Source organism: Ascidiella aspersa, chromosome 3 (genome assembly GCF_963924565.1).
Source record: "Ascidiella aspersa chromosome 3, kaAscAspe10.2, whole genome shotgun sequence".
Classification (NCBI taxonomy): Eukaryota; Metazoa; Chordata; class Ascidiacea; order Phlebobranchia; family Ascidiidae; genus Ascidiella; species Ascidiella aspersa.
In genome coordinates this window covers 28,021,968-28,080,344 of record NC_139449.1, presented here as the reverse complement: position 1 = coordinate 28,080,344, position 58,377 = coordinate 28,021,968, and the positions used below count along the sequence as shown (strand labels likewise).

The 58,377-nt window shown below is 39.4% G+C and overlaps 5 protein-coding genes across 7 annotated transcripts; 1 reads left to right on the top strand and 4 right to left on the bottom strand.

Annotated features, from left to right (window-relative positions):
* Positions 1-6,581: 6,581 nt before the first annotated feature.
* Positions 6,582-21,859, bottom strand: LOC146161323 (zinc finger protein 704-like). 3 transcript variants are annotated; one of them, XM_083383863.1, is made up of 11 exons: positions 21,758-21,859; positions 21,403-21,578; positions 19,492-19,632; positions 19,148-19,293; positions 18,724-18,834; positions 11,948-12,063; positions 10,814-11,469; positions 10,313-10,459; positions 9,414-9,632; positions 8,867-8,967; positions 6,582-8,325 (listed from the first exon to the last, which is right to left on the bottom strand). In XM_083383863.1, exons 2-11 carry the CDS (start codon positions 21,502-21,504, stop codon positions 8,214-8,216), a joined length of 1,851 nt encoding a protein of 616 aa, XP_083239989.1. In that variant the 5' UTR covers positions 21,505-21,578; positions 21,758-21,859; the 3' UTR covers positions 6,582-8,213. The 3 variants fall into 3 exon arrangements, with proteins under 3 accessions (XP_083239989.1, XP_083239991.1, XP_083239990.1); XM_083383865.1 differs by having other exon boundaries at positions 19,492-19,623; XM_083383864.1 differs by having other exon boundaries at positions 6,585-8,325; positions 9,414-9,629.
* Positions 21,860-24,076: 2,217 nt separating this feature from the next.
* On the bottom strand, positions 24,077-29,905 carry LOC146161322 (uncharacterized). Its single transcript, XM_083384314.1, has 4 exons — positions 29,424-29,905; positions 26,941-27,093; positions 26,036-26,134; positions 24,077-25,883 (listed from the first exon to the last, which is right to left on the bottom strand). Exons 1-4 carry the CDS (start codon positions 29,633-29,635, stop codon positions 24,251-24,253), a joined length of 2,097 nt encoding a protein of 698 aa, XP_083240440.1. The 5' UTR covers positions 29,636-29,905; the 3' UTR covers positions 24,077-24,250.
* Positions 29,906-37,429: 7,524 nt separating this feature from the next.
* On the top strand, positions 37,430-50,979 carry LOC146161320 (solute carrier family 22 member 21-like). The gene is made up of 13 exons (XM_083385130.1): positions 37,430-37,600; positions 38,734-38,839; positions 38,934-39,031; positions 39,528-39,628; positions 40,159-40,313; positions 41,520-41,688; positions 47,045-47,156; positions 47,233-47,369; positions 48,960-49,174; positions 49,508-49,510; positions 50,058-50,237; positions 50,749-50,890; positions 50,931-50,979. Exons 1-13 carry the CDS (start codon positions 37,430-37,432, stop codon positions 50,977-50,979), a joined length of 1,638 nt encoding a protein of 545 aa, XP_083241256.1.
* On the bottom strand, positions 41,824-46,777 carry LOC146161321 (uncharacterized). The gene is made up of 3 exons (XM_083385531.1): positions 46,637-46,777; positions 44,176-44,329; positions 41,824-42,821 (listed from the first exon to the last, which is right to left on the bottom strand). Exons 1-3 carry the CDS (start codon positions 46,694-46,696, stop codon positions 42,346-42,348), a joined length of 690 nt encoding a protein of 229 aa, XP_083241657.1. The 5' UTR covers positions 46,697-46,777; the 3' UTR covers positions 41,824-42,345.
* Positions 50,980-52,228: 1,249 nt separating the features above from the next.
* LOC146161319 (ectonucleotide pyrophosphatase/phosphodiesterase family member 7-like) lies at positions 52,229-58,012 on the bottom strand. The gene is made up of 9 exons (XM_083385350.1): positions 57,866-58,012; positions 57,577-57,707; positions 57,026-57,183; positions 56,684-56,872; positions 56,003-56,148; positions 55,213-55,373; positions 53,915-54,036; positions 53,578-53,676; positions 52,229-53,233 (listed from the first exon to the last, which is right to left on the bottom strand). Exons 1-9 carry the CDS (start codon positions 57,979-57,981, stop codon positions 53,084-53,086), a joined length of 1,272 nt encoding a protein of 423 aa, XP_083241476.1. The 5' UTR covers positions 57,982-58,012; the 3' UTR covers positions 52,229-53,083.
* Between the last annotated feature and the right edge of the window lie 365 nt (positions 58,013-58,377).

Sequence of the window (58,377 nt, the reverse complement as noted above, 5' to 3'; positions counted from 1 at the left end):
GTAATTAGGATTAATGTATGGAGGGCATGACAATTTTGTAGCATAACGTCATAACCCCATCATTAAACAATTAGTCGCAGCAAAAAAGAAAAGTATTTACTCGTAAAAAAGAGAAAAATATATAGTTTTGGTGGGACATGGTTGAACCCACTACCTGCACCCAATAAAATAACCTTTATTTGATTTAGTATTTATTTTAAGTGTCCGATTGTTTAATTTTGTTTTTTAATATTTTTTAAACAAATCACATCGTTACACTGTTTGGCTTCGCTTAGTGTCACATTTTCAAAATAATACATTTGATCAGTTTGTTGTGGAAATTAATGGTTATTGATGTTATTAACAGAAACTCATCCTTCAGTTGGTTTCAACAAAGAAATCGATCAACCCGGTCAAGTTGAAAATAATGGGCAATTAAGTTCTCAAAACTAAAATACCTCAAGTCAAAGCTCTGATTATTTAGTCGGCTTTATAAATAGTGATATATTTGTTTGAGTTATGTTTCTTCAGTGTAGATAAAACATCTTCCATAAGTTTGAAACATAACGCCGTATCGTTTCTGACCAATGAGATGGCATACTTTAATAGTACAGTAGCTATGCCAACGACAAGGAAAACAAATCATATGTGTGACGTAACACCAACGGTAGCATAATCGATGACGTCACATATTTCCGAAGATTCAGTAAATTATGAATTAGGCAACAATGATCCAATAACAATAACTCCAGCCGTAAGATCGTCTCTAATTAGTTATGTGACTTACGTCTTTAATAAGTTTCGGTATGCCATGATATGAAATAGTTGGTCAAAAAGCAGCTTTAGAAGGGCTATATTACAGTTATTGAACAAATTTGTGTGTGTATATTTCATCCCTACTAGGCATTTCTAATTAAGACTAACATTGTCAGATTTGTAACATTTAAAATGGTAAGAACAATGAATAATTTTAGGAGAAGTCTCTTAATAACATATGTTACGACAATTGCTTATGGCGTGTTATTATTACTGAGGGTTGTATTTATAAAAATTTCCCGAAATTAAAGATACACACACATATGTGTGCAACAACTGTGATCTAGCCCTTCTGAAGCTGCTTTTTAATCAAATATTTTAATCGACAAACTCGGTGAATCTGGAATGGCTTTCGGTGTACCATTCCCCAAATTTTAAACTAATAAATTTATGCCGCGTTTTCATCTATATCCTGCCATCATTGGGCAGTCCTTACCTTCTTAAACCAAGCCATGGCTCTAGATCGCAGAACAGAGATTACGAAAACATGACGTCAGGAGAAAACATGACGTCAGGACCTCCACAACAAGAAGAAAATCCACAACAAGAAGAAACGTACGATTCCAACTGACTCAGCACAACTGACGTATACGACCGTGACTCAACATTTATCATATTCAGCGAGGCTATAACAACCATAAGACCGAAATAAGAACAACATTTTCGTCAGATCACAGTTCGGAATAAGACCAAAATAGGACTAATACTTAATAGTCGTAAAAACGTTTAAATCGAAATAAATCCGTCTGGATAAGACCTAAATGGTAAGAACAGGCCTAAACAGCACTTCACCTACCCCCAAACCCCACCCCTAAGTATTTTTCTAACTCCTCTAATAATTTCAACCCTAACCCATTTTCTGAGCCAACTAATTAACCTACAATAACCCCAAACAGGACCAAAAATCCGTTGTCAAAACAGCGGCGCCCAAGGCGTTATTTTGGCCATTTAGACCTTATTCGGATACGATTTCGATCTTATTCTGTACTGGACAGCAATCTGCGTGTTTAGCTTTATTATCTCGTTGGTTTTATACTATGGTTTTGTAATTATTTCTACTTTAGGTTTTGTTGCTTTGTCTTATTGTGTTTTCCCAAATAAAAATACCTTGCAGTAAAATGCAATTATAGCTTCACTGTGTTATTAATTTCCGTGTAATTTCCGTTGTTAACACTGGGCGGTGTTTGTGAAAACATAGAATCCTACCACTTTTATTTTACAGTAATAAAACGAGCTGCCAAAATTGTACCACCTCCACCACAAACAAAAGGTTTACATATTTACCTCTTATACTTAACTATTAAATAAACCTACCAGCACAAACAAATGCCGAAAATGTTACCCTACTGCGCTTTGCAACTCGGGACCTACCTTCGTGGTGGCACCTGTTCCCTAGTGAAGATAGGTTTCATAAAGGACTGAGGCCACCACTAACCTTGTTGTGGTATTTCCGGTCTCTTCTTCGCCATATATTCTATCCGGTAAGTTCTGCAATAGCGAAGAAAAAAAAATGATTTTACGTTCTTTAGTTGAAAAAACGCACTTCGTTTTGCAACAAACTGCAAGGAACTGTTTGTTGAGATTTGTTCGTAACTATCTTGGTCCTGAATTTTTCAAATGGTTTGCTTAAAAAATTAATCACAACTTACCAAACTCATTGAAACACAACATTTTAGTTAATTTTTGCTACACTTTCGACCAACAAACGAAAGTTTTATCACATAGTTTATAACTTTAATTTACCTTTCAGTATTTGCATTTAAACCAGCTTATTACACCCCGACTTGCTTTTTTTAACGGGAGCATTTGCTGGCTTTTGGGCGCAGCAAATGCTCCCGTTAAGAGCTTCACTGGATGGTAGTGTGTTTGGCAACATGGTTAAGTGCTCGCTGTCACTTGTTGCTATATTGCTTCAAGTTTTGACGGTGCACGTAGGAAATCTGATATCGTCAGATTAAATGATGATGAATACTACATTAAAATATATCCGTTGTTAAATATTCAGAAAAAATCTTTGGTGGATTTCCCTGGCCGGGGAATTCCCGGGGGATTTTTTTTCCAAAAATTCCAAAAAATTTAAAAAACATCTAAAAAATTTAAAGTCGATTTTTAGCTTTATTTTAGGCGTTAAGGGGCTAAAACTTTACCATGTTGTTTCTACGCCCAAGGCGCATCTACACACCAAGTTTGATCCAAATCGGAGAAGGTCGATTTTTAAAAATTACCCCAAATCGCGTTTTTTCGGATAATTTTTATAAAAAATGTCCATTTTCTGGCTAATTTTAAAGAATTGGACTATAAAAGTGTCATCATTGGATTCATATTATCTTAACGCATCTTCTGTAAAAATTTCAGCCAAATCGGAGCAGGTCAAAAAAAAATCGAAAAAAATCGCTGGTATATGAGCGTCGAAATTCGCCAATTTTGCCGATTTAGCCCTATGTTATCCAATAGGGAATACTGATGATGTGAAAGCGCCATTACAAATAGTCAAGCGTTACATATCAAAACGACAAATCTCGTTCTTATAACTATGTGTAGGCTGCGATAAGCTTTATGTCGTCAACCTGTTTAGAAATCAGCTCATTTGGGGATTTTTTTTTTTAAATCCAACTTAAGATGAACTGTGTATATTCACCAGAAGTCTTTTAACCACCAATCTTCAGAATCCACAAACGCTACTGCTTTTGAGAAAATGACTTCCGAATGAGAAAATGATAATAATTTGCGGTTTCTCCAAGTGCGTTTGGACTGCCAAAATTTCGTTGAAAAAATTATTTTTGTATTTATAAAACTTGTTTATTTCTAAAATTTTTGTAAGATTTTTTTAAATTTAAGTTCATTTTTTCGGAGAGTCGTTTTCTAACTTTTTTTAGTAATGTTGTTTTTTTAGAGTTGTAATTAGTAGGAGCGATGTTTGTGGTATAATGGTCTGCCAAATAGAAATCCACGGATGGATGTCTAGAATGGTTTATGAAACAACACAACTGTTTTCTTCAATTTGTACTCGCTTCGATGTAGTAGCATAAACATCCTGCCCACAACATTCATTCAATCTGCAACTCACCTTGTTCACACTGCAGTCTTCTTCCAATCGCCCTTCTAAGTACAAACCAAGCTGGAAGTTAGAAACTTTCTAGATCAGACGAGCTCCTGTAGCACAAGGTTCAATGCTTAACAATAACGTCAAGCAGCACTCGGCAGATCTTGAAGAAGACATCTTTAAACCTTAAATGTCGTTTAAGTAATCCTCGATTAAACTTTCGTTTGTTGGTTTGCGACGAAGAGCTTCGTTTCTCAGTGTCCAAAACCAGAAAATGAGAATTCAAAGATGCTATTTTCGTTTTTATTGTTTTTCACATTTATATTTTTGCAGAAGCCGCTTTTACAGTTTGAAGCATTTGATGTCAGTTAAGTAAAAAGTTAAAACAAACACTTAAAATTTTACTTTTAAACGTTATGTCCACAGTGTAATGGGCGTATAACATTCTTTTCTTCTTTAAATAATGGGCTGTGTAATGCCTTATTTTTATCTTTTCTTTTTTTAACTAGTAATAATAGAGCCCCGGATAAACCTCACCAGCTACGCCATCGCCACTGTACAAAGTCAAATTCAGTTCGTTTACTTTTTATTGTCGGGCAACGAAGAAGCGGATAAAAAATAGTTTTTCGTTAACAAGTAATCTGCGTTTAAACTTAAGTTTGTTGGTTGATTCTAAAAATATGAATTGAAATATTTTTATTAAAATTACAACGTTTCACGTAAGCGACAACGGAGTGTTTTTTTTATTTTTTTTATTTTTTTTTTTATAACGCAAGTTAGGTTCAATCTTTTTTCATTATTATATACTGGTCTATAGGCAAAAAACTAATTATACCCATATGTTTAAAAAAAAATACGAACGCTTTTTGTTTTAGGGCTCAGGTACCTCAGGGTTGGTGGGGTTGGCAATTTGCATATTACCATAACAATGCGTCGGGGAGTGACATACGGAACATAATACGCTCCATTGCCACCAATTGGTGATGTCTAATACAAACGTCGTGGGACGACGTGAGTTTTACACCTCTACTACGCCTTAAACGTCGTAAATTAAGCTTAAACAGCGGAAAATTTGTCTGCATTTGTTGGGGGCGAAGAAATTAACAGCACAGGGATATTTGTCTATATGGTAGACCTTCATCACAAAGGTTACACTTCTCTCATGTTATGTTGCTCGAATTATATTTTAAGGAAAAAAATTCGGAAACATACAACAAGGTTCTGTTTTAGCTATATCCGTTGTATGGCAAAATGGCATGACTCCTGGCATCGTGTTTCATTGGTAGATGGTTCGATTCCCTCCGTTACTCTGCGATCAACCCTGATTAAGCGTTATACATATGTATATATAGAAGTATTCAATCGGTGTTAAGCTTTCATACTTCACTAAAACGTAATTCAACTGTAAAATCATTATAAACACCTAATTACTTATGTGAATACGCCCTTATCTGTGCATTAAACATCATACTTAATGCTAACATTGTAACTAACATGTTCGACCGAAAATAATGTAAAGCGCATAGCAAAATTCGTACTAAAAAGTTCGACCGGAAATAATGTAAACCGCATGGTAACAATCGCAGAATGACAATGTGCAGCTTCCATCTACAACCCCCCAAAAGAATACCTAGAGGTATATCAACAGTAGTTAAACCCCTAAAGCCCTCACCCGTGCATATTAGCATCATATAAATTCCGACAACAAAATGCGCGCAAAAATATTTTTAAAAATTATGCAAAATTTCTCGCTGCCTATACTCCTTGGTGCGCTGCTTCGGGCCGTCCCCTATTGTGTGGCTCTGAGCCACGCCCTCTGAGGGCCTAAGTTTTTCGAACACTGTTGCCAGCCCGAAGCAGCGACTTCTTGCCTGACTAAGCTGACATGGGAACCTTGCGGCTACCTAACCAGTGTTCTGACCTGTGTGCATTGGGTGTTTAACATGACATACAAGAAACTTTACCGTGCTAACCGAATCCCGCCACAGGCTGGGACAGGATTCGGCGACTCCTTGTTCACTGTGAGGTTATTTACGGTTAGTTTTATCTTTAACAGATATTGAGAAGTTAAGTTACTTTATCAGGTTCGAACCCATAGAATTCTATCGGCTACCGGTGAAAGATTTTACCTTTAACCGGGTTCGAACTCGGGCCTAGCGGTTTCTAACCATAGTGCGTTTCCGCTACGCCACAACAAGGAGCTGACATAGTAAGTCTAAATTGGTTTCATAACTTCAAAGTTTTCAGTTAAAAAAAAATTAAAAACGAGCTAAATAAAGAATATTAGGAAAGCATATTGAAAAAACAGCTTCATTTATTATAATAAATTAGTTTTGCATGTTTTTCACCAAACTAACGTAAACGAAAATAACCCCCTTGGCCAACTACCCCTTTCGCATCTAAGCCATAAGTTAAGGCGGGAAAATTTCGGCCTACATCGGTTTTTGCTTGCAGAAACAAGTTAATGACAATATGAAACATGCAACGTATAAACTAAACCACAAACCAAAGTTAATTTAATATTCTTTAAACGTAACCCTGGAAAATTACGCTATTTACAATGGCCCGATGGAACTTTCAAACCACCCATGAAAATTAACCTCTGAAAACAAACCCCCTGACAAATATAAAAACAACCGCTTCTAGTTGTTAACGTTTTTAAGTATGACGTCACTGCGTTCCCCATTTAAACATAATATTATAGGGTTGAGTGATTAATTGAATTAACATCACCAAAGCACGACCGATACACCTACTATGGTTCTACTCCGGTATATTTTTCGTACTCGTCAAACATTTGTGAAGCAAACTTGCAAGGCAAGTCGTGTATTTACATAAAACAACGACAGTAATGTGACAAACACAGCACGAATTTTAAAAGTCGGTAGTTGAGCAACTCGATCAAAGTGATAAAAAAAAACTTTACTCAAAATATTGTTCTTTTCGAACGCTGGTCAAAACAATTTTGAACACAAAACTTATTTAAAACTTTTTTACGTTAGTCGAGACTCGAAAAATATCCGTTGCCTATAGCATCACATACACAATATACATCAACTACGGTACTATTGGCTTTAAATCAGCCAACCTTGCACGATTCCCTTCTGCGTAAAAAAACAGTCGATGCAGCCACCTTGAAAAACATATCTTAATACTGATAGAACAGCGAAAAAAGTGGAAAAAAAAGAAGAAAATGAAAACAAAGCAAAGGACAATGGGTGGGGCGAGAGGTGTCTTGTACAGTACTTACAGAACAAAATTAAAAACAAAACAGCAAAAAAATGCGAAACAGACACGCGCGAGCTTGTGCAACAAAGGCAAAACTTGAGCACGATGGCTGCCGGCAGGAAAAAAACAATCGCTAGCGGAAAAGCTGGACTTTTTTTTCCGGGTGAAAAAATAAAAGTTTGGTAAAAAAATCGTATATGACCACACAAAAAAGTTCAAAGAAACAATAATTCCTTCGCACAATGCGAGGTTCAGCCTAACTGATGGGCAACAACTGGTCCTCCCTTCATATCGGTCTGTAAGCATTTACACAACGCCTTGCGAACTAGAAAGACTCAATGAAAACGCATCAGCCTAGCTTTCGCGACAAAACAGCTTTAACTTGAATGCGGCAAAGGAAAGAAGTGAGGAAGGAAGGAAAACGGGAAAAGAACGTCACAGTAGGATCAGCCCAATAAATAGCGATGTAATATCTACAATTTTCACGTACACACAACAGAAGGGGAGGTACACAGTAGTAATGTGTTTAAACGGGCAATAAAAAACAAATACGAACAACCTCTGCGGTCGAATGTACAGATCAGGCATAAGTATAGGGACGTCCGATACCTTTTTTCTTCCAAAACCGATACTCAATACTTTTGAAAAAATATGGCCAATCAATCTGCTCCCAATATACGCTTTTAAAATGCATTGAAACATGCAAAAAAATTTTTTTTTAAATTAATAGGCTGAAAATTTAGCGTTATGCATTTTATTTAAACGTTCGATGGTTTATTTCGTTTTCGAAAAAAAAAATTGTCAAGGCAAAAAACGCCGTATTGGATTGCAAACTATGTAAGAAATCAATTTTGTAACCAATCGGTACCGATACCATCTTTAATATAGACGATTGGCGCGATCTGACAATATCGGATATCCCAAGACCTATTTAGAGGTCGGTTGGCTTACTTGACACGCCCCCTTGCAGTGAACCACGCCCAAGTTCGTTCGCCAAAACCGGCCACCTGTGTTCCATCGCAAAGCTCCGGTTTCATCTGTACAACGCCTTAACCATAACGGAAATCAGTCGCGACCAGACAGAGTAGTTGAAAGAGTTGAGCTTTTACAATGTACAGGTCGCGGTCTCACGAGCGCCAACCTGCATTCAGTCGGGAAAGCGCTGACACGCCTTCTTCCAGCGGCAGGCCGTACACCAGAGGTCGCGGTTCTCCATGCCGTAAACCTTGCGACACTTCTTGCCGTCGCCGCGCACTTTCCTGAAAAGCGGGAGGCGGTTTAGGACGTATGTTCAAGCCATTGACCAAATTTTAGATGCGGGACGTTTCGGTATGAGCAGGGATATGTACCACCTACGATTAGGTTCGATATTTTAAAAAATTACAGCGATTTCAATTACATAATTGGAAACCGAAAAGTTCATACCCGTGGTACAACTGTTATCCAAGCTTTCAAAAGTCGTATTATATATATCGTCGACCGATGGCCTCCAGTGGGCCGAAATCAGGATCCACAGTAACGTTATGGGTTGCATTTTACACAAGATCTATCCTATTATATATTTACCTGTTTTAGTTGGCAGCTATCTGCAACAATTATTTGAAAACTTATGCGTGTTTTTATTAGGGGCTATTTTTTATTTTTCTACATCAGATCTGAACGCTGGGAAGTAAATTTGTGTAGTGTCGAAGTCTACCAAAATGATTAAAGAGTTTAAATTCATCGTTTATTTTTAATTGCCCTTACTAAAAAGCCCTAGCCACAAAACGCATGCCGCACTTGCGCATCAAGGAAACTCACCTGCCCAAAGGCACCGACTTGGGGGACATTGGAAAGGGAAGCTTGGGCGAGCCCTGGCGCATCTGGGAGTGATGGTGGATCACCGGACTCTTGGGCGAGTACTGCAACGCGAAGGAAAAAGATTAGTTTGCAGTAAGTAATGGATATTATCGCCGTCGTGCCAAAGCCGGAAGTTTTTGAAAAAATGTCCTTTTAAAGCTCGATCAAAAGCAAAGGGTCATTTCGATTATTTTCGGTTTAAAGCACAACTTTTAAATTGCAAGTTTTTAATGTTGACAAAGGCGCGCGGAGGCCGGTATGTGCGCGTGAAAATCCACATTTTACAAGTTATCTTTTCGCCGTTTGCACACGAAAAACGCTACTGATCGAGACCTTGACGTTGTGTCGCTTGATGTGAGCAGAAAAGGAGTAACCCGCAAAAACGAATTAAAACCTCGTTTATTGACAGGCGGCAAGCGAAAGGTGGCGGTCGCACCAGATCAAATCAAACCAACTAACAACAACAACAACAACAACAGCAGAGGTGGACGAGAAAACTGCGACTCACATTGACTCCCGCGCTGTGCCAGGAAAACGCTTTACTGCCGGGAATGTTGATTGGCTGGGCGGCGATCTGACTCTGGTAGGGGTGGTCTCGCAGTATGGCGAAGGCCGGTACCACGACCGGGGCGCTCTGCGCTGCCTTGGCGTGCTGCTGCTGGCTGCTCGACATGGGTGGGGCAGGGGGCGTGGCAGTGAGCGGCGACCTCGCTTGCTGTTGCTGCTGCTTGGAAAAACAATTGGGGACCGGATTAGGATTGGCGTGGTTGCGTTTGCGGTGGGCGCCGCGCGATAATTAAAGGCCTTTTCTGCGATATCGGCGCATTCCGACAGTTAAATATACAGCCGGCTGCCGCTTTTCCAAGCCTATAGTCGAAATGTTAGCTAATTTGCGGGAACCGCGCAATACAACTTAAACAACAAGATCCACACTGGACGACAATTAATAGAGACTGATTTCCCATTGGGCAACTAGAGATTCTCAAAGTAAACATCGTGTCACAAAGGCATTTTTAAATTTTTACGTTTAGCAGATAAAAGGTTTGTGATTGTATATTGTTTAGGTAAAAGTTATTGTCATTGTCATTTCGAATGGCAACGTATTTATGTTTTAATAAGTAGTCGGAAATATATTTTAAATCAGCGGTGCATAAAAACTTTATTTCGTACCGCAACATAAACATATTGCTACTTTTGCACAGGAAAATACTTTCTTAAAACGGTTTAATTACAAGTTACAAGACGACGATCGTGGAAAAAAGTGTTGTTAAACCCTAACAAGTATAGTGCTTTGTAAGGCGTTAGAAACTCCGTATTTTATTTCGGGCAACATGCATGTCCGTATATAGCATAAAATAAACCAAAGTTTATCGCGCTTATTAAAGCTAGCTCACTCTGAAAACGTACCCTGACTCTGTGCGTGGGTGAGAAGGACAGGCTCGACACGGGGATGGGTGATCCGGGGAAGGGGTAGTATGTGGTTGGGGCAGACGAACCGTAATGCATCGTTGTAGGGTTGTTATCCGCCGCTGGCGATGGAACGGATGACTCCTCCTTTATAGAAACACACAAGTTGAAGCCGTTGCTATGTGCTCCATGCTACAGGAGACAATGTACGGTCAATTGCATCGTTACTTTCGCTAACATGGATGTATACTGTATAGATTCATTAGGCGTATATCAAAGCGAATACGAAGATGATTCACACGTTTAATATATCACCAATGCAGACGCTTTGAAGGCAATGTCAGTGTTGCCAAAAAAACAACAAAAAACATTACCAGGTTTGGACGGTCGGACAATTTGCCACAAAATAACAAAACCGACTACAGACCGAGTCACCTCATAAAAAAAACGACGTAATCGGCAAAAGCTATTTAGCGGAAAGTGTTTTTGGACAGTGCGTACCTTGTGGTAAGGCGCGGCGCGGTGCAGGTGCCGATGCATCTTGCTGTCGATGTAGCCGGGCGCGGAATTGCCGTTTCCGCCGCCACTGCTTCGAACCTCGGGCTGCGATCGCGGCACTGAAGTAATCTGCACGGGAAGACTAGCGCCGTAATGCTGCTGGATCAGCGCAGAAGGAAAGTAATACTGGAAGGGAATGCCGTGCTGGATCGCAGCTGCAGCAGCCGGCAGCGTCATCGGGATCGGCATTGTGTTCTTCGGACGCTGAGAGCTTTCCTCCATTGGCGTATCAGCCCTAGGGGAGGAGCTTTCTTCTTCCTTGATAGCGTTGCGCTCAACGTGGAGCCTAGGCACGCTCAGGTCCTGCGGCTCGTCGGATATGTCCTCGTTCTCTAGAGGGGCGTGGCCAGCGCGAGTGGGCGTGGTCCGCTCCATGAGGATCGTCCCCGCGTCAGACTCAATGGGATCTTCGGGCGAGGAGGGCTGACGGGGTATCATGGCGCCTTCATCGCACAGTTCTGTTTTCACTTGCACCGATGAAGGACCCCGGCCACTGCCGCTGCTACTGTTGGCCGGGGGCTGGCGCGAGGGAGAGAGGTGCTGGGGGTCGGTGCTCCAGCTGCCCACGCCACTGCTGCCGAAACTTTGCGGGCTGGCGTCTGTAATGTAGATTTTATTTTCGTTGCCGGTCAATTTTTTATGTTTGGGCGAACAAGTTGCAAGTGAGGTGAAAAGGTTGGTAATTTAATAATATAACACACAACAAATATGAAACCATATATAAAGCGGAGTGTGTTTTTTTACGTCTGGTTTGCCTATAATTAAATAATTAAAGTAGCTTAAAAACTGTCGATTTTAGGTCGCGTTTGCTTTTCTTTAAGTAATGGAGCGTGTCATGACACCACAAACATCACATTTAATTGAGGAACAAAAATATGTAACGCGACACAGGTGATTGTGACCGAACATGATCATAAATTCCGTTTTTAAAAAAGGACTCGGTTTAGATGCTAAGATTACAACAAAGTCGAAACGACGTTGTCAGTATCACACACACTTCCCACAAAAAAAAACAGATTTCCCGTCGACTTTTTCTCGACGCTAAGCAAACCGAGCACATAAAGGGCGTTTCCTCACCTTTGACCGTCTGTGCGGGCGGGTTGTGAAAGACCGGGCTGCACGACAGATTGCTGAGCACCATGGCAGCCATCAGCTCGGTCATGGTCGGCTCCTCTGACGTTTTGCGGATGCGGCTGCGGAAAAGGAAGCGAGAGGTTTAAAGCGCGAATGAATAATTCAACGGGCAACGGCGGCGGTTTAGATGGCTGCTTAGAACGGACGCGGATCCTATTATTGATGTGGCCGATTTTCGTGGCATTTAAGATACGAAATGGCCATTAAAACAAGCATAAAAGGGGAAATTTGGCGCGGCAGTACTGTTTTGCCAAACATTGTGATTAAAAGGTAATAAAGGTCTAAACTATTAAACCGTCTGTTTTCGGAGCCACTAATCAGTGCACATTGGTTCCGAGCCTGGCCCTTTCAGTGACCTTTGTTTTTCTCACACGCTTGGCGCGCTTGCGACAGCAGCAGCTAGAATAATAATTTGATGCGCGCGCAGTTAGGGCGTAAATAAAAGGCTGCGCCCCAATGTATCCGTTGCAGCGATTCGAGGTCGCAAATACGAGATTTAAGCAGCTTGGAACCTGTGCGTTAGCGTTTGACGATTTTTCACGACACCCTCGTCGACCGAAATAGACGTTTCAACGTCACAGCATCCGTTTGTTGTATTATTAACGACATTTCGAATTACTCTCGCCGCGCGACTTATTGGAAAAGCGTCCTAGCTATTTTGAACTCGCCATGTTATGACGTCAGTTTCGACTTAAGCCCATTCGTATGTGAAATCTTCTTCTTGGACGCGACATACGGCTGTGTTGTAGGGAAACAATGTACACTATTATAAAACCAACTTCCATTAGTATGTAAAGTCTTTTCCTTAGACGCGACATACTGGGTTGTAGGGAAAAGATGTGTCATATTGGGTATTTTACTCGGTTCTGATACAACTTGCATGTTCGTTAATTACACCTTACAGCGTTGGCTCGCGATCGATTACGTAACACGTGTCAATCACTCACATGACGCACGGGTCAGGCGACTTTCTGTTCTCTTTGTGGAAAAGTACCAACGTCACTTCATTTTAAGGGACAGCGCAAACTGCCGAGATAAATTAGCAAAGCGTCACTAATGAAACGCACAAATTACGATGTACACGCTACAGTAGTTGACCACGGTTGCGTTTTTCATAGCGATGACGAAAGTACAGGCAGGAATCTGTTTCAAGGCCATACAAAGCCAATTTTGTGTTCATCGAAAAATAATAGATAACAATGGTTGCGATTTGCGGGCAAAATTTCGCAGGAACGCGGAGATTCGCCGATGAACAAATACAATTTTCATTCCAGCCCTGTCGCCCTACAGAACAGATAGCGCGCGTCATTGGCCCATCCGCCGCTCACTGACGTCAATGCGCCTACGCAATCGGGAAGTTTATTTTCTTACGAATTTAACAGCGTTGGCCGCGCGCCTGTAGACCCGGTCAGCGGCATCAACGCTTGATATTGGGTGAAGGGTGCCGGATACTTGGCGCTGAAAAAGCTGTTTGGACACCTTTCGAGGGGCTATTTTTGTATGTAAATGGACCTAGTTTCGACGAAGCGCCCTGGCAAATAACCGTCAACGGAAAGCGGTGTGAATGTTTACACCCCAGATCGTAATTGGCCGCCCCCTCGCAATCGTAGTGGAGTAAAAATAAAAACAAAAACAACAACACGGTTGGTTACGCGTGCTTTCTAGCTGGAATGTCGCACGACGACCGAAACGAGGTCAAGTTTCTAGCTCATTACTGCCCAAATTGCGTAAATGTTCCACAGTGGATCGACCTGGTATTTTTTTGAGATTTTGTAAGGAAATGTCGGCCAGATTGCCAAATGCTGAGCGGAGGCAGGCTCACCCGAGCAAATTGGCGGGGAAACGTTAAGGGTCCTTATCATGAATGATAGTAGCGCCGACTATGGCCGAACGCCACTTGAAAGAGTTGCACTTCGTGATCCAAAGTACTTGTTTTACGGCCTTGTTATTGGCCCGCCTACTTTGTCCCGCTCATGAATCGACCCTGGGTTTCTTTATTTTTCACATCACGGCAAACACACGAGACTCTTCTGAAAGTGTACGTTCTATCAGCATTCTTGTATACGACGGACCTAGTACGAAACAGGCGTGCATAAAGGGCCCGTTGAAAATAATTACACAGACTGGCTAAGATATTGTCAACAGTCAAACAGCTTTAATTGACGCGCAAGTTCGAATCGAAGGTCGCCAGGCCGCGTTACTGTTTGTGTGTGTGCGAGCGCGAGATCCCGCCCCCGCGCGTGCACGCGTGTGTGCGTATGTGGTCAGAAGAGAGATCGACCAGCGCCCTGAAAAATAACTCGGCGAACGCGGTAGCAGACCTCGGCACACAAAGGCGAAGCACGAACGGGAAGTGAATGCTGTGGGGAAAACCAAGAGCCGGTTCGTACGCGGTCGCCGCCAGAGAGAAGGTCGCTATAGAGCAAGTAAGGCCGCCTTTAAAAGGCCTAGTGCACTGTACAGCAGCGCCCAGGTCGCGGCGAGGCGCACATCCACCGCCGTTTCTTTGTTGCTGTCGTCACAACGCCGTGTGTGTGCGCGCGCGCGTCAGTGGGCGTAGCACGCGTCACGTGACCGGTCGGGTGACGTCGCGCGACGAAGAGGGAGCGAAACGCCGCATCACGTGACGAGCTAGAGCGCAGCTTCAGGCGCGGTGTCTCGCACACCCGAGCACAACAACAACTCCACGGCACAACATGACGAGGCAGAAATAGATTTTTTTGCCTTGTGTACTGCATCGCCGCGGACAGGGGGTCGATTAGAGCGCCGGCGTGTGTTTTTTTGGAAATTTTCGCGAGGTTCAATCGATAGTTAATCGACGTGCTTTCGCATTGCAAAGAGGTCACGTATACGGCAATGAGACTATAAATAACAAAGAAAACGACGAATTGCAAAACTACAATTGCGAACTTGTGTTTGCCATTACACACGTCACTCGCGCGATTTTCATTAGACGTACCAAGTTTGCTGATATTCAGCGTCGCTCCAAAAACTCAACTCGTCAACTTGTTTACGTTTCCAGTCGCAGCTGTATTTCCGCAGTCGGCCTGCCGCAGAATCGGAAGCCGGGCCAACGTCGAAACCTTGACGCATTTCCAACGATAAAGGGCGCGCTCGCCACCCGCGTTCCCGGAAGCCCGGCCTATAGGTGGAACCGAAAGCTTCGTAATTCCTGCGCTATTTCAAGAACTGCGCTCGTGTCACCATCACGCGAAACACGTTAGCGATCGAAGTCGAGGCATTGTCTTTGTTTTAATCCAGACATAAAGGTCGAAACGTCAAACGAGGTTATTGGCATGTTGTTAAAAAAACGAGGTGAAAAGTAAAAGTGAATTATTTTTTTGAGGCGTATAAGTTCAGACTGCCCTTAGGTGGGCAATGCGCGGTTTGCGATACACATGAGAATCTTCACCCGGTCTTGTGAGGCTCACATTACGTTCATGTTGTGTTTGAGTTTCTAGATGTAACACCTTGTACACTGTACACCAGTGGTTCCTAACTTTTTTAGCTCGCGGCACACTATTTTAAAATCGCCCTTAACACACAGCAAACTATGTAAATGTCTCAAAACTATTAATTTGAAATGAAAAGTGCGTATATAAGTCAAAAATACTTGCGTGTATGCCTATTGGTAATATAAATAATCTATTTTCCGAAATTACAAAAAGTTTCGCGGCACACTTGACAATCTCTCGAGGCAAACTAGTGTGCCGCGGCACAGAGTTTGGAAATCACTGGTGTACACTGTTAATGTTTATCTCGTTTGTTTATTTTTCGAATATTGCCGGTTCCAACTCGCGATCTTACCCGAAGGCTGTCCCGCCTTTTAAGCAAATTCTTAACAAACAACACCGTACTATTACCCAACCAAACCGCAGGAATGTGTGCGGCTGTCCGGAAAAACCGCGTCTGCCTTTGCGCCAAACTAGCAGCAGCAACACCGGCCGACGTGCGAGGGACCGCGCCAACAACAAGCAACGGTGCCAGTGTTGCACCACGTTGCGTCATCCGGCGATGCGGCCGCGACCGAGCGCGAAAGAGAACAAAGAGAAGGCGAACGCCGGCCGACAGACGGTCGTCACGACCTCGAGAACCGAGCGCGCCAGTTTTAGAGCCACTCGGAGCGGAAACTTTGCCGGTTTGTGCGATCTTCGGCGAGCTATGCCGTCGCACTTTGGAATGATACAAATAGCAGGTCACATCCCGTAAACCAGTGGTTCTTAACATCTTTCCTTGCTGCACCTCTTTAAATCACCAACTAATTCTCGCAACCCCTTTTAGTTTGATTAAAGAACAAAACTATTTTATTTTTTTCACACAAGTAACTGATAACAGAATCACACAATACCAAAATGTGAGTTAGTCTTACATTTAATTGAGCAAAGAAATAAATTACAGTAGTCCATTTTCTGTGTCTGATTCAGCATTCCCACACCCCCTTGGAACAGTTCTCACCCTGGAGCACCCCTGGTTTAGAAACCCTACCTTAAACGGTGGTGTGATTTTGAAAGGATTATTTTTGTGCCCAAAATTCCCGAAAAGAGTGATGGATTGCCTTATGGCGTAAAGATTGTTCAACGAACGGCGCGACCCTGAATGCAAATTTCTTCAAAAACGGTGAAAGCGGTAATGAGCGGTCTGGTTTCGCAGTCGGTCGAGCCGACGAAGGCGAAACTACGAATTTAAATGCTGGCGGACGAAATTTCGTGGTGACACGAATACTGTGGTATTTCGAATCATGATAGCGTGAAATGTAAAACGACTTGTTAAACCCAGATTTGGATTGGTGGCTCGAAATGAAGTAACCAATATCGCATGACACATCGCAATCCGCGAGCAATTGGCACTATGCTGTATGTATTTCCGACCGCAACAAGCAAACGCAGTAATTGACTGGCTGTAGTGAGTGGGGCCAGCTGCCTTGCGAAGAGGTTAATTGGGGAACTTCTTCGGCAAACGAAACCGCCCGGGTTTATCGCCACGGCACGACAAAACAAGGGGAAAGTCCGTAACGCACTTAACTTGTTTCTCGACACGTATTACGCTTATCTCACCGCAAAATAATAAGTGGCAGCTATACGAGTCAAATATTAACCCACCGGTTCACGTCTTAGGCGCAAACTCAAACCTAAGCCGGTATATAGACCTGACGAACCAATGGCTTAAAACGAACGGAGGATCGATCTGGCGCGTTGGAACTCGAACGTCAAGGAGCCGGTATCGCCCGAAGAGTAAACCAAGTAAGGGGCGCGGCGACACATTCTTCTCGACCTGGGATTGGCGCCGTGACCAACGCATGTCCAGTCGAGGCGCGCGCGTGCTGGGGAACGTGCTGCTGGCCAGGGCGCACCGCGATATGCCGACTAAGCGAAAACGCGTCGGACCGGCTAATTTTAGCGGCGCCTGCTTAAAGAGCAAGCGGCCGAGCGCGCCTTGTGACTGCCACGGATGCGCCTCCTCTCCTTTTTCGAACACCCCGTGACGTCAGCGCCTACCAACAAACGCAGTAGCGGCGACTGTGGTGCGGAATTGGGTTATGTAAGTGTCAGGGCACTGTTACGAGGCAACTTGCGGTACAAGACGAAACTGTTGCCGGGTCCCAGTCTGTTTCTTATGATCGATAGGCGTTTTACTTGACCGAAGCTAAGCGTCGCGATTCCAGCTGCGAACGACTAGCTTGCGCAAGGGCGTGCGGGTGTGCTTGCGCGCGCTCCTGTGCGTGTGTGCGGCGCGACGCGCGCGTGACACCGATGAGAACAGATGTGCGGTCCTTTGTTACGCCGATCGACCGCGCGTCTCACACGCTGATGGCTCGGCTCGTCTTGCTTGGCGACAAGACATGCCGCCATAAACCGGCGCCGGTGGCAGAACTGGAAAGGCCGCTGGCGAAATAGCGCCGCACCCGCTTGCCCGATGCTTGGTTTTTCGCGGATGTCCTGTTACATTTTACGCCGGCTTCCAGCGCCGTAGTTTCATATGCAAAGCCCACGCAAACGTTAAAGCGTAAAAGATAGGGCCATGTAAACTAGGCGAAAGGTAAGATGCGTAAGATGCGAAAGATGTGCGCGGATGACGTCGAATTCTGAAGCGGCATACTACTTCCATTTGTGCGCAATGTTTTCACAGTTATGGTTTAATCGGCCTTTTGCGCGAACACAATGCTTGAGTGCCCGCAATAAAAAATAAGCCACAACTAATGATAATGTGAACCGACATTTTCGTCTTAATATTCGACAAAGCGTACAATAACACTTTGCGTAGGTAGGCTTATTGTCCTTTTTAGCATGCGATGGTAAATGGTACTTATCATGTGATTAAAATTTCCAAATAGTAGTGTTTGACTGTCTATCAGGTTGCTTAAGCAGTGAAATGTTTACAATACATACCCTAGAAACTGTCTTAAAACAGACAGCGGAGAAAACTAGTAAATTAAAAAAATACATACCCACTACCTATACATCCCAAATCACACTAGGTTTATTACGAACAGTGGCACAGTGTTAAAAACTAGCATTATGTAGCATGGTATTTCGTCGTAGTTTATGCGGTTTCTGACTTATAACCTTGTAAGAACAGTTTGAAGTGCGCAACTGAACAGTGCGATGGACTGCAAATCGTCCGGGACTAGTTGTACTTTGAACCTTATACTGCATCTTGCCGTGGCGTGGGGTCGTCTATGTATATTTTCGTGTCATGCGCTTCGCGCGTCAATCACTTACTTGGCTTTTGGAACTTCGATGCTGGCTGACACCGGCCTGTTCTTGCGTGGGCTGCCCTCTTCTATCATTTTGCGGTAATCCATTTGACTATTCTGCAGTCGCTGGCTCCGCCTGTCGAATCAACAAAGAGGGTGTAAAAATATACAATATCGAATCATTAGCGGTCCCGTAGTTGTAATGCTTCAGTCATTACAATAGATTGCAATTTGATGTATTTATTGCTAAATGACATATATATTCACACATGCATGTATAACGGTAAATTTAACGAATAGATAAACAGGGTCCTAGATTAGCGCGTTCTAGCTTTCAGATGTCGTACTAGATGAAAGGATATTTTACCACGTGCTCCAGCGGATGCCAAAACAAAACAAACAGCTGGTGTATTTTTTTAACAAATTATCACACCAGAAAACATAACTACCTTCTGTCCAAGAGACGAATTTCTTCCAGACTTCTCTCGAGAATAAGTTTTTCTTCCTTGTCGCTGGGAACACTTAAGATTACTTTATCACCTTTGCAGGTTTGAATGTAGCCACTGATTTCTCGCCCGTTGTATGTGGTGTACACCTTTGAAAATATGTCGTACTCATAAATTATTATCAAAGTTTAATATGAACCTGTCTCGTGGTTACTGATACTCCGATGGCGAAGTAGTTTATACACAATTTGATGTAAATGCATTTCTAAACGTTTTTTGCATGTTCCTAATTGTCCATCTTGAACCAAAAACGTGTTTTATTTAAGATAACGTAAATTTAAACTTACTTTTTGAAATTGCTTGAGTTTAACGTCGGATAACTTCGCGAAGTTTGAACCGATCATATCCACTGATAAACAGTCAGACTGTTCACCATCGTCAAATTTTACAGTGAAAGTACGATTTTCGCTGTCAGGTTCCTTTAATGCCTTAAACAAAAACAGATAATTGATATATATGGAGGGTATACATAAATAAATCCATAATCTGATTATTGCAAAACTTTATAGCTTGAAACAGGACAACCAGCTTGGAGCACTACAGCATGCTTAATAGCTTGGTCATACTTCGCTGTGATCAAATCGCACAACTTACACATGAAATTACAGGTATGAGATAGCAACACTTCCTTAAAATTTCAAAGCTGTTCAACTACCGCGTCCACTATACCACGTCAATGACAATATGCTATTAAAATGCGCGTTAGTTCAGCGTGCATATCGTCAACGGCTATCGCTACTACGTCCGATGCCTGCACACTGCTAGAATGACTAATCAACTCAGCTGCCATATAAAAATATGCGCACACATAGGACTATGCGTCACCCGGGTAGCATTGTCGTGCCGTATGTGGTATAGCCCCGCAGTTTTTCCAGGCGAAACAGATGAAACTGTTATTCTAAATGGCGTTGTGTGTTACATTTATTAGTACATCTATACATTTTGTCACTAACTCACACCGTTTGTTATGTCGACTAACTACTGTGTCATATCGTTAAAACAGTAAGACGTGATTTAGTACTGCGGCGAAAACGTTATATCTTTAAAACGAATCTGTTTTTACTCGGCCCTGCGATATCCAAGCTGTCCTGCCTTGCCTTGCGATTGTTCGTTCGCCGCTCGCCTGCTCTGTTTACAAACAAATGGCGATCGCTCGTAAAACGTCGGAAGCTTGTGCTCGCTGTCTCGGCGCCCTTTCGCACGGAGACGCGATAACCTTGAACTGTCGCGATAAGCAGCGGCGCTTCCAGCCAGCCGTCAGAACTGGAGTGCTGGCCCCGCTACGCAACCGGCCAAAACAAACCCCAAAGACCGGGGAAAGAACTCGAAACAGTTCGGCGACCCCTTCGAAGGGCCCCGTTGAGGCGAGTGCGCGCGGGGAGTGCAACGGGAAGAGCCAAAACAATTCGGCGCCGCCACACACGCTCGCGCGCTCTGCGTGTTTCTTTTTTCAGCGTGCTCGCACACACAAACGCGCCAAAACAAACCGATCGCGAGTAGCTCGCGCGCGGCTCCAGCGCGTCGAGAGTGACGACGACTGTTGTGCAACACTCGGCAGCACAAGCTGCCACTGCTGCTGCTTCTGGCCCTATTGCTAGGCCAGTTTAAAGCGACTGGCTCCTTATTTTTCGTACAGCCTTTGCGCTAGTTTCACTTCGATAATTAAATCCGGGATGGAAAAGTACGCAGCGTCCCCTTTGGGCAACCTTTGCCTGTTGTAAAGAGCGAGCGTTTCTCTCGGCTTCTCGCCGCCACGAAAGTATTCGTTAGACATCCGGCCCAGCCACGGCCACCGAAAGCGCATGACGTAGCAGCAATAGCAGCAGTCGGCTCTAAACAAGCGCTTGATTCAGGTATCATGCTTGTTCGGTAGCTACCTGCGAAGGCGCCGAAACCGCATCCGACCCGGCAAACGCCGCATACTGGGGTCGTGGTTCATCGCCATTCAAGGCGAACTTACATTATTTTTGCGTTTCATTGAATCATGAGTTTTTACAGCAAACGAGGCAAACAGTCTCGTCGCTACTGTTGCTGACAGCGCTAGAATCAACGCCCTTTTCGGCAGGTAAATGTTGCACCATAGTGCTGCAACAACGCACTTAACGGCGCTATGGCCACATTCATGGCTGTCCCAAATCTATGCGTTTAGGGTAGAAACGATCTCCAATCAATAAATTGTAGGATCAAATCAAGTTCACCTGAATAACGGCCGGGGCGTAGTAGCCGTCACTAAAAAGGGCAGCCACCCGTTGTCCAACTGGTGACTTCTTGCCGTTTTTCTTTGGAGTCGTAGAATTCATTGCAAAGCGGCGTTTTAAAAGGCCAAGACTGTTGGCCTTATTGAAAGGTTGCCCAGTTTAAACAATTTCCGACCCTAAACAAGTAACAAAATTGTGTTAAAACTGTGACACATATTCACTTTTAGGTATTTAAAACAAGAATTATTCTGGTTGACATATTTCATGATGAATAGCTAAATCTGTTTTGTCCGTCGATAGATCAGTATTAAAACGCCGACTTCAACAGTTATAAACAACGCTATACTGCACTTACTGTGTCTCAATTCATAACACATACCAAAGTAGAATTGCCTCAGAATTTAGGCAGCATACATAGCTATCTCTGTAAGCTTAAAATGATGCGCTTCATGTTTGCCATTTTGCCTACACTCGAAAAGCCAGAAAAACTTCTTTGTTTTGGAATCGACGTGTTGCTGACTGCCGGTGTCACATGACCGCCTTTGCGGGTTTACTACAGGTTAATCCTAAAAACCAGCCATCTGATTGGCTTACGTAGCGGACTTAGGATGCGTCATCACGATCTTGAAAACAAAGAACTGCTGCGATAATCCAGTTCTGCTTTCGGTAGGCTTTTCCTGTCGTTCGTAAAAAGTATATTTGTATTTATAGCAAGCAGTAATATTTAATTAGTGTTATTAAGTTTTAATTTCTGTATTAGTTACCAATGTAGGTATATATGTTCGCAATATAGCCTACAAAGTTAGGTTTCCTGCAAAGGCTAAAAATGAGTACTTAAACTCACGTTTTGCGTGTTTTGTGGGATTGGGAACAACCTTGCTTTACGATCCATCTAAATCGTAATACGAACAAATTCTAACTGTTACTACCTAATAATGATTGTCATCAACAGAAAAATATTACAGCGTTTTACACATACGGCTCTCAAACATTGTCACGACCTACAAATCGGACAAAAATTGTGTCAAAAAAGTACATAATTGGTTTTGTAATAGATTTCCAAAGGAATTTTGGAACCAAAATATTCATCCATAAATTGAAGCCAATTAAAGGATCCAATTAATAGCAAACTGACATATATGATTACCGTTTTTCTACTTAAAAAAGGTTTTAAGATTTTGAATTTTTATGATTTAAGTCAGTATATCTTACATTAGTAAATCAGTATATCTTACATTAGTAAAAACTAAAAAACGACTTTTCCAAAAACAACAACATATTAACGAATGATTAACCAGGTGTTTTTTAATTTGCGAATTTTGGCTATTACTATCATCTGTTCAGCTACTTTGCCTCAAGATTTCCTGGCCAGGTTAAGTACCCGAAAGTCTATCAGAAGTGAATTATGACTGGATGACGAGAAATCCTAGTACACAGGATCTTTGAGATTTCAGTATCTCCACAGGAATATCACCATAGAATATTAATTATCATCCAACATCGACGTTTAAGCCAAGAATATTTGTTAAACGATAAAATCACTTTAAACTTAAACCGACTTATAATTACTTGAACGTAAAACATAGCTTTTCATAATAAAGGTGGAATAACATAGGTGAAATAGCTTCCAACCATGTATTGTGCGTGAACGAATTATACGACATCCCTATAAAAGGATTGCTGAATATCCACGTTATTTTAGTTATAAGTTAACTGGCGGAATACAAGCTGTAAAGTCAGGGCCGGACTAGGGCCTCGACGAAATCGCACATTTGACCAGAGTCGGACTCCGGTTTATTTTTTTGGCTGGAGTCGGACTCGGGATGTTTTTTACTGACTCCGCAGCCCTGGTTTGCATAACCCTAACTCGGTTTCTATTGAATCAAAGGAAGGTCATAACAAATTAGGTTTTTATAAGTAAATTAAAAATAACTAATTAACATATTTCTTCGCCCCCAAACAAATTAGTTCCTCCGATATAAAATATTATTTTATTAAAAAAACTTTTTTGCAACAATTTAAAAAATAGGCCTTTATTCGCGGATTTTTTAGCAGCACAAATAATTTTCAACATATTTCAAGACTACGGTTTTAAACTGTAAATTAAGAAAACCTTTTTACACAAGATATTTTTTAGAATATTCTAAGCATGCCAAAAACTAACCCAAACCAAAGTCATAGCCCCATCGTTGTCGTTGTTTTACTGTAAGGTATTTTTAGTATGGCCATTGTATCATGTGTAAAACATATCCAGTTTTTCAAACAGGAAAAACATGGAATATGTGTTTTTTGCGCCTCGTGCGAAATATTTTATAATTGCGGTGCAGCCGTCCAGCTGTAGATTTAACAGAGTGATTATTTTTATATGCCCAATTTCCTTCTATGGAGAGGTCTGTCAGCTAATATCAAAAAAACGCAATTTGTGGGCCCGCTACGCACGATTTCATTAAACTTTAGCTGCATAATAGCCCACCACTTCGTTCGAGAACAGGACGCATGCACCCCCCTTTTCTAATTTCGAAAAACAAATATTATGCGGTGTTGGGAAGCATAAAATTTGTTGGGGGAAGCATAAAAAATTCCCTTCTTGTCAGGATAAAATCGTGGAATGCCATTATCCGTAAAGGTTGAGCACTTATCGTCAGCACAAATCACACGACACTATTGGTTACGTTGGTTGATATGTATTTACAAGTTTCTCAGCTAAACAACGAAATTTACAAATAGTTCATGGCAACAAAGTTTTTGAACCCTGAAGCACCGACAAGTGACAAATATACACATCATTTATAGCGATGTAGAATTGAAAATAAATGTACAGCTTCAGTTTGACATTCATTGGTCCTCACTAAACCTCGGTGGTGCGAAGCTCATTCTCACTCTGCGGACTGACTGAACGGCTTCGTGAACGGTGCTCTTCTTTTTCATCTGAGGACTCGGAATGCCTACTGCTTCGACGTCGTGAGCGCTTTTCTGGTGTTCTGGACCGTTTCTTCTGCCGCGATGAGCGATCTTTCTTGTGGGAGTCTAAATCAGAGCGAGACCTCTTCGACCTACGTTTTTCTGGTGTTGGCGAACGAGCATCAGGACTCTCAGAGCGTTTGCGCGTTCTCAGCTTGCGTTTCTCTGGGGTTGGTGATCGATAGATCGGACTTCTAGATTTGGACCGTTTGCGCGTTTTCGACTTTCGCTTCTTTTCAGGAGTTGGTGATCGTTCTGCTGGACTTCTAGACCTGGATCGCCTGCGGGATTTGGATTTGCGTTTTTTCTCTGGAGTTGGAGATCTTGCATCAGGACTGTCAGATTTTACTCGCTTGCGAGATTTAGATTTTTTCTTTTCAGGAGTCGGAGACCTATCGTCAGGACTTTTCGATTTAGATCTCCTGCGAGACTTTGACTTTCGTTTTTCAGGAGTGGGGGACCTTTCAATAGGACTCTTGGATTTAGATCTCTTGCGAGATTTCGTCTTTCGTTTTTCAGGAGAAGGAGATCGCTCCTCAGCACTTTCAGACTTTGCTCTCTTGCGAGATTTCGATTTTTTCTTCTCCGGACTGCGAGATCTTCTGCCCGGACTTTTGGATTTAGACTTCTTGCGAGATTTCGTCTTTCGCTTTTCAGGAGTTGGAGACCTTTCAGCAGGACTTACAGATCTGGATTGTTTGCGAGATTTTGTCTTTCGTTTTTCAGGTGTTGGAGATCTTGCATCAGGACTTTTAGACCTAGAATGAGCACGTAAATTTGCCTCGCGCTTTTCAGGAGATGGGGACGTTTCATCAGGACTCTTTGAGACAGAACGAGTGGGGGAGTTTTCCATAAGCTCAGGAGTGGGGGATCTTTTAACAGGGCTCTTTGATTCAGAACGCCCAGAAGACATTGAGTTGCGTTTTTCAGGAGTCGGACTTCTAGACTTTGTTTGAATCGGTGAAGTAGACATTTCCTCTTCTGGAGACGCAGATTTATCAGCTGGTGTTTTGGAGCGAGAGCGTCGGGCAGACTCATCAGATTCCGCCTTTTTTGGTGAGTTTGATTGGTTCTCGTTGCTGGGTGTGCCAGGATCTTGGTTGTCACTTTTGTTCAAACTTTTAGCAGAGTCAGCACTACCAGACCTTGAACGTGCCTTGGTTTCTTCTTCGGCCTCTAAAGATCCATTTTCAGCAGTAACCTTGTTGGGCTTATCGTCGTCTTTCACATCATTATCATCAGTCTTTGAAGACTTCTTTTCTGGACTTCTTGAAGCATCAGACCCACGACTTGCTGAGCGCGAGTGTCTACGATCCCTTTTCTTTACTGGACTTTCATCATCAGAAGCAGACCGCCTTCTGTCCCGCCTTTTTTCTCTGGAGTGACTTCTTCTGCCTCTGCTGTCAGAACGCGATCCTCTTTTGCGGCTGCGCGAATACCTTGGTGAACGTGTCCTAGAACGGCTCTTCTCAGATCTTCTTCGTCGCTGTTCTCTTTTCCTCCTATCACGACTGCGTGATCTGGAATACAAAACAAGTAAATACATAAATGTTTGATGATTGTAAATGAGCGCCCTATCAAACTCAAAACGCAAAGAAACCATTTTTTTGGCAATTAATCGAAATACTACAAACACACTTGAGCTAAAATATTTTATTTAATAATACTTTACCTGCTTCGAGAGTCGGATCGAGACCGCGATGAACGACTGGAGCGAGACCGTGACCTAGACGATGATCGGCTGTAAGAGCGACGTCTTCGGCTACCACCACTGAATGACAACACAAAAAGCATTAAAAATGTCCAGTATTTCCATTTAAGATTTAATATAGACAATTGTTTTTTATTTTAGTATCCAACTAACTAAAAACATATTTTATTATCCAAACAAAGAACATCGATTTTTTTCTCCAGCGTTATCAGTGAATAAAAAAGTAATTTGAATATGTACGTTTTTCAAGTTTGTTAGAAAACACCGAAATGCTATTTGAGGCCTGTTATGGTTAACTTACTGCTTGAAGAAACTGGAAAAGTTTTTTAAACCCTTTTCCAGCTTGACTTTTACATACTCACCAATCAGCAGGGCAAGCAAGCACCAGTTGTAATGACCAGTTCGCTCCCTTACTGTATTATCAGGCCTATACCGCCAAGAACAACAACCAGCTGCATATAAGGGGTCAACAGCGCGGTCAATGAGCGCGCTCCCGGTGGCAAAAAATAGCGTTTGCTGAGCTCAAATCGAACGTTACGATGCTACACGGGACTGAACAGATGTGCGCCCGAACAAACTGTTGGCTCTAGAAACGTTTCTCAACGTACGCTCGTACATGCTGGGCTGACCAAAACCAGTGCCCTGGAAGTTGTCATGGTACAGAAGGGTCAGAATCGGGGAAGATTTTACAGATTTAACCACTAACAAGTTTTGATATTATCCAGCAAGTCTTATATAACATAATTAGGGGAAAATAGTTTAAGGTATAGATATTGGAAAGGATAAGTCACAGACTATTTTTTAGTTGTTAAGATTTGCTTTATATAAACATTTTTTTTAATATTTAAGTAGTGAAATATGCTCACCCTCTAGGCTTGTCGCATTGCCGAGAGTAATGACCCATGTCACCACAGTTGTAGCATCTCTCATCGCGACGTGCTCCCCCATACCTTGGCCTTTCAGGACGCCTTGATCTACCTGTTGATATATCCACTCTCACTTGTCTGTTGCAAATAAACCTGTGAAACAGTTTTTAAGTAGAGATAGACCGATATATTGGTTCACCGATAATATCGGCAGATATTTGGCTTTTTCACGATATTTTAGTGCGAAAATATGATATAATTTTTCCTGTAAAATAAACAACTTACTCATTTTCTGATCCAAAAAATTTGGATTTTAGCATTACGCCAATTTAATATGCAAAATAATAGTTTAATAATTAATAAAGGTGTATAAACTAACACTTTATTAGGATTTCATTTTCAATTTATTCAAGTTTTGAACATTTCCAAGGTATAAAAAAAAAATCAGTATCGGTTGACAAAATTGTTAAAAATCGGGTATCGGTATCGGTCCAAAAAAAAATCGGTCCATCTCTGTTTTTAAGGTTATTACATAGAAAAAGGGGAGTATAGTAAAATTGTTGTATATAGTAAATTTATTAACCCTTTAATACTACACAACATACAGAATTGCAACATGAAGCAAAATCATTGTTTTAACTTTTCAGGCAACAAACTCTTACAGGCTTTGAATAACGAATCAGCCAGGTAATGCCCAGCAAAAGCGAACCTTTAAGACGCAAAGCGACCACATGCTTGTGCGTGGAGACCGCTTAGTGTACAGAAAACTAAACCAAGATGGTTAAATATGTGTGATTGATCAGCAGCGCAGTTTCCTAAGTTTCATGTACGGTACTGCATTAAATTACAAGCACGCATAGTGCCACATGCAATACTTAACGAAGATTGTTTTTCCCACGATTAGCGCAACTTCCACTAATTTTGCGGTAAAAGGAGACTTTGAACAGTCACAGTTAGACCATTCTTTAAGAGAATCTGCTTCAGTTAAAAAAATGCTGTTGTTACACCAGCGAACAGCTAAGATTAGAAACGAACAGCTTACAGCGAGAAATATTACACTAACTCAGCTTTTTAGCGAGAAAAGGGGAATAAGGCTTGACTTAGCATTGTCGTATGTCGAATACAACACTTGCTAATCAGCCAACCTGAACGAAAGGCGAAAGAGAAAATACGTTTACGGTTGGTTAAACAAAAGACGAAAATCAGCATTTTGTGTTTGATTTTGGCTTCGCATTAGCTTAAGAGGCATGACCCAATTACATTAAAAACATTGCTGTCTGGACGGTGATTAAACCCTGACAAAAACGATAATATCACTTACGAAAGAGGGGGGCGAGGTTATCACAAAATAATTGGTTGCTCGAACAAACGCAGACTCCGCACTACATAGCTAGATTTAAAGCAAACTATAAATGTATGGCTAAAGCTACAGGTCTTTATCCACACTTGCCACTCACGCATGAACAATTAGGCGAAACCTTACACGACAAAACATTAAACATATAGGTTCCTAATACCAGAAATAAACGGCAAAATTGGATACGAATCCAGTTTGGATTTGAATCTAAGGATCCAACATTCTACTTTGAACATCCCTAACAGTAGCAATAACAAAAGTGTAAAGGATGCAATACAAAGTATAAGTGCAAGGCGATCAGTTCTAAAAATAACATTTAAAAGCTTTTGATTTCTGCTTTTAAAGGGGCTGAAACCCGCGGGCCAGTGATGCATTTTAAAGTATAAAATAAATATAAGTCATTTTTCATTTGTTTAGAGCTTGCTGACTGATTTTTGTTCGAAGCGGTGCGCTTCTCAAGCTTTTATTTTATTTTTTTTTTTTTCATTTGTTATAAGTTTATTACAAGTCTTCAGCATTGAAAAAATGTTTTTTTTGTAGTCCTACAGCCAGTTAAAAAACATTGAAATAAACATCATTGGATGGAGCGATGTGCTTTATTAATGTGCCCAATGCATTGATCTTTCTAAATTAAAAGCTTCATTAGTTCAAACTAAATATATGCCCAGATTAAAAAGTTTGGTTATTGTGCCTGAAAAGATTGGATATTTGAGCCCTCAACCTGGATATTTAACATTTTTTCACTTGACCGCAGGTGCTTATTTGTGCATAAGTTGGATAAATAATTTTGAGGTTTGCGAGAATTACTTGATTTATGACTTTGTATTATGACATAATGAACTAAAAAAATGTTGTCCATGTAACGACAATCTTGAACCAAATAAATCTAATATACTGCAGCCATCAGACCAAACTACAGGTTTTATTTGGCCCTTACAGCCAGTAAAGTTTGACACCGTTTTGCTAAACCAATCCTGTTGGACACATCAGTAAAAGACGTGGCTTATAAATATAAATACAAGGAATATATTATTGTTCAAAATAAACTCAAAGAATCAAAGCATTTTACTACAAACAGGGCACTTGCTTAACAATTCAAGTTGCTTTTTATTTATGGCAAACATACTTTCCATCCAAGGCACGACAAGCATCTCTGGCATCCCGAGATTCTTCAAACAGGACATATGCAAAACCAGGTGGGTTCCTAGCCACCCACACACTGTCAAGCCTTCCATAATGGCCGAATTCTTCCTCTAATTCAGATCTTGATGCTTGAGTTCCCAAATTTCCAACATAGACCTTCCGGTCAGACGTACCCCTCATAATTCCCCGTGACATGTTCAAATGACACTTAAAAGAAGTTTAAAGACTACCGAACAAGCAAATTTGCTAAAATGTAAATTGTTGCATTGTTCAAAATGACAATACATATTAAGCTTGACGCTGGTCTAGAATCTTACCACAATTATTAAATCAACGCACAACATTTGGGTTAGTGTTTAAGGGTGAGGGTGGGTCAAGTATTATTATATTCATTAGTTAATAATAATACTTGAACAACCACAACTCAAACGCTAACTCGCATCCTAACCCCAATATTGCGCATTGTGGTAGGATTCTAGACCAGCGCCATTAGGCTTTTGCTATGATTAATGGCTGGTCTACAATCGAAACATTCGAAAGGAGTCAAAATTGAAATAAATAAACATGGGAGAATAAATATGATAATAAGACTCTAACATTTTGCTTAGCGACTTTTAATCGTAGCATGAGTACATGTTAAATCAATAAAAACGAAATAAAAAAGTCTTGAACAATTAACAAAAAAGAGCGCCACGCCAAATAGCCAAAGGAAGCCGTTCAACAAAAACTGGATGAGAGTTTTATGAATTTAAACTGGATGAGACCCTAATAAATGGCTTTTAAAGGTAAATGTTTAGTTTATCAAATAAAAGTTAAAGAAACGTATAACCATTAAACATTTTTTATTTAAGAAAACATGTTTTCTATATACCTTTTCTTCCACAATTGCAGCATTACTATGTTTTGTGTAGTTCAGCTTTCATACGTTATTTAAATTGTTAAAAAGGGCGTCTTTTTGCAAAATTTTCTACTAGAGATATACGGGTGACGGGTGTGTACTGAACACTACTCCAGGAGTTCTCAAACGAGGGTCTATGGATCCCTTGGGGGTCCGTGAACTAGTTTGAGGTGGTCAATGAAGGCCTAATGGAAATATTAGCGTACATATAAGAAGTAATCAATTTTTAAAAAGAGTTTAATTAAAATTAAAACGGTTTTGAACTGAAGGTAGATTCCATTATACTTTCACAGTTTGAGACTGAAATCAGCAGATTTCTGAAGTAGATCTTTGAATTATAACAATTTAAGACGTCGTCTCTGAAAACTGCTTGCCAACGGGGGTTCACGCTAAGCAAAAAAGAAACAATTTAGGGGTCCACGATAAAAAAGTTTAGGAAGCCCTGCTCTAATCTAACACTATAAAAAAATTAGGGAGGTGAACCAACGGGAACTTAATGAACCAGTCTTTGAGGAATTTTAGCGAAAGCTGCATTGTGATATTTGAATTCATTTTGCTTTATTACCGAACCAGTCAATCGTGAGTCTTAAAAATAAAATTTCAATAGATCGAAAACAAAAGTTGGCCACACCCGCGCGATACAAACTGTAGGGGAGATGTGAGACCAGTGGATCCTAGGGACCGCAGTGACTCGGGAGCTTTTTTCTTCTTTCCGTTTAAAATAGATATTTGAAATTTTGGGCGTGGTATCGAGATGCAACGCCATCTTTCTCTACGAGTTTTCGAACAAGACGGAAACCTGTGCAAGATTTGAGACAATAAAACGATTTTTTGGGCAAAAAAAGTAAAATTTTTACATCTAATATAATTTTTGTTTTGTACTACAGCAAAGTGATTACCGGTATATATTGTGGTTTAATAGGAAATATTCTTATTGCATTTTAGTTAGATAAAAGCAAATAGTAGGCCTACACCTGAAAAGCTAGTTTAAGTTTCAACCCGGGACATGCCAAGTGCAAATGGCCGCCATGGGGACCAGTGGTTCACAACCCGGTGGGGACCAGTGGATCAGTAAAAGCAGTTTTGTTCGCCTAAACCGAGTAAACAAATCACAGAGCAAATTTTCTACGGCATCTCTAAACTTTAAAGTTGGTAGTAGCCTTAAACTTTAAAGTTAGTAGTAAACGTATTAACGGACACACAGACGATAGTGATGACGTCAAAATTGCTTCTTAAGGGACATAATACTGAAATAAGAATTAAACTACAAGTCCATGTAGGCTATAGAAATAAATATAACTTAGCAAATATTGCAGATGACAATTGCAACTGCATTGAACGGTTCTTGAGTTCTTCTTCAACAAGATGTTATAAAATCAATGGTCCCCAACCCTTGAACCAATGGTCTCCATGGGTGGGGATCATTGGTTCACTTAAGTATCATTTTTTGCATGCAAAATAATCAACTTTTCTGTTCTGACATTTTACATTAAATGCTGTGGTATGTTGAAGGATAGATTAAAGTGGAAGCGTTCTGTCCAATGCCTCGAGAGCTTTTTGTGAGTCTTGGTGCACACATCCCACACAATTAACCGACATCGTTGTAATAACTGTCCGGTTCCCGAATGTTTAGAGATGCTGAATACAGGTTCCCCATTCGTTCCTGGGTTTAGTGTAAGTTTAAGAGCTGAATGTGCAGTCCGGCCACCTGGAAGTAACGTTGCAGCAATACCAGTGGAAGCAATGGCAAAGTCATTGCCTTGTCGCATTTTAGTCAACAAAAGGCAAATAAGAAATGTCTTTCTAGTCCCTCCAGAGGAATCTATGAAGTAGATACCACCTTGTTTATGTTTAACTTTATACAAAAATGAAGCATATACTACCCTTTGATCTGCTGTGAGTTTCGGTTCGCTTTGACTCACATAACTTGCTAAGATTTCGACGTCGTATGAAGTTTCTCGTGTGGTTTCTGCAGATAAAGTAGCTACCAATGTACGGCTATAGGTTAAACCGTACGCTTGTAAGCTCCTGGCCGTTTAAATTCTTTAGCGTGTTATCTCACGAAATGTCTGGATCCTCATTGTCGATTTTCTTAAAACCGTTTTTATTTAGGTAGAAATTGTTGGAAAATTATATAGCCCAGTTTTGGTGGCCATGGTTTTTTTTATGGTGGAAAGCAAATTTAGTAATTCTTAGTTCTGATCGAAATCGTGTGACATATTACCGACATGCAATAGATAGTTTATATTTGAAATTTGACTACATAACAATATGATAAAAATGTTGCATTTATGGTCGCCACAAATGTTAAAACGGAACCATTGTTAGGAAACAGGAAACCGTTTGAATTAATGTACATAGAGAACCTAATTTGAAACATAACGTCAATATTAAAATTTCAACTGTTATCGATCGTTTATTTTGCTAGTTGTTAATTTACAGACCAAAGAAAGAGTGAATTTTTAGTAACCTTTTTTACGAAAAAAAAATTAAAATCATACTACCTCACAATAACGATTATCAAGAGAAATATTTGGTTATGATGTCATAATAGAATGTATCTTACAAGCTATACGTATACGCCTTAAATACATTTTGTGCCATGTGTTGTATACTCTAGTTAGCCTGGTAATAAACTTGTTTATATATTATGATATCAGATAATAGGCTTATTGTAATGCGACATCTTGTACCTCAGTACAACCAATCAAAGTGGTAAACCATTTAACAATTCTGGTACACTTGTGGTGTACGATAGACCCGGTTGAAAAGTACTGCTCTACACGGAGCAGTAATCTCATAATATTTACACTTTAGGGTAAAATTTGTCAAAATTATTTCAAGTCAAGAACAAAATTTATCAAAAAAAAAAAAAAAAAATGGGTTGTAAGTTATATTCAAGTCAAAATCTTTAATTTGGACAAATGTTTTTTCGCTTGTGATTCGCAATTATCCCATTTTCCTATTTCGATAACTAGGCATTTGTTATTATATTTTACGTTGTATTTTAACTGTTTACATAACATTTTTTCTAAAATAACCAGCGTCTTGATGTTTTTTGGATTTGTATAGTTTTTGTCATTTTCAAATTATGTCATTTTCAAATGACAAAAATATTAAATAAGGATTTTCATTAGTTTTGCATAAACCCCCAAAACAACTGATTTGTGTTCGACCGATAGTTAGTAAAACATCAAACACGTATGGTTGACTATGCCACTAATGCAGTACTTCGAACAACAATGTGTTGTTTAAATCTATATATTTCTAATAGGTCCAAAATTTTGACAAATTTCTTATTTTTTAGGTCAAAAATAATCGCCCTAGTGATAATACATCTAAACCTATATCCTATAGCTAGAGCAACGGTGTTCAACCTGCGGCCGTCGATGAATAAATATGCGGCCGTTAAGACGTATTTCAATAAGCATGTGTTGGCGGCCGTGCGCGTGCCGGGATGCGTTAATGGTTGATATGCTAAATGCAGATTAGAATTGTTTACGACTTTATGGAGTGCAGTTAATGAGATCAATCTTCGCTAAAACAAGTTGGTATCATTTAGTGATCGATGCAAAAAGAAATCAGTATAATAGATGTGTAACAATCTGAACTGTGATGTCTCATAAAGATAAAATAGGAATTGATGATACATAATTAGGGCAGACGTGTGTTATGCGAGTTGTGAATGGAATTAGGACAAAACCGTGGGGCAAGTTGAGCGGTTAGCCTTGTTTAAAATAATACGATTGTGTCAGTGATTCCTAAACTGTTATTGAGAAAATCGAGAGAGAATAAATTGAGGATTAAACGGCCAGACACAAAAAAAAATCTGTATTTCGGTAATAACAAAAACCAAAAAAGATTAAATCATAAACCACAGACAGTAAGCCTGTCAATGACCATGGTACCACCCTGAAAGTGCATGCGTGCCGTTCTGACGGCCAGCCGGCAATCTACGTCACGTGTCACATTAAAAAACTCAATAAACAAACCCAATAGACGAAAGAGATCGTTAGACAACAACAAGTATGTTTAAGAATAATTGTTCTATGACGTCACGTTAAGACTTAGCTTTCTGATGTCATCTCCAAAAAAATATTCTGGCGGCTGTGAGATAGATAGACTGTCAATGCGGCCGTCGATAGATAAAAGGTTGGACATCCCTGAGTTATTTAACATTTTCCAAAATAAACGCCATTTTTTAAAACCTGAAGTATGGCGGTTACGGGTAAACATATATCCGTTATTTTAACACTTATATAGGATATTTAACCAGATATGCTGTTTAGACATCAGCTATCCGGGATGCCACTTATAGTACGCGAACAGCGTTAATGAATTTGGTTAGTTGAAAATTGTAATTTAACGCCAAAAAATGTGAGTAGCCTATGTTTAGAATTCTAAGAGAAGCGAAGCGATGCGGAATTCCTATTCTCATTAAGGTTTTAAAATTAAGAGGCTTAGTATGCGTTTCCACAATATAATTTTTCCCTTAAACAGAACACATAAAGCCGACGATAAAAGTTCTACTATTTTTTAATAGCTTGAGAAACGCACCGCTTCGAACGAAAATCAGTCAGCAAGGTGTAAAACTTAAACTTTAAGACAATGTTTAAATTGTACAACAATAAAAAGCCCTTAATGTTCAGCTGCTGCTATATAAACTGATGTGCATTTAACAAACAAAACTGTTTTTAGTTTTACAGTTCTTAACCAAACAGCTATCAACCTGACTTTGTAGCTTAATATACGACAAAAAATTATTATCTCCAGTAAGTAACAATGTGGCATGACATTAAACAACGTTAGGCAAACCCGTAACCCGTTTGAAATCTAAAATTGCTTACTGTTCAAACTGCGACAAAAATGCGATATTTTGCGAATTCTGCCTAAATTTTGCGGGTTCAAACATATAAACTGCAAGAAGTTTTAAACTTTAAAATCTTTACTTGAAACGTTGCACTACTGGGCGCTACGTTCGGTAACAATGAATTTTACAACATGTGACGTGTTTTTTGCGTTTACATTTAGCCTATTGCAAAACAGCAAAGGCGCTGGTCGTCCCTTGACCCGCTAATTATGTCAGAAACCGGTTAACTAAATGCTTCCCAATATTATGACTATCACCTTCTAAGGAAAAGGTCTGTGTGGAAGCTACATTAAATTGACTGGCGTTGTATAAATATTATCGCTATTATCTGCGTAACTTTAAAAATTAAATTAAATTCTTCTTCTTGAGGAATTAAATTAGCCTACTCAGTTTTTTGTATAATGCAAAAACTATGTAATCAAAAAGTCATGTTGTTTGTTGCCAAACTGCATCCAACGTAAAAATAATCCCGCTTGAGAATGAAAATTGCTTATTAATAGGTATTACGTTATAACATGTCCGTTTGAACTTGCTAGCCTCATAAAAAATAAAGCATGACTGTGAAAGATGAATATGGCAATTCACATGTAAACAAAAAGTGGTGTTACGTATTCGTCAGAGGGGCTGAACAATATGAAAATACATTTTAAATGGCATAACAGTTTTTTTATGCCTAAACATTTTACTACGTGTCGCTACTCGTTCGGTAAATATTAATTATTTCGTTGTGATTGGAGAACATGTAATTTATATCGTAAAACAGAAAAGGCGATGATTGCCCCTTTACTGTTGGCCGCTGATTGCATATGGTTAACTGTAACGATACAACAGACGAAATTGAAACAGCAAGTTAACTCTGCAACAAGGTTGAAAAAAAACTTTTTTAATTTTTGGAACTTTTATTGTACACAAAAAATTGTATCAAGAATCTCACCAATAGAGCAGAAATTGGAATCCTAAAGAATTTAAAATATCTCTTGGCACCCTTGATTGTTAAAAATGGCACCCTAGAGTGCCTCGGCACCCCGGTTTTGAACCACTAGTTTGATTTTTCACAATAAGATTGCTTACCTGTGACTATAGCCCAGCTTCTCGCTAAGGAGGGTGCATTGGGGGGGTTTGCTTTGTCTGTTTCTTTAGCACCACATGCCAGCGACCGACCGTCGGACTCGGGACTTGACTTAGTCGGTTTGTTTTGCGGGAATCGGACAAACTGGGGACACGGGTAAGACCACGTAAAACTACCCGAGTCCCGAATTCCACATGCAAATGCGCAGTACCAAATTTTAAAGCTGATATTGTCGCCAACTGGAAATTGTAAAGGCAGAATAGCATCTCGTGGATATTTTCCAACCATGTAGGCTCTGTGAGTGGATGGATTATTATATGACAACCCTATGAATGGATTGCTGAAAATCCACCTTAATTTACTTACCTAAATGGGTGAAATACAGGCCGTTGAGTCGCAGCCGGACTCGGGATTCAGATTGTTATATTTTGTTTACGCCGCAAAATCAGGGTCCTAAAAGGATAATTTGGAAAGTAAGCTAAGTTGCAATACTTAATTCATGTAAAGTATTACGCATATAATTAAGTATAAAGTCACTTTCGCATCTCGAACGCATCTCACACCACTAAATTTCCTCGATAGAATGTGGTAATTTTACGATTTTGTTTTCGTATTTATAACAGTTAATATAAGCGTGACGCTCCTATAGCTACACTTATGTGGCTCTTTACTTTACCACCCTATAAGACAACAAGCTATATTGACAATATTTTTTGGCCTATTAGTCTACGCGTAGTCGATCGCAAAAAGTGTTAGCCGTGAATTGTGTAAGCTGGCGTACATAAAAAATGCCGACAGAACACAAATTAAATAATCCCACAATATGTATCGAATAGACATTCTTTTCGGGGGATAGAGAGAAAGCACGCCAGACTTGGCAAAAAACGTATAGATCAGTGAATGTTCATTGACTCACCCGATAAGCGTTGTGTTAGTCTGTCCAAGGACGATGCAAGCCTCTGAAGCACGAGCATTCGAGCAATTGTTTTTCGTGCCGGGAAAACATGCCCTTTTTTTCAAATAGAACGGAAAAAGAAGCATTCGATCTCAAACAGTTTCATTTCCGCCCGATGTAATTTTCATTTTCCCCCAATGTTATTTAGCCTACTATCCTAGTTGTAGAAGCAGCTTGTTTAAATTAAACTACTAAAAATGGGCTACGACGACCTTTTGGAAAGGGTTGGTTCGTTTGGACCGTACCAGATAAAGTTGTTTGCTATATTCTCTGCAAACGCCATACCGAATGCCCTGATGTTGACGTCCTTGGTATTTTTGCATTATATTCCGGACCACCATTGCTCGGTACAACAACTTACTTCCCAGGTAAGAAGTCGTTATTTCCGATTGGGCTGAGAAAAAAATATGAAGCGTGTTAAATATGGAGGTGTTAGGTTGGCATGGTAGTTGGGGAAGCATTATATTGGTGTAGAGCAGTACTTCGCAACCGGTGTGCCGCGACGTTCCCGGCGCTGTGCAACTATAGTTTATAGTTATAGGCTTAAGTTATCAAATAGCTGAGATATTTTGGAACTGTCCTGGCCGCGTAGTGCGACCACCGTAATAAACCCTATAACGCAAAGCTCAATTCTACCTCTGGCTTGAAATCTCCGATACTATAACCTGTACTCCTAGGTAGGTAATACATGTAAACCTAGGTAGGCTATACATTTTGATCAAGTGACCTGAATTACCTATTTCAGTGGTTCTCAACCGCCGGTCCGCGTCAACTTTACTGCCGGTCTGCCAAATATATTACAATTTTATATCTCAATTTCAAAATGTTAAATTTTGAATTTCGCCAGTTACGTAATTCGCAACATTGTTACGTAGCATAGAGTTAATGGTCTACTTTTGACATTATCGTACGTCACAATGCTGCAAGTTTTGTGCCTAATTGTTTAAAACAGCGGTTCTCAACCAGTGGGCCATGGTGGTCCATAGGAACATTTGAGGTGGGCCACAGACCAATTTAAAAAAGCTAAATTTAGTTTCATTTGTGTCACTATATTTAATTTTACAGAAATAATGGCTTTGGGAGGAATTACAAAGGAAAGTAAATTTATTGTATAGATTCATTCAATGTGATAATAGTATAACTGCCCATAACTATTTTCCATTAACTATTTTTTTGTGTAAGACTTTGCAAGTAGCCTATAGGCCTACTTGTTGTAGTTTAGCGAAACGGTCATGGCAATATTCGCACCTGAATCCTTGTAAGGTCCATAAACGCAAGCGTTCATTTCGTCACACGCCTCACTTAAGCCACATCTCTTTTTAAAGCCAAGCCTAGCCCGCTACGGAATCGCAATTCGCGTTTTGCACACCTTTATGAACGCAATATTAAATCGCATAATATTCAAACAACACACTTTAGCTTTTGTACAATAAAAAAATATTGGCATACATCCATTTTCTCTTATTTTAACTTTTGATTTATGCGAAAGTTTTTACCGCAGGGATTTCTCAGCAATGCTAGCCGACGTTACATCCCGATCGACGATACGACCCAAATGCATAGCAACTGCTTGATGTACAACCTTACTGGAAAACAGCAGTTGAATAGTAGGCGCCGTTTAGAAACCATGCAATTAAGCTTTGACGCAACGCGTTTCTTGTCATGCAAAACCTAAACATATGTGATACTTGTCTATTTCAGCTAGTTTAAGTGAATTGAATCTTGATAATCGGACTGTATCCTGTACGAGTGGGTATGAATATGAACAGTCGATCGACATTCAGTCAGCGATGATGGAGGTATGCAAATCAAGCAATATAATTTATTTAGTGTCCGCAAAAAAAGCAATGCTTTTTTGTTAGTTTGGAAATAAGCTCTATACAAATCCAGGGTGAATTAAACCTATCGATACCACCAAAAGTAATTTCCATAGTGAGTTAAACGTTTCCGTATTTTCTCTTTATCTTGCAACACTTTAACTTAGTTCAAATAGGTACATTTATAAGAGACAAGAGTTTCTATAGTTTGCAGACGAGGTCTAATAATACTGCGCATATGTGGAGACGGTATTTGGAAAAGAATTAACAGAGTGTAAAACAGTAATATATTCTATTCTTTTTTTGATAAGGTATTTACTACTCGGAAATAATTAGATTGTTTAGGCTTTCCATAAAATAGCCTAAATCCAGGGGTGTGTCCTTTAGGAAACGCCCCGGCTTGCCATAACGTGACTATATGTGGATACATTGTATGTCGCATCTTATATAAACACCTATAAGAGATTTCTAAATGCAGTTCAACGCGGTATGCGAACAAGATTGGTACAAGCCTTTCATTTCAGCGCTGTACATGTCGGGCATGGCGGTTGGAACCTTATCAGGCTTCATTTCCGATCGGTAAGTCTATCTCCAGTAAATATAATAAAACTGTAAGGCGAAAGCTTTGCCACAAGGACAGGGACATTTTTAATTCCCAAACCAACGCAACTATAATAACGTTATGATTTATTCTCCATTTGCCAGCTTTGTTTGACTCAAGTCTTAAGTCAATGACTTTACCTAATCGTACTTTACCTCTGTTTTACTTTATTTAACTTTGGTCGTTTGCACAAACGTAGTTTTAATTAAAAACGTTTTTCGTAAACAATGCGTTGCATAATTCCAGGTGAGCCAAAGTTTAGGGCTTTAGGCTTAGTCAGTGACAATAGTGGTCTAAGTTAGATCATTTATTTCGACGTTATGTTAAATTTTACGAAATATTTATAAACACTCTTAGCGGGTATATCATTTGGCAACAAACAGTAGGCTACATCATGCAAACGCAATATTTTGTTCATAAAACACACCAACTGTTACACAGTGAAAACATTTGCAACAGGAAATACCAAAAGTAGGCCTATATGCAAAAATAACAATGACTTTAACAGATTCGGCAGAAGGCCAGTTTTTTTGGTTGCAACGTTGTTGCAATTTTCTACTACGTTCCTGAGCAGTTTTGCCCTTGGCGTCAGGTCCTATGCTGGTCTCATCTTTTTATGCGGATTGACTCAGATCGTTAACTACATGGCAGCGTTCGTCCTAGGTAAGGACCTTAACTGTTTCACCCGAATTAGCCATAGTGTGATACAGTGTTTTAAACAAGTCAATTGTGAAATAACTTATTTCTAAGTCCAGTCGTTAAAAAAAATAACTAGTCCAGTCCCAATTAAAGTCATTTCAACATGTCTACTTGGACCCGATGAAGCACTGATGTGCAAAAGCTTGTAATACATTTTGTCGCTCTACAGTAGGCTATGCCTATACCACCTGATTTCCAGATGGAATTAGAGAAATACGGTTGGACTCCAGCTATAAGACCTACCTACAGTTTTAGGCGTTATTTTGGCCATATTCCGATGAATTTAGGACGCATTCCGGTGGATTTTGGCTTCAGACGATTTCGATTTTATTCTGTACTGGATATATTACTGCGTAGGCTATTTGCTTTATTGTCCCATTGGTCTTAATTCTTTGGTTTTATAGATTTTTCTGCTTTAGGTATTGTTGCTTTTTAGGTTTTATTGTGCGTTCCCATACGATTATCGACAAAATAATATAAACAGGATATGATAAACGTTAATGCTTTCGTTTTTAGATTATGTCGTTTTAATCCTGCGAGAAAAAAGCAGCCGATCAAGCTTAACAATTTAAAGCCAATGTACAAAAGTGGCATAACAAACCGATCGGCGCATTAATTTTAAAACCGATTATAAAAATAAACAAATTTGCCTGGACCCACGTCTTTTTTTCAATAAAGTTAATGCATTTTAGTTTAAACTTGACTTTAGAATATTTTAATCAATAACTTACACGTGTACGGCAACCTCAGTTATCGGTGATCTTACCAATCTTGCCGAAACAGTGCTATTTACGTCTTTCCTGTTTGCTTCGTTTTAAAGCCGTCGCACCAAGGTTTCACACCTTTCTGTATCGCACCAAAAAACAGGACTTTAATGACCTTTTACTGAAATATAGTAAATTCTAGCCTAGCCTAATAGAGAAAAACAATATTTGTTGAAAATGGGTTCTGCTACCTTAAAAGGGAAACGGGTCTATGAAAAATAGTTTTTTGTGTAAAACCAGCCAATCGAATTCCAAGAATTCAGTCATAGCACTATAAGAGTTGTGTTGCACATATCTGCATGCTACAAAGCGGTTTCATTGGCGCTTCACGAATTGCGTAAAGTGTATTAGCTGGTTGCCACGCCTATTTCCGCCAACGCTCGTTTCAAGCACTACCCTTCCGCAGGCACCGAATGCACGAGCCCAAAGGGCCGGAACTTTATCTCCATCAGCGGATTTCTTTCATTTTCGGTCGGATACATGATCGGGCCACTCCTCGCCTACCTTATACCCAACTGGCGCTGGTTTCTGCGAGTCAACGGTCTCATTGGTCTGCTCTACATACCCATGTACTGGTACGTCTATTGCATGTTGTTACATATAAATTCGCTTGACCCTGCAAGATGTGGGTGGCGTAGGTAGGGATAATCGAAGTTTTGCCGCAAATGGAGGATATTTAATGAAAACATTCACATTCTTTCGATTGGGCTTGTTCATACAAGGGAAAGGATGCAGAGAAAAGAGTGCAGAAATCCGGGTTGTCATTTTTCGTACATGTACGAAAGCAGGGATAGCCGATAATTTAAGATCGCAGGCATTGGCCGACATTTAACTGTAATTATAGATTGTGTCCGAGTCAGTTTTTATGCGGAATCAAAAAAATCTTGACATTTTCACGCCGCTAAGAAAAGAAGCGTATCTTATTTTAAGTTATTTTAGTTTTAAACATGATTTTTTCTTTAACTTATACACCACTTAGAATGGTCGTAACCATTACCACGGTCGGTTTATATTTCACTATAATGTATTTATAACCAGCAGTACTGTAACGAACAATTCGGTGTTGGATAGTATGGCAAAAAACAATCACCGGACGTTGGGTTTTTTAAATGAACCGCGCACCCAAAACTGGCTGTAATCACCAGCAGTCGTTCGCAGGCGTAGCGCTGCACATAAATAACCGTGCAAACAAACAAAACAAAAAGTCTAGAAGGAAACAAGGGTGTTGGCGGTCACTCTACGATCTCGTCGCCGTACTTGTTATAGCGGACGTTGGACCGACGCGGCGCCTCAAATTCTCGCGGCCGCGGCGTCGGGAAGGCCTGTTCCTGGCCGCGTGAGCCAAGCGACCGCTCCCCAGGCTGGTCGAGGTAGGACGCGGGGATTTCACTTTCGAAAGCCGGCGGGGAAGCTTCGGGCTTCGGCGAGGGCGGAAGGCGCGACGCCTGGTTCTGTTGGTTCTGGCGTCGCAGGTCACCGTACGAGACGAAGCGCTTGGGCGGCGCCGCTTCATTTTGCGGCGCGTCTTCCTCGAGGCCGAACTGAACGCCCTGGTCGGCCAAGGGGCGGTTTTCTGACGTCTTGTCCTCCTCTCCGCGCCTCTTGCGCATGTTTTGGCGCAGCACCGAGTCGTAGGGCAGCTCGGTCTCCATGCGCGCCATCATGGTTGGCAAGTAGGAAACCCGTCCCACGATGCTTCCTACTATGCCTGCGCGAGGGACAATAAACTCTTTATTAATCTAAATATTTTTCTGTTCATATTCGAAATTCGAAATTTGCTGGGCTTCATAGAGAACTATATGCTGTAAACTAGCTTACTATGACGAGCAATTGTTTGCACAGAAAGGGGCTAAAATTATTGTTTTATTATATTTCCGACTACCCGACTAAACAAGAAAAAATGCAACAGTGATTTGCTTTCACTTTGCGATTTGTTTTTTGTTCATTCAATGTTTGGTTTCATTCAATTCAATGTTTTTGGTGAAAGTTTTTTTAGGTTCTCCTAACTAAAACATTTCAGTTTTACAAAACCAGTTAAATTGTTGTTTTTTAGTCTAGTTCAAAATTATATTTGTGTCATTGTGGTCTGGATGAAATAGTTAACAACAAATTTATGATATTATAGATTAAGGGGGTCTAACCAACACTGCTGGGAAGGGCCAAATGAAACCATGTAGATTGGCTCGCCAGCCAAAATACACTAGGTCAGGGTGGTTCAAAATTGCCACTATCCGTGGCCAAGTAATCTTAAAAAACAAAACAGCTGTTCTTCAGCCAACTCCGGTGCAAATAAGCAACTGCAGTCTATGATCATGCAAAGCATGAAAAATTTGCATATAATTGGTTTAAATTGGTGAAGCTTTCACTTTGCGACACAATTTGATGCATTTTATTGGTATCTTGTTCATCATGCCATTTGAATGGAGATGGTAAAGTCTTGATGATATGAACATACTTAAACAATAATAAAATTCTTGTGATAGCCGTTTAAATATTGCAGGGTAGTCTTAAGGCTGAAAAGATTCTCTCAAACCAAATATACCAATTTATAAATTATTTATGCATTTGTGTTTGGTTAAAACTTAAAATAGCCAAAATATGTGGGAAATGGCCCCGCTCCAGTTTGTAAAATAGGTGGTGGGCGGGATGAATAACATTGGAGGGCCAGATCTGGCTCGACGGTCATAGGGTGCTGACCCCTGGTCTAATGTATTTGATAGAATTGCATAATTTAAAACAACGCAGAGTCAGTTAAACAATAAAGTGAGTCCGACTCTGGCCAAAACAACGACCCTGACCATGTTCAGTTTGAAGTATTTTAGTTACGAAATTTGGTGGTGCGAATGTGTATTCTGGCCTGAGGTAGTCTTACTCAAGTTCTGAGTCTGACTACACCAAAATGAACCGACCCCATTGAGTCCTAAGTAAGACTCCGCAGTCCTGGTCTAGAGTGTCGGAGTTGTAAAATTTTAATATGTTTAGTGTAGTGCAAAATAAAAACACTGTTTTTGTTAATTACAATGAGAAACAAACGTACACACCAGTGACTACAAATATTATACCTGCAGTACCAGCAAGGCACATCTTTTTCCAATATGCCATCTTTGGATAAGCTCTGGGTATTCCCATTAGCACAAGACCAGCTGAAATGAAGGCAAGTGGGTACCCACGCAACAAGCCGGCATCACGACGTACTTTTTGTAGGAATATTCTGTCCTTTAAGAAAAGCAATATAATAAAACTTAGCTACATGCACCATTTCACGCTTCAAATAAATCCATCTAATACAGTTATAATAAAAAGTTAAGTATATATTGTAAAATATAGAGGAACACTAGTAACAAACTTAGAAAAAAGGGAGCTCTTTCGTTTTGATACGTAGAAAGTGACGAAATAAACAAAAAAGACGGTCTACAACAGGAATGGCAAATCTTTTCATCGCGCTAGTCACAAACACAACCTTAACCCTTACAAAATGCTCAAGTGGGTCATTTGCAGGGCTTTAGAGCAGGCGTAATTATGTTAAATTGCTCCAGCTCTGGAGCTCGCTTTTATCAGAGATAAAAAAATTTTTTTTTTAGGTTAGCTCCAGCTCCGGAGCTTATTGATACCACTGCTCCGGCTAAATTATGTCAAAAACTGAGGTTTAGGGATAAACGCCTAATTTGCAATGGTAGCGTTTCAAAATAATCACAAACAAAACACCACAGTAAAAAAAACACCTCAGTCGTTAGTTTTAAAAGGTCCCGCCAAAGAGGCAACAATTCTTAATTTTGTGAAGAGGTGCTGTTGAATTATGTGAATTCAGCCATTGATTGTAGCATAGCATCTTATGAAATACATGGGAGCCGGAGCTACTTTTAAAACAACTGCTCCAGCTCCTGCTCCATTTGAATTTCACGTAGAGCACCGGCTCAAGCTCTGTTAAAAATGCACGGCTCTGGGGCTCCGGCTCCCCTGGTCATATAGTAAATTATATGCTTATTTTATGCGAAACTTTGTTGGTGCGTCGTTTTAAGTGGTATTGTCTGTGTTGGTAATTCCAGGTTTTTCGACGATTTCCAAATTTGGATTCCCATAAATATTAAGAACCTAAATAGTTAACAATGCTACAGCTTTTTTAAGGGATAACAGGTATCCAGCAGAAAGCTTTCAGCATGGTTTATCCAGGATTTTAAAAAGTTTTAATCTGCTAGCTTCTCATTTTCCTTAAAGGATGACCACCTTTTACGTTTTACAGCGATAAACAAAATGCTTTTAGTTGTCTGCCTTTCTGCACGCATTTTTTGAAGTGCAGTTAATGCAGGCCTACATGTCACCCAGGTTGGAAAGTTTGGCCTGCGCAGTTGCACTTTCAGCCGCGGTCACAGCCGCGCATTTTATAGAAAATGTGTTCAGCTGCGCAAACTTCTGTATGAAACTTAACAAGCACAAAAAAAATTGCCGGGCCGCATACTGAAGTTGCATAACATTTTTTAACGCTAGTCTATAAGACATAGATAATATAATTCATCATATAGAATCCCCTGCAAAACGCTAAAAACGCACAGTTCGGCGTTTTGGTCACGCATCAGTGGACAACGGTCACGTGTATAGTGACGTCAAATTAGGCAATATCAAGTAATATTCCATATTAAATGCTACACTATCAAACTTTTTAAATATTTAGCTGCGCCCGCACACCAACCAAAAACTGCGCAAAAGTATTCTATGAACGCTGTAAGTTTAATATAATTTCGCAATTTACAACTTTCGGTAGCCTGATGGTTTATTTTCAGCCGCGCAAGTTCAAGTTAAAATTTTATTTTCAGCCGCGCATTTTTTCAGCTGCAAAACATCTCCCGGCGCAATATCCAAACTTTCCAATCTGGCATGTCACCCCTAAAACACTTTTGCACGACACACAGGTTGGGCAGCCCTGATTTAAACAGTATACAAATAAGTTGTTTTTTTACATTTATCCTTTTCTGAAAATGATTGAGCATTTTAGTATTTCTAGATAGACAAGTAGGTATTTAAAAATATGTGGTGGGGGCAGTTGTTCGCCATCCCTGGTCTACAAATTTTGCAACTCACTTTATTTAGGTTAGGGTGCGGGTTAGCATTTGTGTGCCCCAAGCATTATTAATAATAATAAATATACCATGTAACTTGACCCACCCACAGTTAAACGCTAACCCACATTTTGTGCATAAAGCATAATTTGTAGACGGTACCTTTATATTTTGTTAGTTTTGCACTTTTTTATGTACCAAGTTAAAAGAGCCACGAAAAAGGATGAAAACAGAAGTAAATAAAATTTAGTATAAATACCAATCATCAAATCAATTCGGTCATTAAATCTAGTAGTAGCTCCCTTAGTGCTATCTGAACCTAAGGTTTGCCGGGGGCTACGATTCCATATATAGTTCAAAATTAATACAAATATTTTACTTTATAAAGAGACAAGAGTCACATCTATAGAAATTACAGGAACAAACAGTTTCAAGTAAAACTCAACCTGCGAAAAATTCGTTATTATACCTCTGATGACAACTCCATTATTGCTTCATGTTGCTTTACTGATACGTTTCGTTGGTTCATGGTTGTGTAATCCTTTCACTTCAAGTTACCAAAAAAAACAGGACGAATTTCAGTACATTAACTAAGACGTCATTCACAAATGTTTATTTTCGCATGACCTATTCTGGACGCGGTCATGCGTTGCACATTTACGATTTGACATAAAGTACTTAGATTTAACTTATGCATTGCTAGGGAGTTCTGTGGCCAGAAACAGGTAATCACACAATGATTAAAATTGATAACGTAAATGTGAAGAATCACCGTAATAACTTATTGCTAATCCGCCTGAGCTGCTTAAAATTTTGACGGCAAAAACAGATTTTCTGTCACCGCACCGCGTTAGACGTTTTTAATTTTTCTTTAAAGGTTGATACCTGAATCGCCACGGTGGCTCATAGCAAAGGGAAAGATAGAAGAGGCTAAGGCACAATTAATGGAAATCGCTGCTAAAAACGGCAAACTCAATAATATGAATGAGGTATATGTTACTATTTTTGTTTTCAATTCACATACCGGTAATATAGAAGCTGCTAAAATAATCGTTATTGTTCTAGGAAACTTTGGCTCTAGTAAACCAAGACCTGGTAAAGAATGACGAAGATAAAATTTCAAACTCGACCTGGAAGCCGCTGTTTGAAATGGTCAGACGCCCAGCTATGCTCGGTCTTGTCTTTGTCATTTCTTTTTCTTGGTAAGATCACACACGTTGCACAATTATTAATAAATATAGGGCGTTTCTTTTGGACTCAGCAAGAAATACAAAACTTCATCAGAATTATTAAAAAATGCATTTTAATTGTGTTGTTAAGGTTGCATTACCCTGTAAATCTTGTATTTGTTGCTTACTAGTTCATAGTTTATACCCGGGGCCAAATTATTTTCATCATTTTATAACAGTTTGGCGAAACAACCAGTTTGGCAAAACAACTGGATAAATGACCAATAAGCTACGTTTCCTTTAAATAAAAAGTCCGACAATTTGTGAATTTGAACCTAATAAACGCAAAATTTTTCGAACGTCCTAATGCTTCCTTTAATATTTAAAAAATTGACTTTATTTGCCAGTGTTGTAAACAAGTCATTTTAAAAAGACTTAGGTCCCAGTCAAGTTATTTGTAAAATAACTTAAGTCCAAGTCAAGTCTTTTTGAATAAATAACAAGTCAAGTCCCAGTCAAGTCATAATTAGAGCAAGTCAACTTCAAGTCATGTCCTTGTCATAAAAATAAAACGTTAAACCCATTAGAATTTTAACTCGTATGATTAAGAACAATAACTGAACTAAAAAATAAGGAAAAGGGAACATAGAGCAAGCAATTTGTTTTTTGTGCAAAAGTTTGGACAAATAGCTCAATTTTATTAAAAAAATACTTAAAGAAATGCTTTATTTCAACCCAAGTCATTTGTTCAAAAGACTTAAGTCAAGTCAAGTCATTTTGCCCAAATGACTTAAGTCAAGTCAAGTCATTTAAAAACAGTGACTTAAGTGCACTTAAGTCAAGTCATTGACTGAAGTCATTACAACACTGTTATTTGCACACAACCAAGAAAAGCAAATTTCTTAAGGCTACATGTTTTATTACGTAAATTTGGGACGTCTTCTATATATATTTTAAGACCTTCAAACAAAAATCCTGGATCCAATCCTGACTAAAAGAGCCATGGGTCGCGAAATTTATCTAGTTTATATCTTCCTAATTATTCCGGTCGCCTTGAGAAAAGGTTGGGAAGCGCTGTTATTGTGTGTAACAGATAACACGGAAAAAGGAATGCAGTTGTTTATGCAAAAATAGGTTGTTAAAACAATACATTCTTCGTGCGTTTAAATGCTATCCAAAAAAAGATGTATCATTAGGTCAAAATTTTTCAAAATTATAAATTCTGACGTCAAATATGTTGCCTTATATATAGGCTATCAAGAATAAACTGTCTCTAAATATCGTCAATCCAACGAAGCAAACAATATAAATCTAAACGGTGTTCACACATTGTCGAGTCTATTTTAAAGGAGAGATTAATTTTATGTAAGTTAACACTCACAGATTAACTTTTTTTAGTTGCCTTAATTTGCTGTTTTTACAAAGCAAAGAACTCCAAGACAAATTAAGATTTATCCTTAAATTTTGATGTCACTATACAGAGACTTTTCCACCACAAATGTAAAACTGTCACAACTAAACAGATTATATGGATTACTTTTTACATAGTCGTTATAAAAGTCGACATAAAAAAGATTTATAACGCGCTTCAGCAACACGTTTTTACTGCACACTGTGTTGTAGGCTAGCGACCGCCATCGTCTACTTTGGCATTTCCTTGAGCGCCCAGACTCTACATGGCAACCTATACATCAATTGCCTACTGCTCGGTGCAATCGAAATTCCGGGACTGGCGGCAGCCTACCTGGCCGTGCAGTATTTTAGCCGACCCAAGATGCACGCGTTTTTCATGATGACTGCCGGGGTGTGTTGCCTTACGGCAGCTTTCCTGAAAAATTGTAAGTATTTATTTCAATGCATAGATATATACCTTAGTAAACACGTTTTATTCCTGATGAACAAATCGAGCGGTGGTTTATAATAGGGCTGCTAAGTCAGACTCGGGACTTGACGGTGTGTTTTTTGGTTAAGTCGGACTTAGGACTCCAGTAAAACTATACGTAAGATTATCCGAGGCATACGCCCCGCGACCAATTAGGTACCGATAAAGCCGCAAACTGTATGTCCTCGAATAAAGTATGGTGGACGGGATTTGTCGGTGGAAGGGTTTTATAACACGCCTATGGCAGGATTGATTATTTATTTTAGTTACCAAAAATCGTGTAACGCAGTGAGTCGGACCCAAACACATCATTCAACGGAATTGTGGAATGTGGCGGCCACGACTTTGTTTTTTTTTTGGTCGAAAGAACTCTCGAAAGTCGAGATGTCTTACCCGACTCCACAGCCCTGGTTTACAGTGCTATATGAGTTCATCACGACAAAAATATTTACTTAAACCAGCGTTTCTCAAAGTGGGGTCTGACTCCTGTGGGTCCTTGAGTACGCCTCTAGGGGTCAGCGCAACGTTATATAAATACACTGACGGTTCATTAAATAACAATCAGTGAATAGTTTAATTTCGTTTTAATATAGTAACTCCTTCACAGCTTGTGTACAAGATTTCATAATTATTTTGCTACGGTACTATGTGTAGTAAGCCAAAAATGGCCATCACATTAAAAAGTTTGGGAACCATTATTCGCCAGATAGTAATGCCTTTAAAAACACGACATATGTACGCCAAAAACCTCTCTGGGTTTATGTATGATGGGTATAAGTTAATGTGCTTGGCAGGCAAAAGGCGGATTCTGCTCGGAATAAACATATATTCCTCTGCAGATCGCGTCGCGACGTTCGTTGTGTCGCTGATTGGGAAGGCGGCCAATTCCGGGGTGTTTTACCTGGTTTACATTCACACCGCCGAGATTGCGTCTACTCTCACCCGAAACAGCTTGATGTGCGTGGGATCAGCTGCTGGTCGAATCGGATCGGTAGCGGCGCCATTTTTTGTCTATGCTGGTAGGACTTGTTATGTCATATTTGGAGCATTTCTCGTTGCCATATCTGTTTAAGCTTACTTTCGTTTTAACGCGTTTATGCCAAGGGCTGATTATCGTGAGAACGATTTGGTTTGGAGGGGTTTCTCTAAACAATTTCATTTTCTTCATCTTTGTAAAAGTATATTCACTCTTCAGCTGCCACTCACAGCAGCAAGAATAACAATAGCAGCAATATGTGACCCGGGCGATTTAATCGCTAGATGAAAAAAAAAATGATTTGTGTACCAGCTTATAAATATAAGAACGTGGGCTATATATTTGGTTTGAGGGCCAGCTCTTTGACCAGGACCTGGGTATAGGATTACCCTTTTATTCGAAAAGGTTTACAATATTATGTGCTCCATACAATCCATTGTATTACCTTTTGTTTATGAAAAACAGTATCAAACACTAAAAATTGACTTTGCATTACCAGGGCAGCCGGTTTAGGATATGATATGATTCACACAATTCTATTTTAACTTTCACAGTTGACTTGCACGGATACTTCGCCCCCTATCTGATGCTAAGCGGTATTTCGCTTCTTTCGGCTTTCCTCACCTTTCTCTTTCTGCCCGAAACCAGGCTCAAGGTTTTACCCGAAACTGTTGACGACACGCTGAAGATGCAAACGTACACTAAGACCTATATGACAAATATTTCGTTATAATAGGCTTTGTAAAAGAATTTTTGTTTATAAACAATTCTGTATTGAAATTTAATTTCGCAAATACTCTTTTGATACAGTTTGGTGCATATTTGATCATTACACGCCGTATGTTTTAAGGGTATTCAACACTCATTGCCAATGGATGTCCTGCAGGAGACGAAAGACTAACTCACATTTGGATCACGAACTCAGCTCCTTTGAAAAACAAACATCTGGAATTCCACTATAACTAAAAATGCGTATGGCCATAGCCATCATGCAGGTTGCCAAGAAACAAACATGTTAGGCAACGATCGTTCATGACTTGTTTTTGTCGGCACATCTTCTATTAAAATGTTTTGCAAACCGTCTTGTAATTTAAAAAAAAGTCATCAAACTGTTGATCAGAGTTGGATAAATTACATTAATTCAGTTCAATTACAATTACTCCCATAAATGTTTCAATTACATTACAATTACATTAAAACCTGTAATACATTACTTACAATTACAATTGATCCAACTCTGCTGTTGATATATTTAATCGCCTCCTTCAAACTTTCGGTTTAAAACAAGGCAAAACTAAAAAAAAATCCGCTGTATGAGCGACAGTCCCAAATTCTAGAGCTTTTAACTGGTGCTCCGATTAATTCTGAAAATGTTCCCCTTCTGGATGAAGAGTGTACTTGATGTGCGTTTTATTTCGTTGTGTTAAACGTGAATGTAATTGTTAGGTTACTATAGCGTGTGACTGATTCGCTTATGATATGCTTATGATATAGAAGAAGATATTTTGTTTCTGGCGATAGAAATTCAAAATTGTAATATACAACTTGTAAAATATTACATGATTGTGATGTAGATGTTTTTGCTTTATACGCTTTATTGTGTGTTTCCATATTACTCTATAGTACAGTGCTCCGCAACCTTTTTTCACTTGCAGCACACCAATAAGATAAAAAATTCTCGGCGACACACCTACCAAAAGTTACCCAAACCGACGATAAACACATGGCCCATGGGCTAATAAGAAATGCAGCCGAGGGCAAATAGATTGTTAACGGTTATAAGCTCAAAACGCGCAGAATTTTGACGGATTTCCTTATCGTTTCATTTTCATCCGCTTTAAAGTCCTATAACAATCCAATCAAAGTCCTTGGACTTACCTCGGTTGCATTGACAATGGCTGATCAGAGATTTTTTTGGTACATCAACCAAGCTAAATTTTTGCAATAACAACCAACATAAAAAAATACAGTGCGAACCTATAGTCCAGGGGTGGGCAAATGTATTTAATGGAAGAACCATTTGCAGAAAATACAAGTACCAGAGAGCCTCAAAATTATTTCAATACATAAACGGTAAATAATGCAAATTTAGCGTTTCTAGCCGCATTGCGCGGCAAAGCGAGACTCAAGAAATCAGCAAGCTAAAGAATGTTTAGATGTACTTTTTGCAACATAGTATATGTATTTGAAAAGCGTTGCACATTGTAGATAGATTTGAATGACTTGTCCTTAGCAGCAAATGACATGTTTTGAATACCCTCTTATCATAATTCGTTGAAACAAATGTACTGACTTCGACTCGTTGTACTTAAGTACTTAAAACAGTTTAGCTTAAAACAGGGTCGGGCAACATACGGCCCGCGAACTGGACCCCCTGATGCATCGATTCAAGAATTCAGCCCCTAAAAGTACTTCATTTTCCCATATCGGGCCCGCCGACTGGAGAAGTTGCCCGCGCCCGTGGCTTAAAGTGTGATTAGAAAGGCAATTTGCCTTTCTATATTTCGACTTGTTTTATCACTTGAAGCAACTAACAAGTTTAGGTTTAATGTCTTGAACAAATAAAGCCTGAAAGTTTAAATAAAAAATATAATAAAACACAACAAAACAAAACAAAACAAACATAAAAAGCGGTCAAATAGGTAAATAGAAAAATAGTGCAAATAGAACAATTTCTTGTGACAAATAATACTTAAAAATCTACTCAAAATGCCTTTTTTCAATAAAATAATTCTACGCCTTTTAAAATTATTCAGTTTTACCCTGTTACTTTTAGGCAGTTAAAAGTCCCAGAATAAAAAATAGTTTGGCCTGAAAACATTAAAATACATTTGCACTAATTAACGAATAAAAATATTATCTTTTGCGAAAAAAATAAGCTCGATGAACTTAAAGCTCGAATCTGGCGTTCATCGGAGTTTTTAGACAATTTATCAGCGTCGCTAGAGAGCCATTGTTTGGAGCTGGAGTCAAACCAAGCAAATGGCACATCAGCGGGTAAATGTGTATCGATTCGAATCCGTCCACGACCAAGTTGTTCTGCACGACAAAATTTATTCGGAGGTCAATGCGCGACTCACTGGGACAAACCTGACAACTCAGTTAGCCAGTAACTAGTTAGTTCAAATTTATTTGAATACAGCACGAACCTACCATAAATGAGCGTCTATAGCATTTCTAAACTAAATTCTGAAATAGATATGCTCTCCAAAGTCAAAGTAAAACAATAAAAAAAAACTCTGCACAAAAAAAGATATATCACTTACCTAACGCGAAAGGCAAATATAAATTTCTATAGCCTGTAGTACCTTACCCTAACAAAAATGTCTATGTGTACCGTGCACGGACATTGTAACTCTTACTTAAGCGGACTTTTCTCTTACCTTGAAAGAGGGACCAATGCTGTAAAAGATAGTCCACATGTCCACAGCATCGTTATCAAACCCATGCTGTCCGCGGTATGGAACCTGAGGTGGAAGTCCCTAAAAGAAATAATTTTTTTAATTTTTAAAATCTAAACAATTTTTTTTTAAATCTTAAATGTGCCGTACTTTTAATTATGAAAACTCAAATGCTAAACAATAATCAGCGTCCCTGTTAGCATATGATGCAAAAGTGTTTCACGTGTATCGTTGTCAAGTTAATTACACCTAAACATCAAAGGTACTAATTTCAGTTTCGCAGCAAAACCTATTTTATTAGAGCCATAGAAAACCTTACCGAATATGTATTATGGCCCAGATTGCCGACGACCACAATGGACGTGATTCTGTCATTGTTTTTAAAGTGCCAACGTTCTGGAATATCTTCCTTTTTGTAGACGGCCATTTTTCGATTGGCAGCTGAACGGAAACGAAATATACGTTTATGACGGCAAGATGGAAATGCCATGGCCCCCAGGAGTTCCCTAATTCGCTGTAGACGCTACTTAATTTTTAAGAATTTTTTTTATATGTGAACCAGGCAATACAGCGTTTTCGTTTAAGTTAAAAAAAAACGGCGCACTAAGTAAAGACATTCAAGTTTTAATGTTTTCGCAAATTTGTTACCCAACCTTAACCCTCTTGACGACATGACTAACTAGATTTTATTTGGGTTTTAAAATTAGATTATAATTATAGTGTAGTATACTTTGATTTCATATCCATATTGAAAGAATATAGCCTATATTAAATGATCTAGAATTAAAATTACATTTAATTGATATAATCAATTTAGTTTAAATAAAAGTATAATTATATAGGAATATGAATGACGAAGATTTCTGTAATAAGATTAATACTTTTTAGCACAGTGCTTGCTTGTCAAACTGTAAAATTTACCTACATAAATGTAACACCATTCCGACCAAAGAGTATTAATTAAAATCACTTATTAAGACTGAGAGACCAGAAAATATCGTTACAAAAAGTAACATTTTTTCTCAAATCGGACATGATAAAAAAAAGAATATGAACACGCAAGCAATTTGCGCATTAAAATAGAATTGCTACAGTTCTTCAAATACGACCTTGAATACGTAATGACCCAGTTGTCCAAGTCTGTACTCTTTCTATAACAAAGTAGCGCCTGTCCTATCGAAAACCAGAAACTATTAGTGGGATCTTCTGGATTTACGAAATTATAAATTCAAGAAAAGTGTAAGATTAATTTTAATAGCCAAACTAAGTATTCAGATGGACAACATTTTTACACGATAATTTTAGCGTAAACTCACTCCGAAAAGAAAATTTACTTTACCAAATTTTCGAACAGTTAATTACGAGGTAAGATAAAGCGTTAAGCATTTTTATTTTAGTTGTTTTATTTATTTTTAGTTATTTTAATTTCATTTTTTTAGTTCTTTTAATTGCGTATCACATCAGTAACAAATTATAACGAAAAAAATTTAGCCCAAAAAAAGCAACCATCATTTTTATGTCAAAAAACATAACTTACGTATACGAACATAACATAACTTTATGAACAGTTTTATCAAGTTAAAATCCGTACTGGTATAACCTCGTGTTCTAAGTCACCTTTTAAATCATTGTAAACTTCGTCTAGAAATCCTGTTTTTGGCTCAATTAGCGTAAGCGGGGTTGACGACAACATGAAATCAACATGGGACATATTCACGTAGTGCGTCAATGAAATTGTGTCGCTCTCTTTGTTTTCCAAATTAGTAAATCCGTGGTCGCTATATTTAAATAGAGAAATAATTAAACACGGAATATGTGGGCTTAAAATGCTCTACTTTTTTCTACTACGGACCATTTTTACCCGGTCTGTCGACAAGTAATTTGTTTTACGTGCCTAACGGATTATAGTATAGGATTACATTTTTCTTTTTATTAATCGTTTTGGCGCAACCCTTTATTATAGACTTTAAATGTAATTTAAGTAAAGCGGTCTGTAAGTTATAAAAAAACTAAAGAAACCGCAATGTTAAATCACTGCTTTATTGCGTATACTGTTACGACAGTAGTCATTTATTTAGGGCAATCTTTATAATCCTAATAATTAATTAGGTAAATGTTCAAATTTAGGCAATTTAAAAATTCAACACATTTAATTCTAATATTTTGATCCATCCCCAGTGCCTCACATTCGGGGGTGGAACCAGGGTTTTAGTTTCGGGGCATAACTCTTTTTAGGCATAACATTACAAAATAATTATTCTAAAAATACCTCACTATTACTAAAATAATTAGCGAACTATAGACAAGTGAATCCCAGGCTAAATGAACTTAATTCAAAAGAATACGTGGCACATTGAGGTGGGTCGTGGCTTGGTGTCACCACTAAGTTTGTTTATTCACAGCGCACCTCGTTATTATTATGTTCAAGTCGTCGGTCAGACCAGCTGCTTCTACATCATCCAGCAGATGAACAATGATTCGGCTTAAAATTGGCAGTAGTTCTTCAGCTACACGTACATCATCAGGACCAGTCTGATGCGTTTTTATGTCGGGCTGAAATAGCCATTCTGTGTGTTTTAAGTCGGCAGGGAAAAGTCTAGGCCTTGTGCCCGGCCATATGTATCAAACGTACTGCTTTACTACTCGGCCAAGACAATTGTGCAGGCAAGGCTCGAGTACCAAATGTGTTGTATATTGTTAATAATAATAGTTTTTCATCACTGAAAAAGCGAATTGAAAAGACGTAAACGTTGCATTAATGACATTGAAAAATGACGCCATATTCATCAATCATAGTTAAATTGAAAATTAATTTTATGATATAAGAAATATTGAACATGGTTCGAAAATTGAGTTGTTAAGGCCTTTACTAACTACAGTTTCATACAAAGTGTTCATCTATATAAATTTTATTTTTTGATAGGTAAACACTGAGCAAACTATTATACAAATTAGTGCAGAAAAAGACAACAACAAATTACTGTAAAACCTAAAGAGTTGAGAATAATCGTACCCAATAATAGAGGTTGCAGACTGAAGTCTGCAATAACCAACCTGAAACAAAATCCACGTCAAATTTTCAAAATACCTCATCAAAGTAGATGGCGGCCATATCCAAATGTTCATCAACAAGCCATTTTACTGTTTCGGTAATTCTGTCACGCCAAATCTGCTCGTTCAAAGGCGTTGGGGCCTTTTCTACTACAATCTTATGAGCCTTGTAGCCGCCGATGCTCGCTGCGCCACCAGGAAAGTTATAGGTGCCGGTACGCAAACCCTAGAAATACTTCTACGTAAAAGAAGCTTACAAAGATACAAAAATGTATATAATTTTACTCCAGGTTTCGCCAAATTAAAAAGGTAAACTTGACATGATGTGGTCTGTAGACAAAAATATTTCAAAGATTTTATAGGACCTAATCTAACCCACTTGTTTTTCTGCCGTGATCCATATAGGTTCACCACCTTGGTCCCACCATTCGTCTATAATTTGGGTCGAGTAATAATCACCCTTATTCCATACTCCGCCACCTTCGCTTGCATTGTAATAATCATTGTGTACGACGCCATGCGATTCGACATGCAAACCTGAACGACAAAAACAGGTTAGCTTGTGGCCAAGTGTTATAAGACAAGGCGTTTGTTTGCTGGGTTGTACGTATACACAACACACTTTTAATAAATATAGTTCTTGTTATTTGAATCATTGCTCAAAATAAAATTCAATAATTTAAAAGGTAATTATTTTTATTTTTGGATGCCAATTATTTTTGGATGCCAATGACTAGGACTCGAAAGGTTTATGCCGTGCAATGCTCAACACACAAACGAATCAACGCCCCAGCGAGCTTATCACTGTACCATTAGCATGCGTTATTAAACGTGAAATGTGTTTATACTAACGTGGACTACTCAGCCCAAACCAGCTGTGCTTGAAAAGCCTTAGAAAATTCATATGAATTTTTAATATCTGCAACCAACCCGTAGCGATGGAGAAATGGCACGGTGAAGTCAAGGTTGGAAAAACTGGTTTTACGAATTTGGCCTTAACTCCATTCTCCCTTAACCGTTTAAATCCTTCTAATTGAGGAGCTCTTGCTGGGAAATCCCATCTGTGGTTATAATAGTATATTACTATGCAGAAAACATCAAAAAAACTAGCCACGAGAAGTAATGCAGTCACATTCAGCAATCAGCAATAACCTTGCACGAAATATGTGTAGACCATTATTTTACCGAACGAAAAGTGATTTGAATATTACAAACTAACCTCATTCCATCGAATGACACCAACAAAAGCTTATGATGTTTTTTCGCAGGTTTAGAACATTTTGCAGGAATGTAGCAAATACTGCTACCAAGCATCAGAAGTGTCACAAAATACATCAAGAGCGGAGGGTTTAGTACCTAACCCTAATGAAACAAATCTTCAAAATTATCAAAAAAGCGTAATCTTCAAAAAAAGATAGTCAATGGGGCTCACAATCGGGCTCAAAACCAAAATGTGCACATTGTGCGCACAATGTGCACTTGTTATATGTGCACCGCATTCGAAGGTGCACATTGTGCGCACAATGTGCACTTGCGATATGTGCACGGTTCAGTGCACATTTGAAGGTGCACATTGTGCACTTGCGATATTTGCGCCAAATGTACACTAAATCTGCATCTTATGTGCACTTCACTTGAATTTGATGTGCTATTAATGTGCCGGTGCGGCAAAGGTGGCTAAAAAGTTGCACACTCTGTTTTCCGTGATCACTTTTTCCACCGCGTGTGATG

Excerpts from the sequence above, each read along its gene's own strand:
- LOC146161321 (XM_083385531.1), bottom strand. The coding sequence starts at position 46,696 with ATGAACCAACGAAACGTATCAGTAAAGCAACATGAAGCAATAATGGAG. Across the intron at positions 44,330-46,636 it reads TAATGGAGTTGTCATCAGAG|GACAGAATATTCCTACAAAA; the intron begins GTATAATAACGA and ends CTTTTCTTAAAG. Across the intron at positions 42,822-44,175 it reads GTGCCTTGCTGGTACTGCAG|GCATAGTAGGAAGCATCGTG; the intron begins GTATAATATTTG and ends TCCCTCGCGCAG.
- LOC146161322 (XM_083384314.1), bottom strand. The coding sequence starts at position 29,635 with ATGTCACGGGGAATTATGAGGGGTACGTCTGACCGGAAGGTCTATGTT. Across the intron at positions 26,135-26,940 it reads CAATGCGACAAGCCTAGAGG|TGGTGGTAGCCGAAGACGTC; the intron begins GTGAGCATATTT and ends GTTGTCATTCAG. Across the intron at positions 25,884-26,035 it reads CGATCCGACTCTCGAAGCAG|ATCACGCAGTCGTGATAGGA; the intron begins GTAAAGTATTAT and ends TTTGTATTCCAG.
- LOC146161319 (XM_083385350.1), bottom strand. The coding sequence starts at position 57,981 with ATGTATTTTGTGACACTTCTGATGCTTGGTAGCAGTATTTGCTACATT. Across the intron at positions 57,184-57,576 it reads CCATTTCTCCATCGCTACGG|GTTTGCATGTCGAATCGCAT; the intron begins GTTGGTTGCAGA and ends TTTGTCGTTCAG. Across the intron at positions 53,677-53,914 it reads TGGGCCATAATACATATTCG|GGACTTCCACCTCAGGTTCC; the intron begins GTAAGGTTTTCT and ends TATTTCTTTTAG.
- LOC146161320 (XM_083385130.1), top strand. The coding sequence starts at position 37,430 with ATGGGCTACGACGACCTTTTGGAAAGGGTTGGTTCGTTTGGACCGTAC. Across the intron at positions 37,601-38,733 it reads TACAACAACTTACTTCCCAG|GGATTTCTCAGCAATGCTAG; the intron begins GTAAGAAGTCGT and ends TTTTTACCGCAG. Across the intron at positions 50,891-50,930 it reads GACACGCTGAAGATGCAAAC|GCTTTGTAAAAGAATTTTTG; the intron begins GTACACTAAGAC and ends TCGTTATAATAG.
- LOC146161323 (XM_083383863.1), bottom strand. The coding sequence starts at position 21,504 with ATGAATTCTACGACTCCAAAGAAAAACGGCAAGAAGTCACCAGTTGGA. Across the intron at positions 18,835-19,147 it reads ATTCGTCTCTTGGACAGAAG|GCGGAGCCAGCGACTGCAGA; the intron begins GTAGTTATGTTT and ends TTGATTCGACAG. Across the intron at positions 11,470-11,947 it reads GCCCGCACAGACGGTCAAAG|ACGCCAGCCCGCAAAGTTTC; the intron begins GTGAGGAAACGC and ends TCTACATTACAG.